The sequence below is a fragment of the Zea mays genome, chromosome 2 (genome assembly GCF_902167145.1).
Source record: "Zea mays cultivar B73 chromosome 2, Zm-B73-REFERENCE-NAM-5.0, whole genome shotgun sequence".
NCBI lineage: Eukaryota > Viridiplantae > Streptophyta > Magnoliopsida > Poales > Poaceae > Zea > Zea mays.
In genome coordinates, this window is record NC_050097.1 from 114,312,753 (window position 1) to 114,383,868 (window position 71,116).

At 48.0% G+C, this 71,116-nt stretch overlaps 1 protein-coding gene and 3 long non-coding RNA genes across 6 annotated transcripts; 3 read left to right on the top strand and 1 right to left on the bottom strand.

The window, feature by feature from the left end:
- Window positions 1–24,052: 24,052 nt before the first annotated feature.
- Window positions 24,053–26,503, top strand: LOC103648864 (uncharacterized). Of its 2 annotated transcripts, none has more exons than XR_562489.3 (5): window positions 24,053–24,376; window positions 24,457–24,630; window positions 24,718–25,686; window positions 25,778–25,832; window positions 26,396–26,503. It is a non-coding gene; the product is annotated as an uncharacterized lncRNA (long non-coding RNA). The 2 variants fall into 2 exon arrangements; XR_562490.4 differs by having other exon boundaries at window positions 24,092–24,376; window positions 24,457–24,625; window positions 26,396–26,489.
- Window positions 26,504–26,667: 164 nt separating this feature from the next.
- On the top strand, window positions 26,668–37,371 carry LOC109939370 (uncharacterized). Of its 2 annotated transcripts, none has more exons than XR_002267246.1 (3): window positions 26,668–26,957; window positions 27,056–27,226; window positions 36,896–37,371. It is a non-coding gene; the product is annotated as an uncharacterized lncRNA (long non-coding RNA). The 2 variants fall into 2 exon arrangements; XR_002267247.1 differs by having other exon boundaries at window positions 27,056–27,203.
- A 1,373-nt stretch (window positions 37,372–38,744) lies between these two features.
- On the bottom strand, window positions 38,745–40,182 carry LOC103646864 (uncharacterized). Its single transcript, XR_562491.4, has 3 exons — window positions 39,732–40,182; window positions 39,413–39,586; window positions 38,745–39,263 (listed from the first exon to the last, which is right to left on the bottom strand). It is a non-coding gene; the product is annotated as an uncharacterized lncRNA (long non-coding RNA).
- Window positions 40,183–51,081: 10,899 nt separating this feature from the next.
- Window positions 51,082–54,156, top strand: LOC542693 (Serine/arginine-rich splicing factor RS31A). The gene is made up of 6 exons (NM_001320829.1): window positions 51,082–51,141; window positions 51,261–51,412; window positions 52,188–52,300; window positions 52,622–52,851; window positions 53,257–53,472; window positions 53,927–54,156. The coding sequence occupies exons 2-6, from the start codon at window positions 51,307–51,309 to the stop codon at window positions 53,979–53,981; spliced, it is 720 nt and encodes a 239-aa protein (NP_001307758.1). The 5' UTR covers window positions 51,082–51,141; window positions 51,261–51,306; the 3' UTR covers window positions 53,982–54,156.
- Window positions 54,157–71,116: the final 16,960 nt, after the last annotated feature.

Below are 71,116 nucleotides of genomic sequence, written 5' to 3' on the forward strand. Positions count from 1 at the left end.
CCAGGAGGGTACGTGCCACTCTCGCCATCTCTCCACGCCCAGTGTGCGATTGTCTTTTCATGTATGGAATAGCCGGGTTCAAGCTTACCCTGTCCCATTCTCAGGGCATGTGGCTAGATAAGATAGTCCTTGATCAACAGGCCTACATACGCATCCAATCCTTAATTGACCCGGGCGGAGCATCACCTGTTCCTAGCCCAAGTCTCGATTTAAGTATTTCCATCCTTAGGATTGTGTCTGTTCCTTAGGATGAAAGAGCATCACAGGGAACTTTGCAGTAAGATCCCACTATTGCTCCAAATGAAAATATTCTTGCAGGTAGAAGCCATCCTCTCCCGGGTTAGATGGAGGACAACCTTTATCCACAAGATCTAAGCAAGGCTAAGCATTTTTTTGTAAATCATATTTTGATACTTCACAGAAGTATCTATAAAGGTATGGATATCAAGGAAAGCAATGCATCAAAGGGTTTCAAGTAACTCCTATGAACCTAATGCACATTTCACTAGACTTAAGTGTGCAAAAAGTATTTAAAAACACAAGGAAAGGGGTTGCATGCACCGGGGCTTGCCTTCGTTTGTAGGTGAGTCAGGTTCGGACTTGCAGATGTTGAAGTAGAGCCAAGTCCTTGCCCGAGATTCCAAAGGTGGTGTCTTCTCTTGAGTCACTTCACTCTCTTCTTCGTTTTCTAAATATAACCATATAGGTATTGTCGGCGTTTCGAGACAGGGGGGTCCCTAAGCCGACGAGTGAGTGTGCTGCGTGCCCCAGCCCGGATGGGTCGAGCGCGTGGGCGAGCGCGAAGGGGGGAGAGGCGAGGTGGCCGGAGTCGAGCGTGAGAGAGGTGTAAGTCCCGCGGCCTTCGTGTTCGTCCCGCGCCCAGGTCAAGTGCGCTTGCAGTAGGGGGGTTACAAGCGTCCACGCGGGTGAGGGAAGCGAGCGGCCCCAAGAGAGCGCCTGTCCCGTCCTCGGTCCCGCGCGGCCAACCTTCTCTGAGAAGGCCCTGGTCCTTCCTTTTATAGTCGTAAGGAGAGGATCCAGGTGTACAATGGGGGGTGTAGCAGAGTGCTACGTGTCTAGCGGAGGGAGAGCTAGCGCCCTAGGTACATGCCAATGTGGCAGCCGGAGAGATCTGGGCACCCTGCTGGCGTGATGTCGTGGCTGTCGGAGGTGCGGCGGAGCCTGATGGAGGGACAGCTGTTGGAGCGGTCGAGTCCCTGCTGACGTTGTCCTGCTTCCGTAAGAGAGCCGGGGGCCGCCGTCGTCATAGAGCTTGTGGAGCGCCATCATTGCCCCTCTGGCGGAGCTGGCCGGATGAGACGCCGGTCTTGTTCTCCGTGACCCGAGTCGATTCGGGGTAGGATGATGATGGTGCCTCCTGTTGACGTGGCGGTCTGTGCCCTAGGCAGGGCGACGTGGGGGTTCCTCCGAAGCCGAGGTTGAGTCTGCCTTTTGTTGCCGCGGCCGAGCCCGAGCCAAGGGGTCGGGCGAGGCGGAAGTCGTTCGGCCGAGGCCAGGGCGGAGTCCGAGCCCTGGGGTCGGGCGAGGCGGAGTTTCGTCGTCTTCCGGGTCTTAGCCCGAGTCCGAGCCCTGGGGTCGGGCGGAGCGGAGTTCGCCGTCTTCCGGGTCTTAGCCCGAGTCCGAGCCCTGGGGTCGGGCGGAGCGGAGTTCGTCGTCTTCCGGGTCTTAGCCCGAGTCCGAGCCCTGGGGTCGGGCGGAGCGGAGTTCGCCGTCTTCCGGGTCTTAGCCCGAGTCCGAGCCCTGGGGTCGGGCGGAGCGGAGTTCGCCGTGGCAAGGCCTGACTGCCTGTCAGACTTACTCTGTCGAGTGGCACTACAGTCGGAGTGGCGCAGGCGGCGCTGTCCTTCTGTCAGACTGGCCAGTGGAGCGGTGGAGTGACGGCGGTCACTTCGGCCCTGCCGAGGGTGCGTGTCAGGATAGAGGTGTCAGGCCACCTTTGCGTTTAATGCCCCTGCAATTTGGTCAGTCGGTGTGGCGATTTAGTCAAGGTTGCTTCTGAGCGAAGCCAAGGCCTCGGGCGAGCCGGTGATGTGTCCGCCATAAAAAGGGGGCCTCGGGCGAGACGGAAGTCTCTCGAGGTCGGCTGCCTTTGGCCGAGGCTAGGCTCGGGCGAAGCGTGATCGAGTCACTCGTGTGGACTGATCCTTGACTTAATCGTGCCCATCAGGCCTTTGCAGCTTTATGGTGATGGGGGTTACCAGCTGAGAATTAGGCGTCTTGAGGGTACCCCTAATTATGGTCCCCGACAGTAGCCCCCGAGCCTCGAAGGGAGTGTCAGCACTCGCTTGGAGGCTTTTGTCGCACTTTTTTGCAAGGGGACCAGCCTTTCTCGGTTGCATTTCGTTCCGGTGGGTGCGCGCGAGCGCACCCGCCGGGTGTAGCCCCCGAGGCCTCGGAGGAGTGGTTACACTCCTTCGAGGTCTTAATACTTCGCTTAACGCTTCGGCTGGTCTGGTCGTTCCCTCATGCGAACTGGTCGTAGCCCGGGTGCACGGTCGGGGCCCAAGCTCTCGGGCTGGTATGTTGACGCTGTCAACGATTTGGCCGGAGCCAGTTTTTGCGAGAGCAGCCCCCGAGCCTCTGCACAGGGCGAGAGGACGATCAGGGACAGACTCGACTTTTTACATACGCCCCTACGTCGCCTTTCCGCAAGGAGGAGGGGGGGAGTGCGCCATGTTACCCTCGATGGGCACCGAACATGGTGTCTCCGGTGAGCTGCGAGCGGGTAATCCGAGTGGACGTCCGTGCCCCGTTCGTTGGGGGTCGGCTAGGGGCCCAGAGGCACGCCCAAAAGTACCTGCGGGTGATTTGCCGGACCCTGTCCCCTGGCGACGGGGTCCGAGGGCTCGATGCCTCCCTCCGATGGGATTCCGTTACAAGATCATTCCCGCTGGTCTCGGAAATGTCCTAGGGTACCTCGGGAGCGCAGCCCGAGCCTTGGTTATGTATCGAACGTACCCCTGGTCATCCCTCGCTCGGTGTCTGAGGCGACTGTGAACCCTTCGGGGGCCAGCCTTCGAACCCCTGATCAGTAATGGGCACGGAGCCCGAGTAGCCTGAGGCGGCCATGGAGCCCTTCGGGGGGCTGGCCTTCGAACCCCTGACCAGTAGTGGGTGTCGGGCCCACGCGATCTGAGGCGACTGTTGAACCCTTCGGGGGGCCAGTCTTCGAACCCCTGATCAGTAATGGGGGGCTCGGAGCCCGGTTCCTTCGCGGGGAAGGATCCCTTTCGGGGTGTCCCCCTTTCTCGGTCCCTGTTGCAAGAGATAGAGAAAGAGAAAAACGGAAAAGGATACGAAATCGGACGACGTGGCGTACCTTTTCTGAAGCGGTTATTACGGCGAAGGTGAAGCGTCGCGCGCTCCTCCTGCCAGAGGCGCCGCGTGTCCCGCCGCGGAGTTAATGCGACGGGGCGAGTGGTCGGCGGGGCCGCCGTTACGCGTGTGTGAGCCGTTTCGAGGAACGGCTGTGCCGCTTCGCGCTTTTCGAATCCTGCGTCCGGTCCAGGCGGCGTGCTGGAAACGGTTTCGCCCTGGCCTTCATATACTTGAGAGGGGGTCCGGTGACGGTTCTTCACTCTGCTCCCTTCTTTTCCCTTCAGGTTTTCGCCACCCGGGAAACTTTAGTCGGAGGAGAGAGAAACCGCCCTCCCTGCCCCCGCGCCGCCATCTTCTCCATCTTGGTGATGGCGGACCGAGTGACCATAATCCCCCCGCGCGATCCGTGGCCCTTCTCCACGGTGACGGCGAGTGATCTGGAGGAGCTGGTCGGCGAAGGTTTGCTCCGCCCCCTTACCGACAAGCAGCGGCCAGAGTGGATTCCTCCCGTGGGCGGAGCCGCTCCGTCCCCACCGCCGGGGTATGTTGTGAGCTTCGTCTCCTTCCATGAGCGGGGATTTGGTGCGCCGACGGGCCGCTTTATGCGGGCCATCTTATTCCACTACGGGGTGGAGTTGCACAACCTCTCCCCCAACTCCATCTCGCAGGCCGCTATTTTCGTAGCGTTATGCGAAGGGTACTTGGGGATCGCTCCTCATTGGGATTTGTGGACTTACTTCTTTCTCGCCGAGCCTTTCGCCTTGTCGACGGGGGAGAGGAGGATCCGTGCAGCGGTGCGGGCCGGCGGCTGCATTCTCTTGTTGAGGCAGTCGCGGGCGTTGCAGTACATTCCTGCCATTCTCACGTCTTCGAACAAGGGGTGGCAGCGCCGGTGGTTCTACCTCCGGAACGACGGTGAGTTGCTCCCACCGTTTTCCCAGCGAGTAGTTACAGCTGCCACCGACGCCTGGCGCCACGGGACCCCGCACGAGAGGCAGAAAAATCTCGAGCCCCTTCTCCAGGCCCTGAAGGAGTTGCGGGAGGGGGGACTTACCGCTGCGGGAGTGATCGCCGCCATCCACCGTTGGAGGGTGCTCCCATTGGCGGAGCGGCGGCTGTCGCTCTGGGAGATGACCCCGGAAGCCGACTGGGAGGGCTCACGAATGTCCCCTGATCCTCTCCCTTTCGACGCCCTCCAATGGCGGGTGTCGGCCGCGATGGGGAAGCCGGACCACCACGCATACTCCCAGCTTCGGATGCGCCCCGACCAGGGGTGCGTGACTTTGGTGAGCGTTTGCTCCTTCCTTCTTCGTATATCTGGTTGCTCCGGGTCCTTATGATCGGGTTCCTTTCTCCCCTCCTCTTAGGATGTGGGGTGTCACAAACCCTCCCTGCCACGGGTCCCGGAGGACGCGGTGGACCGTGCAGCGCGGCGGGTCGCCGCGGAGGAGAAGAAGAAAAAGAAGGACACGGAGAAGGCCCAGGCCCGCGAGCGGAGGCGGGCTCGGGACGCCTTGGAGAAGCGCCGCCGCCAGCAGGAGAGGGACGGACTCCCGAGGGAGCCGTCGCCGGAGACGCCCGACGACGATGACGACGACGACGATGATGATGATGATGACGGCATGGCCGCCCGTCTCGGCCTCAGCCTCGGCCTGGGGTGTGGCCAGGAGCCGTCGAGCCAGCCCCCGAGCGAACCGACTCCGTCAGCCCCCGAAGTTGGGGCGTCGGGCTCCCGACCCGAGGCGCGGGGGCGAACCGAGAGGCCACCTGACCCCTCCGCCGGAGGAGCTGAAGTAGTTCCGGAGGTCCAGACCAAGGCGTCTGTTCCCCAGAGGCTGCCGCTTGTGCTGGTGGCGCATGGGGGTGACCCTCAGGTCGTCGCGGCCGTGCCCGGGGAATCTGCCTCCCAGGCGCCCCAAGCGCCGGCGAAGCGGACCTCGGCGGCCGTTTCGAGAGCCGGGGTCCAAGAAAGCTCTCCCCAGGCGCGGTGGATCATGGCCCGGAGTGGGTGAGTACCCCGGAATGTCTTCGTCTTGGCTTCCCATTCGTATGTTTCGGTTATGATCCCCTTCCTTTTTTATCCAGCAAGCGAAGTCATGGCCAGACCGACCTGGCACCCCGGAAGGCCCTCAAGACGGCGCCGAACTGTGTGGCCAGCGCCATTCAGCCGACCCTTTCGCGGGGTACCCCGACATCGGGGGCTCGGGCGTCGCCAATCTCGGAGGAGCGGGCTCCCGAGGCCGGCTCTTCAGCCGAGGCGGCGATCGTGGTTGAGGAGGCGGCTGACGCCCACGCGGCTCTGAGTTCGCCTGTCGTGCCGGTCATGCCGGCGCCTGCCACCGTCGAGGTTGCCGCCGTCCCTGTCGAAGGGTGTCCAGCCGCCGCCAGCGCCGGGATGGCTGATGCGTCGGCGCCCAAGACCCCAGAAGAGGTGGGCGCGGTCGCGCAATCCGTCCAGCCGGGCGACAGCCTCATCGCTGTGCGGCGGGGCCCCGAGGCCCGGCGCCCGTTGCTCCGATTCCGGACCCGCGAGGCCTCGGACCCCGTCTTCGTTCTTGATGATGAGCAGGAGGACCAGTCCTGGGGCGAGCTCCGCGAGTGCGCAGAGGCGACGGTGGGGTCGCTCCGGTCGTCGCTGGAGGTTTTCTGCAGAGACGTCCCCAAAATCCTCCAGGTAGCGGTTTCGGGCATACCTTTTTTCCTTCTGTGAGATGCTCGTTGTGACGCCCTGTTTCCCTTTCCCAGGATCTGACGGACCGGAGCGCCGCCAAGTCGTCGTTCATCCGCCGTGAGGTTGATGTCTGGGGCTCGCTGCGATCCCTGAGGTCTTCGCTCGCCGGGGCTACCACGCGCCTTTCTCAGCAGGATGCCAAGGTGGCGGACCTCCAGCTGCTATGCGCCGACCTGAGAGCCGAGGCGGCCGCAGCGCGTGCGGAGGCGCAACAGCAGCGATCGGAGCTCGTCCAGGTCGTCGAGGAACGGAACCGACTTCAAAGCCGGGCTGCCGAGGCCGAAAGCCGAGCCGAGACCCTCGCGGCTGACTTAGCTGCGGCCCAGGTCGCGGCCTCGGAGCACCGTGCCCGAGCCGGAAGTACGTCTTGGTCCTCCCTAGTTCTTTTTCTTGTCCGTTTCCCTTGCTTGTGCTTGAGGTATTTCTCCTGGCTACTTGCAGAGCTTGAGTCCGCCCTTGACGAGTCCGCCAAGGCGCTTGCTGAGGCGCTTGCCGGAGCCGCCGAGCAGAGGGAGGCGGACCTCGCGGCCATGTCCGAGGCCGTCTCGGACTTCTATCGTGCCCTCGGCTCCGATGACGTCCCTTCAGGAAGCTCCCCTCAGAGCCGCCTTCGAGCCTTAGGTGGTCACGCCCGTGGCAGAGTCCGCGAAGCGCTACACCACGGCGTCAGGCGGGCCTTCGCCGTGCTCGCTTCTCACTACGTTGTGGACCTGGAGCGGGTCAGTGAGGGGTACTGTCTTCCTGACGAAGACGATGCTGCTCTGGCGGAGGTGCAGCGGCTTGACGCGGTCGCTGCTGGCCCGAGCGCGGTGCTGGCGACCACCTTTGAGGCGGAGGTCCTTCCTCCTGCGACGTCACCGGAGGCCGAGATGGACCCCACCGATGGCGGGGGTGGAGCTGAAGGCGCGGCTCCTTCCCAAGGCGGCGCCTGATTCTTGTTTGGACAGTTTCTTGTTGAATGTGTGTCTCACCACGGCCGCTGAGGCCTGAACACTTTTGTCTTTCTTGCATGGAGTCGTACTCTCCTTTCTTTCCATCTGCATGTTCGCCCTAGCTCGTCAATGATAGGGTGGCTTCTTGAGTTGGGCTATTCTTCGTGGCAGGTGATGAGTGGGGTATCCCTAACCCGGAGGTACGGGAGTTCCTCGGCTCAATCGGCCTTGCCATTTTCATGTACCCGCGTTCGCTCCTCGAGACTCGGCTTCTGACATAGCCAGGAGAATGTAGCTGGGAGAACGCAAGAGGCCCCTTTTTTGTTTTTTTTTTAAAAAAGATCTTGACGCGGAGGGGTTCCCCCTTTTTAGCCCCCGAGGGAGGGTCGGGCTCCACCATGGCGAGGCCGACCCTTCCTTGATGATCGAGGTGCAGAGGCTGCCTGACGGATCGGGCCCCGGCCCGAATATCCAGCGAGTGCTCGGCGACATCCCTCGGTATGCCGGGTATGTCCGAGGGACTCCATGCAAAGACGTCGGCGTTTGCGCGGAGAAAGTCGACGAGCACTGCTTCCTATTTGGGGTCGAGCCCGGAACCGATCTGGATCTGCTTGGTGGTGTCGCCACTGGGGTCGAGGGGGACGGCCTTGACCGTCTCCGCTGGCTCGAAGTTGCCGGCATGGCGCTTCACGTCTGGCACCTCCTTGGAGAGGTTCTCCAGGTCGGCGATGAGGGCCTCGGACTCGGCGAGGGCCTCGGCGTGCTCCACGCACTCCACGTCGCATTCGAACGCGTGTTTGTACGTGGGGCCGACGGTGATGACCCCGTTGGGGCCCGGCATCTTGAGCTTCAGGTAGGTGTAGTTGGGGACGGCCATGAACTTCGCGTAGCATGGCCTCCCTAGCACGGCGTGGTAGGTTCCTCGGAACCCGACCACTTCGAACGTCAGGGTCTCCCTTCGGAAGTTGGAGGGTGTCCCGAAGCAGACTGGGAGGTCGAGTCGCCCGAGGGGCTGGACGCGCTTCCTAGGGATGATCCCGTGGAAGGGCGCAGCGCCTGCCCGGACGAAGGACGGATCAACGCGCAGGAGCTTGAGGGTCTCGACGTAGATGATGTTGAGGCAGCTGCCCCCGTCCATCAGGACCTTGGTGAGCCTGACATCACCGACAACGGGGTCGACGACGAGCGGGTATTTCCCCGGGCTCGGCACATGGTCGGGGTGGTCGGCCCGGTCGAAAGTGATGGGCTTGTCGGACCAGTCTAGGTAGACTGGCGCCGCCACCTTCACCGAGCAGACCTCCCGGCGCTCTTGCTTGCGGTGCCGAGCCGAGGTATTCGCCGCATGCCCTCCGTAGATCATGAAGCAGTCGCGGACCTCAGGGAACTCTCCTGCTGGGCGATCTTCGTTCTTGTCGTCGTCGCGGGCCCTGCCACCCTCGGCGGGTGGCCCGGCCCTGTGGAAATGACGCCGAAGCATAACGCACTCCTCGAGGGTGTGCTTGACGGGCCCCTGATGGTAGGGGCACGGCTCCTTGAGCATCTTGTCGAAAAGGTTTGCACCTCCGGGGGGCTTCCGAGGGTTCTTATACTCGGCGGCGGCGACAAGGTCCGCGTCGGCGGCGTCGCGTTTCGATTGCGACTTCTTCTTGCCTTTCTTCTTGGCGCCGCGCGGAGCAGACGCCTCGGGAGCTTCTTCCGACGGGCGGCCCTGGGGCTGCTTGTCCTTTCGGAAGATAGCCTCGACCGCCTCCTGGCCAGAGGCGAACTTGGTGGCGATGTCCATCAGCTCGCTCGCCCTGGTGGGGGTTTTGCGACCCAGCTTGCTCACCAGGTCGCGGCAAGTGGTGCCGGCGAGGAACGCGCCGATGACATCCGAGTCGGTGATGTTGGGCAGCTCGGTGCGCTGCTTCGAGAATCGCCGGATGTAGTCCCGGAGCGACTCCCCCGGCTGTTGCCGGCAGCTTCGAAGGTCCCAGGAATTCCCAGGGCGCACGTATGTGCCCTGGAAATTGCCAGCGAAGGCTTGGATCAAGTCGTCCCAGTTGGAAATCTGCCCCGGAGGCAGGTGCTCCAACCAGGCGCGAGCAGTGTCGGAGAGGAACAGGGGGAGGTTACGGATGATGAGGTTGTCGTCGTCCGTTCCACCCAGTTGGCAGGCAAGGCGGTAGTCCGCGAGCCACAGTTCCGGTCTCGTTTCCCCCGAGTACTTCGTGATAGTAGTCGGGGGTCGGAACCGGGTCGGGAATGGCGCCCGTCGGATGGCCCGACTGAAGGCCTGCGGACCGGGTGGCTCGGGCGAGGGACTCCGATCCTCCCCGCTGTCGTAGCGCCCCCCACGCCTGGGGTGGTAGCCTCGGCGCACCCTTTCGTCGAGGTGAGCCCGACGGTCGCGTCGATGGTGCTCGTTGCCGAGGTGGCCCGGGGCCGCAGGCGCGGTGTTGCGCGTGCGCCCGGTGTAGACCGAGGCTTCCCGCATGAATCGGGAAGTCGCGGCATGAGGTTCCGAGGGATATCCTTGCCTTCGGGATGCAGTGCTCTCGGCCCGTCGGGCCGCAGCGCCTTCCAGGAGATTCTTGAGTTCTCCCTGGATTCGCCGACCCTCGGTGGTTGACGGCTCCGGCATCGCGCGGATGAGCATTGCTGCGGTTGCCAGGTTCTGACCAACCCCGCTGGATGCGGGCGGCGGTCTGATCCTGACATCGTTGGCGACGCGGTGCTGGAGACCTTGGGGCAGATGACGTATTTCTCCGGCCAGGGGTTGGCCCACCCATGCCTGTCCGACGTCCCGATGGATCGGCTCAAGCGCTCCTGTTCCCTCGTTGAGCCTGGCCTGCGCCTCGCGGACTTGCTCGAGTTGTGGGTCGTAACCCCCCGCCGGAGCGGGGACCACAGCTAGCTCCCGTGGGATGTCGGCGCGAGGCACCGGCCTAGGGAGATCACCATCCTCCGGCATGCCAAGATGGTTGCCTTCGGTGGGATCCCCTAGCTCGATGTGGAAACATTCGCGGCTTGGGCCACAGCTCTCGTCGCCAAGGCTGCGGCTTCCATCGGAACAGTCGGATAGGCAGTAGTCACATGCGGTCATGAAGTCCCGCACGGCACTGGGGTTGCCAAGTCCGGAGAAATCCCAACCGATGACGGGATCGTCATCTTCCTCGGACCCAGAGGGCCCGTAGGTCGAGACGTCCGTCAGCCGGTCCCAAGGCGACCGCATACGGAACCTCAGTGGGGTTGCACTTGCCTCAATGAGAGCGCCCGCCAAAACGAGGTCGTTTGGCGGGTTGAGGCCGAGTCGAAATGACGCAAGATGGGAGTTAGTCGTTACCTTTTGGTCGACGAGGAGCGACGTAGTCACATCGGGGACTGGTTGCGCCGTCATCTCTGGTTCGAGGGCGACGTCCTGCAGGCTTTCCGCGAGCGCGCCGGCGTCGTCTTCTTGCTCGGGGTCAGCGCGCCGCGGGGGGACGGCGCTTGCCTCCGTCTTGAACGCGAGGTCGACGTCCGGCGTGCCTTCCGTCGGGGCGTCGGGGGCGTCGATTCGCTCGACGGCCGACGAAGCGCGGCCTCCCGTCTGGCTTTGACGGCCCCGCCTCCTCCTCCGTTGGCGGGGGAGGGAACGGAGCGAGCCCGAATGTTGCTCTTCCATCACGCGGGGAAGACGTCGTCGATTCCGCCGCCGGCGGGCGGGTTGTCGGCCACCATTGTCGTAGTCGCGCGGCGGTGGAAGAAGTATCATGTCGTAGCTGCCGTCGAAGGACATGAACTCAAGAGTCCCGAAACGAAGCACCGTCCCGGGCCGGAGAGGTTGTTGGAGACTGCCCATCTGGAGCTTGACGGGGAGCTGTTCGTCAGCACGCAGCAGGCCCCTACCTGGCGCGCCAACTGTCGGCGTTTCGAGACAGGGGGGGTCCCTAAGCCGACGAGTGAGTGTGCTGCGTGCCCCAGCCCGGATGGGTCGAGCGCGTGGGCGAGCGCGAAGGGGGGAGAGGCGAGGTGGCCGAAGTTGAGCGTGAGAGAGGTGTAAGTCCCGCGGCCTTCGTGTTCGTCCCGCGCCCAAGTCAGGTGCGCTTGCAGTAGGGGGGTTACAAGCGTCCACGCGGGTGAGGGAAGCGAGCGGCCCCAAGAGAGCGCCTGTCCCGTCCTCGGTCCCGCGCGGCCAACCTTCTCTGAGAAGGCCCTGGTCCTTCCTTTTATAGTCGTAAGGAGAGGATCCAGGTGTACAATGGGGGGTGTAGCAGAGTGCTACGTGTCTAGCGGAGGGAGAGCTAGCGCCCTAGGTACATGCCAATGTGGCAGCCGGAGAGATCTGGGCACCCTGCTGGCGTGATGTCGTGGCTGTCGGAGGTGCGGCGGAGCCTGATGGAGGGACAGCTGTTGGAGCGGTCGAGTCCCTGCTGACGTTGTCCTGCTTCCGTAAGAGAGCCGGGGGCCGCCGTCGTCATAGAGCTTGTGGAGCGCCATCATTGCCCCTCTGGCGGAGCTGGCCGGATGAGACGCCGGTCTTGTTCTCCGTGACCCGAGTCGATTCGGGGTAGGATGATGATGGCGCCTCCTGTTGACGTGGCGGTCTGTGCCCTAGGCAGGGCGACGTGGGGGTTCCTCCGAAGCCGAGGTTGAGTCTGCCTTTTGTTGCCGCGGCCGAGCCCGAGCCAAGGGGTCGGGCGAGGCGGAAGTCGTTCGGCCGAGGCCAGGGCGGAGTCCGAGCCCTGGGGTCGGGCGAGGCGGAGTTTCGTCGTCTTCCGGGTCTTAGCCCGAGTCCGAGCCCTGGGGTCGGGCGGAGCGGAGTTCGCCGTCTTCCAGGTCTTAGCCCGAGTCCGAGCCCTGGGGTCGGGCGGAGCGGAGTTCGCCGTCTTCCGGGTCTTAGCCCGAGTCCGAGCCCTGGGGTCGGGCGGAGCGGAGTTCGCCGTCTTCCGGGTCTTAGCCCGAGTCCGAGCCCTGGGGTCGGGCGGAGCGGAGTTCGCCGTGGCAAGGCCTGACTGCCTGTCAGACTTACTCTGTCGAGTGGCACTGCAGTCGGAGTGGCGCAGGCGGCGCTGTCCTTCTGTCAGACTGGCCAGTGGAGCGGTGGAGTGACGGCGGTCACTTCGGCCCTGCCGGGGGCGCGTGTCAGGATAGAGGTGTCAGGCCACCTTTGCGTTTAATGCCCCTGCAATTTGGTCAGTCGGTGTGGCGATTTAGTCAAGGTTGCTTCTGAGCGAAGCCAAGGCCTCGGGCGAGCCGGTGATGTGTCCGCCATAAAAAGGGGGCCTCGGGCGAGACGGAAGTCTCTCGAGGTCGGCTGCCTTTGGCCGAGGCTAGGCTCGGGCGAAGCGTGATCGAGTCACTCGTGTGGACTGATCCCTGACTTAATCGTGCCCATCAGGCCTTTGCAGCTTTATGCTGATGGGGGTTACCAGCTGAGAATTAGGCATCTTGAGGGTACCCCTAATTATGGTCCCCGACAGGTATATATATAAGAATGAATGCCATGTCATGCTCATGAGGATGCAAAGATAATATAAACTTATTATCTATGTCTTGAGTACAACTTTCCTTCACGGAACTCCGAGAACTTAGGGTTTCCGGAGTCGGTAAAGGAGTTCAAAAGGCAAGGGGAGGTGGTTTTGGGTTCTAGTTATCAAACATGGTCCAAATCAACTCAAACCCTACCCATGGCTTCTAAATAATGTGAAAAGCTCACATAAAAAGTTTGGGCAATTTTGGGATTATTATCTATTTTCTAAAAATCTAGAACCAGTAGTTTAGGCTATTTTAAATACTCTAAAATTCCCTATTTGATCTAAAAATCATGAGTTTATTTTTATTAAATACTACAGGAAATTAGGGTTCTAAGAAAATTGGTCTCATATTTTTAGGATTTTCCTACCATTTTCTACAGTTTTTCAAAGTTCTGATGAAAAAGAAAAGGAAAAACTCTAAACAGTACTCGGCTCAAACAAGCCTGCGTCGGCCCAGTTAGGGCAGAAGTGCGCCTATGCGCGCGCCCGCGCCCGCGCGCTGGCAGTTTTGTGTAAAAGCCCTTGGGGTTTTCACTAACTGGGAACCGGTCTCTCTACTGTTACCCAGGGTCACTGACAACTTACGGAAAGGTCCTTAAACTTCTATTTCTTCGCAGATCAAGGTCCACGACGAGGATCAGCCCTCGCCGCACCCCGATGAGCCAATTCCGGCCGGCCGCCGCCATGGCTGGAGCTCCCGGGCGACAGGAACACCATTGAACCTCCACCGAACACTTCCCCTAAGTTAATTCCAGGAACGGCACACAGAAACGCCCTGACCATGGTGACCGCGGGTAAGGCGGACGACCACAAGCGTTCATGGTGATCTAAGGCAACCCAGTTCAATTGAGCGGGTCGACGAGCATGATGAGGGCCTAGGGATGCTAGAACAAGCGACAGAGAGCCTTGGACTAACCTGAGTTAGGCTGGCCGCAGTACGATTGTTTTCACGGTGGCCAAGACTGTAATTGGGGAAACGAGCGATTCTCGGTCCCAGGTGAATAATTTGGGGCAAAGTTTGGTGCAACTGATGCATGATTACCCTACGGAGCCGCGGGGACACTCAATTTATAGTGAGGGTAAGCGGTGGCGTCTAATTTTTGCGCAGAGAGACCGACGGCCGAGACGAAGGGTGAGTCATCGGCGCGGTCTATCGTGGCGCGCCCCGGGGTGATTCCTCCGGCGAGGAACTAACCTTCACAGGATGTCCTTGGCGACGTGGTAAGACGCTCGGATACGTGGCAATCGACCGGCAGTCAGCCAACGCCGGTGACCTTATCTACACAGGCCGCAATTCATGGGGGCACGACGGCTGGCCACCGGAGTTATCCAAAGGTGAAGATTTTTCTTTTGCCTTGGAGTATTGTCCGGTTACTGGGGAGCGCAAATCATAACGGCGACGAGGGTTCACGGCGAGGATTCACCGGTGGTGAGGTTCACTGAACCTGACCCGACCAGGGCACTGTACCATGGCGCATCTTCATCAGTCACCTGAACTAGCCACCATCCACCCCAGTTATCTCTGGATTCTTGTTAAGAAAAGAGCTATCTCTTTTAATAAAATTTGTTCACTAAACATCAGTCTACAAACTTACTATCAGATTCTTGGGTCAAAACCGAACGAATCCAAAGTTATGGCGTGCTCAAATTGGTCCCATAACACTGTGACCATTTCTGTCTTCAGGTTCAGTTTCAGTTACTTGATACAAGTCTGACAGAGCAACTTTGGGAAACAATTTCTTTGATTTTTGCATAACAACTAGAGTGACTGTCTGCATCAAAGTTGTAAACCATTAAACCATATTCATCTTTGTTATAGCACTCCTTGGTAGATTCCCACTGGAGCTTAGTCGAAATGGCTCTCAAACTTGGACTAAAGTCACTGTCAACTTAAAGTTCAGACTATTTCAGTCTGACAGTCCAACTTTAATTGGGTTTTTCTCCCAACTTCTCATAAGATCATGGCTTGAATCCTTAAACAAAGTTGTTTTCCTATATTAGGTCTTCAACTTTGATGTGGTCACTTAACATGAATTCTCACTATTTTGAAAGCTACACAGCCCCAAAGTTGGGCCTATAACCCTGATTTCAGACTTAGCATAGGAATCAAAATCAAGGTCCTTTTTGCAAATTAGTCCAAAACTTAGGGTTTGGCTTTCAAGTCCACATATTCGTGAACCAAATGACTTTATATGTTTAAACATAGTAGTTTTTACACTTTAGTCCAAAGGTTCATCACTTTTGCACATAAGCCCCTAGGGTTTGGTTTTAGGATTTTCCAGGGTTCCAATTAGGGTTTCTGGTATCCCAGGGGTATAAATGTGATTCAACTTTATTTTTGGGGTCATTTCATGACTTTTACCCTAAAGCTTTTAGGTTTTCTCAACTTGGGTTAAGTTTTACCCCTCTAACCACTATTTAGGGTTAAGTCCTTTAACCAGGGTTCTATTTGCAAAACATTAAAACAATACAACTTGTTTGAAATTTTTACCTAGTGAATGCACTCTAGGTGTATCAAACATATGCAATGCCAATGCTCATGATGCCATGCTCAAGTTTTAGTTATAGTAACACCAGGGGGGTTACATCCTTCCCCCCATAAAAGAATCTCGTCCCGAGATTAAAATCCTAGGGTAGGTAATGGTAAAGGAAACACATCACATTTTTATTTCTTAAGTTTTGGTACAAAGCAGGGGTAATGTGGGGGTTACTTCTCTATTACACAGTTACATGGGCTTTACAATTTATAAGAGGCTAAAAAGCCTGGGAAATTCTTATTCAAGAAGTCTTGGGTTTCCCACGTAGCCTCATCTTCAGAATGCTGGTTCCACTGTATCTTGTAGAACTTGAGAGTCTTTCTCCGGGTAACCCTGTCCTTTTGATCCAGAACTCGAATAGGATGTTCCGAGTATGTTAAATCTGGTTCCAGGACAACATCAGTCACTTCAATGGTTCGAACGGGAACCCGAAGACACTTCTTCAATTGTGACACGTGGAACACATTATGTACAGCAGACAATGTTTCGGGGAGTTGAAGTCGGTATGCCACTGGTCCACATTGCTCAAGCACCAGGAATGGACCAATGTACCTGGGTGCAAGCTTCCCTTTAACCCCGAAACGCGATACACCCTTCATTGGTGAAACTTTTAAGTAGACATAGTCGTCTACCAGAAAGCATAAGGGTTGTCGTCGTCAGTCTGCATAACTCTTTTGTCGAGTTTGAGCTTTCTTCATATTATGAATAATTCTCTGAACCTTTTCTTCGACCTCTTTCACCATATCAGGCCTAAAGAAGTACCTTTCTCCAGGTTCAGACCAATTTAGCGGAGTACGACATCGTCGTCCATATAAAGCTTCGAAGGGTGCCATCTTGATATTTTCTTGATAGCTATTATTATATGAAAACTCCGCTAAGGGCAAACATTCATCCCATTTCTGTGGGAATTCCAGAACACATGCCCGTAGCATATCTTCCAGTATTTGGTTTACCCTCTCAGTCTGCCCACTGGTTTGAGTATGATAGGCCGAACTGTGGAGCAACTTAGTACCCAGGGATTTATGAAGTTCTTCCCAAAATTTGGATACCAATTGTGGTCCACGATCCGACACTATAGTCTTTGGAACACCGTGCAGACTAAGAATACGAGCAATGTACAATTGGGCATAGACAGTAACTGGGTGATCGGTCTTGACTGGCAGAAAATGAGAAATTTTCGTAAGCCGATCAACAATAACCCAGATAGAGTCATACCCTTTTGTAGTCCTGGGTAATCCCACGATAAAGTTCATACAATATCTTCCCCTTTCCATGTTGGGATAGGTAAGGATTGTAATGGACCAACAGTCTTCATGTATATGGCCTTGACACGTTTACAAGTGTCACGTCTAGCCACGTAGGGTGCAATTTCAATTTGCATTTTTGCCCACCAGAAGAACACATAAGGTTCCAGGTGTGCAACTTGCTTCTTCGGATGACACTGTACTATCTGAGTCTGTTGGGTGGCAATTATGCAACTTTACCCAAATAGAATCAGATGCACCATCTTGGGTAAAACACACAAGAAGAGGTTTATCAACAAGTGGTTACAGTAAGTTCATAGCACACGAGACGGTGTGAATGTCGAATAACATCACGGTCAACTCGTGTTAACCAGGGGATCCAGGTCCACGAAAGGTGATATAGATTCAAGAAAAATCACCAGCGGAGGGATCTATAAATGTGGACTTTGCAACCAATCCCTTTTATCCAGCACTAGTCATGGATCGGCATGATCACACATGCAGGAAAAACACGCGTGAGACGGTCGAGGCACGACTAGAACGATGATTAGGTGGCTATTGGCTGACTTAATCTCATTTTGGTAAGTACTTTCTTTAGGGTGGGTTGAACCAAAGTGAGTTTAGACAATTCGATAAAATGATCTCTAAACTCAGCCTTCGTTCATTGGGTAGTTACAAGTTAGTCAAAACCAACTTGTTGAACTACTTTTGACATTGAGCAAGTTCTCTCAGTACCATCGGTAAGCCAAGGGTTGAGAGTTCACATTTGCTAGCAAAAGATCATGCATTTGGGTAAAAATCCATTTGGTCATGTGGTTCATTCGTTTCTTCATGCAAGATGAATTATCCACTTGGTTAGGGAATACATGGATTAATTAGGAAAGCGAATGAACAAACTCCTGCATCTCAACAGCAGGGAAATTTAATCTCCAATTTGAGAGCTAATTAGTTATCGCTCAACACTAAAAAGCTCCAAGGCTTCACCTTTACACAAAGGATGCAAAGGGAACTTGTATGAGTAGTCACTACCAAGATCAAAAGAAATAAGACCTCACATGTAAGTGGTATGCCCTTTTGATCCAATGGAAATGACAGATGTTGCTTGATCTCTTCACAAACAACATAGAAACTGTTTCAAGGAAAGGTCAATGGGAGATAACACATCAGTGTAATTCCATAATGGATCATGACTAGAGACCTCGATACCGACATGCGCCAAGCAGCAAAATCCTGGGTGAGGTTCTCAGCTTTGCCGCGGTACCATAAGTCCTTAACCATGACACCATTACAAAACTGGTACCAATAATGAATCTCACGTGGTAAGAATAATTTGTGTAGAGACAACATATCAATATAGTCTTATAATGGATTATGACTACTAACTGTGATACTAGCGCGTGCCAAGTAGCACAACCATGTGTGTGCACCCACCAGAGGCCCTCGGTTTCAGCGCGGTATCACCGATTTTAGTCATAACACCATTACCAGACATAACCAATAAGAAATCTCACGCGACACCAATAGATTGGTCAAGGATGACAAGGTACAAAAGAGACTCCACCTGTAGAATGATTACAAGTAGAGATCCAAATAGATCATGGCCCAAGGAAGTGAACAAGGCATGGCCATAACCTAAACTCGATGAGAGAAGTACGATGGGAGATTGTTAATTCAGCCCTAAGTATATTTCTATGCCCATCATAGAAATCACAAGGTCAAGGATTAAGTTGGTAGGCCTTCGATAGATATGAAGGAACCAAAGGCATCAAATTCAAGGAAATGGTCGGACATGGCTTTTCTAGGTTGGGTTAATAGAGCAACACGACGATCCGCAAGGAGAGGCCAAATACACTAGAGACTTCAACCTGCATCAGCTGATCAAGAGAATGGCTCTAAAGGGAGACATGACTTGAGATCCTTGTTTGAAGTCTAGGTACACTTTAGGTCCGACAAGGAAATTATCTAGGCATTTATTTGTACGGGTGTGGTCATGAAGTGCTAACGGAAAATTCGACTTTTGGGTCAGGTCATGGTTCACTAAATATGAATATAGCCTAATCTTGGTTTAGGCAATCAAGTCATCAACTCTCTATTGGTCATAACTCAACCTGATGGTTTTCAGATCAGGATTGAGAATTGCTTTATGCTGGGCTAACCAGTTTATGCCCAAGATGATATTTATAGTCTTGGCCTTTCAGAACAATCATATTAGTAGGAAAGTCCCGTCCGGCCAATGATACGGGCACTTGGTAAGCCACTTCTTCTCACCTTTGGTAGCTTTACTGTCGGGCATAGAAGACCATTCGTCAACCAACTTCGTAGAGGGAGGGGGCCTGAAAAGGTCCGGTTCACCATCACGTGCTTCTCCCGCTACATGAGAAGGTCCGGCTTCCATCCCGACAGTATCCGCAGGGACGTTCGGGTGCAGTTGTGAATACAACACATGAACTTCTTCATGTAGTGTATTACAGACCTGCAAGTTATCCATGGCTAAGCTAAGCTCCTCCACATGGGCTCGAGCTTTGGCTTCCCTAGCCCCGGCAAATGGACGAGAGTTAACCGCCCAACCGAGCGCTAGATCTCGTTTCACGAGTTGGTCTTGCAGGTAGCGGATGGCTGCATTCGCGACCCATAGATCATTCCCGCGACGGAGTTCTGGTTGAAGCAGTTCGACTTGTGCTTCCAGATCCCGATAGAATCGTTGCTACCAATGCTACTTTCTTCATGTCTTGGGGTAAGTTAATGGCAGGGTACGCCAATGGGTCTAGGAGATTTGTGCGCGGTCTTTCTGATGCGCGATAGCATTTCTCTAAGGGGGAAATTTTATTAATATAGTGCTTAGCATGATGCATGTGTAAGTACAGAATCAACCTTAGTCGATTCAACCTTCTATACATTGCACTCTTCCTATCTGGTCTTTAAGATAGACTCTTCAGAATACTTAGGTAAGAAGAGAAAAGAGTTTTTAGGTAAGACTTTTGAAAATCCTTTTGAAGATGCTTCATAATATCTGCAAAGAAGGGCTACGCTCCGATACCAGCTGTGACGGAACCTCCCAAGTAATTAGGCCCACCTACAGTTGTCCTTGTCCAACAGACGTCAGACAACCCTGTAGATGTTACTAATCACTCGACAAGTTCGGTATCTTCCTCCTTACCTTACCAGGAACGTTTCACCCGTCTTGCAGACATTACAGAACATCGGAGATATAGAAGTGCGGAAGCAATTACATAAACTTACATTTATTTAGAAAGTAAGATCAAGTTACTTATTACAGACCAGAGCTATAAACGAGTGCTGAGTAGTTACACATATCAAGGGAGGCACAGACTCCTCCCGATAGCTTTAAAATAAAAAGATCCTATATGGAGGACCAAGTCCTCCCGCATCTTCACTCCTGTTTTCCTTCATTTGGTACCACCTTGGAGCAAAAGCAACAAAAGTATGTCGCTTCCTCACCAAAAAACAACAAAGGGATAAACCCTGAGTATGGAATTACTCAGCAAGTCTTACCCGACTAAGGAAAAGACTCTCAAGGGTATGCTGGATAAATAGGAGTCAAGGAGAGGCTTTAGCAAAAATCAACTTATACTTTTGCAGAAGTAGCTTACTAAAGTGAGTCCTTACTTTCAATATTTTAACGCCAGATTAAATATTTAATAGACTCTGTTTGCATCTAGTCTAATTTCATCATCTCATCAATACAACATCATTTTTATCCATAGTGTTCACATCTTGACTTAGGTTGTAGGTCGGAGCTCAAGTCTCCACTGTCCGGGGATATAACGGCGATCCGAATCGATTTACTCAGCTGAGGATCTCTAACCACACGACATATGTTTCTCGTAAACCTTGATGTCTACTATTCCCACGGATCCTCCACTGCATGAACAGGTCCGCGCCACCCGAGAGTACACCACCCCTTTTAGGCGATCCGTTGCCAGGAGGGTACGTGCCACTCTCGCCATCTCTCCACGCCCAGTGCGCGATTGTCTTTTCATGTATGGAATAGCCGGGTTCAAGCTTACCCTGTCCCATTCTCAGGGCATGTGGCTAGATAAGATAGTCCTTGATCAACAGGCCTACATACGCATCCAATCCTTAATTGACCCGGGCGGAGCATCACCTGTTCCTAGCCCAAGTCTCGATTTAAGTATTTCCATCCTTAGGATTGTGTCTATTCCTTAGGATGAAAGAGCATCACAGGGAACTTTGCAGTAAGATCCCACTATTGCTCCAAATGAAAATATTCTTGCAGGTAGAAGCCATCCTCTCCCGGGTTAGATGGAGGACAACCTTTATCCACAAGATCTAAGCAAGGCTAAGCATTTTTTTTGTAAATCATATTTTGATACTTCACAGAAGTATCTATAAAGGTATGGATATCAAGGAAAGCAATGCATCAAAGGGTTTCAAGTAACTCCTATGAACCTAATGCACATTTCACTAGACTTAAGTGTGCAAAAAGTATTTAAAAACACAAGGAAAGGGGTTGCATGCACCGGGGCTTGCCTTCGTTTGTAGGTGAGTCAGGTTCGGACTTGCAGATGTTGAAGTAGAGCCAAGTCCTTGCCCGAGATTCCAAAGGTGGTGTCTTCTCTTGAGTCACTTCACTCTCTTCTTCGTTTTCTAAATATAACCATATAGGTATATATATAAGAATGAATGCCATGTCATGCTCATGAGGATGCAAAGATAATATAAACTTATTATCTATGTCTTGAGTACAACTTTCCTTCACGGAACTCCGAGAACTTAGGGTTTCCGGAGTCGGTAAAGGAGTTCAAAAGGCAGGGGGAGGTGGTTTTGGGTTCTAGTTATCAAACATGGTCCAAATCAACTCAAACCCTACCCATGGCTTTTAAATAATGTGAAAAGCTCACATAAAAAGTTTGGGCAATTTTGGGATTATTATCTATTTTCTAAAAATCTAGAACCAGTAGTTTAGGCTATTTTAAATACTCTAAAATTCCCTATTTGATCTAAAAATCATGAGTTTATTTTTATTAAATACTACAGGAAATTAGGGTTCTAAGAAAATTGGTCTCATATTTTTAGGATTTTCCTACCATTTTCTACAGTTTTTCAAAGTTCTGCTGAAAAAGAAAAGGAAAAACTCTAAACAGTACTGGGCTCAAACAAGCCTGCGTCGGCCCAGTTAGGGCAGAAGTGCGCCTATGCGCGCGCCCGTGCCCGGGCGCTGGCAGTTTTGTGTAAAAGCCCTTGGGGTTTTCACTAACTGGGAACCGGTCTCTCTACTGTTACCCAGGGTCACTGACAACTTACGGAAAGGTCCTTAAACTTCTATTTCTTCGCAGATCAAGGTCCACGACGAGGATCAGCCCTCGCTGCACCCCGACGAGCCAATTCCGACCGGCCGCCGCCATGGCTGGAGCTCCCGGGCGACAGGAACACCATTGAACCTCCACCGAACACTTCCCCTAAGTTAATTCCAGGAACGGCACACAGAAACGCCCTGACCATGGTGACCGCGGGTAAGGCGGACGACCACAAGCGTTCATGGTGATCTAAGGCAACCCAGTTCAATTGAGCGGGTCGACGAGCATGATGAGGGCCTAGGGATGCTAGAACAAGCGACAGAGAGCCTTGGACTAACCTGAGTTAGGCTGGCCGCAGTACGATTGTTTTCACGGTGGCCAAGACTGTAATTGGGGAAACGAGCGATTCTCGGTCCCAGGTGAATAATTTGGGGCAAAGTTTGGTGCAACTGATGCATGATTACCCTACGGAGCCGCGGGGACACTCAATTTATAGTGAGGGTAAGCGGTGGCGTCTAATTTTTGCGCAGAGAGACCGACGGCCGAGACGAAGGGTGAGTCATCGGCGCGGTCTATCGTGGCGCGCCCCGGGGTGATTCCTCCGGCGAGGAACTAACCTTCACAGGATGTCCTTGGCGACGTGGTAAGACGCTCGGATACGTGGCAATCGACCGGCAGTCAGCCAACGCCGGTGACCTTATCTACACAGGCCGCAATTCATGGGGGCACGACGGCTGGCCACCGGAGTTATCCAAAGGTGAAGATTTTTCTTTTGCCTTGGAGTATTGTCCTGTTACTGGGGAGCATGAATCATAACGGCGACGAGGGTTCACGGCGAGGATTCACCGGTGGTGAGGTTCACTGAACCTGACCCGACCAGGGCACTGTACCATGGCGCATCTTCATCAGTCGCCTGAACCAGCCACCATCCACCCCAGTTATCTCTGGATTCTTGTTAAGAAAAGAGCTATCTCTTTTAATAAAATTTGTTCACTAAACATCAGTCTACAAACTTACTATCAGATTCTTGGGTCAAAACCGAACGAATCCAAAGTTACGGCGTGCTCAAATTGGTCCCATAACACTGTGACCATTTCTGTCTTCAGGTTCAGTTTCAGTTACTTGATACAAGTCTGACAGAGCAACTTTGGGAAAAAATTTCTTTGATTTTTGCATAACAACTAGAGTGACTGTCTGCATCAAAGTTGTAAACCATTAAACCATATTCATCTTTGTTATAGCACTCCTAGGTAGATTCCCACTGGAGCTTAGTCGAAATGGCTCTCAAACTTGGACTAAAGTCACTGTCAACTTAAAGTTCAGACTATTTCAGTCTGACAGTCCAACTTTAATTGGGTTTTTCTCCCAACTTCTCATAAGATCATGGCTTGAATCCTTAAACAAAGTTGTTTTCCTATATTAGGTCTTCAACTTTGATGTGGTCACTTAACATGAATTCTCACTATTTTGAAAGCTACACAGCCCCAAAGTTGGGCCTATAACCCTGATTTCAGACTTAGCATAGGAATCAAAATCAAGGTCCTTTTTGCAAATTAGTCCAAAACTTAGGGTTTGGCTTTCAAGTCCACATATTCGTGAACCAAATGACTTTATGTGTTTAAACATAGTAGTTTTTACACTTTAGTCCAAAGGTTCATCACTTTTGCACATAAGCCCCTAGGGTTTGGTTTTAGGGTTTTCCAGGGTTCCAATTAGGGTTTCTGGTATCCCAGGGGTATAAATGTGATTCAACTTTATTTTTGGGGTCATTTCATGACTTTTACCCTAAAGCTTTTAGGTTTTCTCAACTTGGGTTAAGTTTTACCCCTCTAACCACTATTTAGGGTTAAGTCCTTTAACCAGGGTTCTATTTGCAAAACATTAAAACAATACAACTTGTTTGAAATTTTTACCTAGTGAATGCACTCTAGGTGTATCAAACATATGCAATGCCAATGCTCATGATGCCATGCTCAAGTTTTAGTTATAGTAACACCAAGGGGGTTACAAGTCACATTAATTCGGACTGGCGTGTGTTTGAATTCAAAACTGAGGCAAATACAAATTGTTCAAAACTTTTAGAATTTAAACTCTAATTAAGTCGCCCGGTAATCTTGACTTTTTGACAGTGAATCTAGGAATAGTTATTGCGCTAAAAAAATTGAATCGAAGAGAAAAATTAGTTTTCTTTATCTTCCCACCGCTCCTTGCCTTTAGCACTTATCCTCACCGCTCCATCTCTGTAGTATTTATCTCCATGCCATTTCTCTCATTTAGATAAGGCAAACAATCCCTGGAAACGTCCATCTCCTGGTGCTTCTCTCAAGCCACCGACGCTCAGGCTCTCACATCCTTTAGGGCTTGTTCGGTTATTTTCAATCCATATGGATTGCAAGGGATTGATACGGATTGGGAGGAATTTTGACTTGCTAGGAATTAAAACCCCCTCAATCCCGCTCAATCCATATGGATTGGGGTAGAACCGAACAAGCCCTTAGCAGGCGCAAACTCTCTGGAGCTCGCCTTCCTGCTGGCCGCCCCCAGCACCGACGCCCCTGCTTTTTCCCCATCTCCTTCCTTGGCGCGCTCGCCCAGGTCGCGCGTGTCCCTGCTCGCCCAGGCCGCGACCTCGCCAAACCGCGCAGTCCCTGCTCTCCTTCCCCAGCCGCGCTCAGCCCAGCCCTTCCTCCTTCGCCCTTGTCGAGCTCCCTCAGCTCGCCCCCAACCACAACCGCACGCCAACCTCGCCCTAGGCCATGGAGCAGCAACAACCATGGAACCCTTTCGTGTCGCGCCCTCGATGTGCTCGACGAAAGGTATGAATCAGAAATCGTCGCCATTTACGCAGGTTTCGAGTCGGATTGTGATGTAGTGAGCTGATTTATTATTTTGTTAGTTGGTTCGATGAACGGGTTGGCTAATCGCGATGTGTGGAGGAGACAAATTTCTAGGATCTGAGGGTAAGAGAAGCCAAGACCTAGAGCGATGATCACTAGTTGTTCGGTGAAAAGGACGAACCGGTGATCGTGGTTGGTCTTGCGAAATCCGAGTTCTATTTTATGTTGGTAAGGTAATTCGTGTTCTAGTTAATTCGCTCAGTTATCGAGTTGAAGAGATTGTTAGCTGTATGTGTCGATGATGCTATTGTGGTTAGCAGGTGTTGTGCGGTGTGATCTCCAATTCCATGTTGCTGATGTCTTGCTCCATCATGACCTTAGGAAAGGATGTTTTCCTCTAAATTATCGTAATAATTATGCTGGGTTTATGTGTTGTTTTAGCATACATTGTGAAAAGCATTTCTTGCTCAGCAGGACAAGGAGGGGCTTTCATGAAATAACTTTTGACCACTTATGTTCCTTTTCCAAATATAAATTAGTTAGAAGTGGGTCTTGGCAATAATTAGCTCATGACTATTTGTTGTTGGCCCTTTGGCTGCAATTTCTGAATAGTTTGATGTGAAGGGACCTTGCTGAGCTTTGTGTACTTGATATTTGAATAGTTTGGAGAAAGGATTAAAATCTACCCTCACTAATTTTTTAGATGCCCCTTAAAACTGATTTTGAGGAGTTATTTTCTAGGGAGCTCTTGGAGATGCTCTTATTCCTATTGGTACAGAGTAATATGTATATTGTGTAATTAAAATGGCCTTTATATGGTATTGAACATTTCCCACAATAATCTGTAATCTTTCCATGAATTGTTTTCCTATATGTGGTATTATTAATTGGCAGTGCTCCTAGACACTGCACATCCATTTCCTGTGAAATTACTAAAAGATTGCCGGGAAGTGGCAATGGGACTGTTACTGATGAAATTCTATGAGAATTATTGATTTTGAAGTAACTTCTTTCTGGACTTTTTTGCCAGCCAATATTGTTTTCCATAGAAAATGGTTTTTGAATATTCATGGCAAAAATTTATGGTTTACAAAATTCCTTCATTTCATCTACAGGAAATCGGGCAGGCTCTACTACCTTTACCTGGCGATGCTAAAAGCCAACCAGCACTAGCAACAGCGACTCAATTTGCTGCCACACAAACATCTGCACTAGCAGAGGACGCTACCGCAGAAGCCACCACGGAATGAGATCCTGCAACGTCAACTCCTCTTCCACCTTATACAAATGTCAGTGTAAACCTTACATTTATAACCACTGCACAAGTGAGCCTTAATGCCCATGCCATACTCATTACTCTGCAATTGGAATTCCATGCAGTACCCAGATTGTGGTGCCCGACGAGGTGGGGGCGTCGTTTGAGAGGGCCGATGAGGTGATCTCCATTCGATGCTTTGTTAATTGTTATAGCAGTATGCAATACATATAGATATAGCATACTCATAATTGGAGTAGCAAACCATCTTACTTATTGTTTAGAGTGAGAAAACTATAGACAGCAGAACATTTTGTCTACAAGATGACAATGTGCTTGTGGTTGTGCTCCTTTTTTTGTGCTTTTTAGTTGAAATCTGATGCTACTTAAAGCTAACTAATTTCTCAGCAGACAACTTGCCTTCTGTTGCACTATTTTCTGAGCGCATAATTGACTCTCTCTGCCTACAATTATCATTCATCAATATGTGAACTCCATTGAGCAAGTATATTGTAAAGTCAGAACTAAAAAGAGGAACATTTGGTTCCACCATTTCACCTTATTTTGTACTAAGGGGAAGTATTTAGAGATTGAATTGATGGAAATTACTTCAGTCTTTAAACCTGTTATTAGTGTTGATAATGTTGATTCCATTCAGCTCTGTTTTTTTTGCCCACCGAATCATTCGTTCCACGCGCGTGTGCGATTCTGACGATGTGTCATGGTGGTGCCTGCGATTTCAGGCGTCGGAGAAGAAGCAGTCGAACCCGATGCAGGAGATGAAGGTCTAGAAGCTCATGCTCAACATCTCCATCGGCGAGAGCGGTGATCGCCTCACCCGCACCGCCAAGGTATATATGCCCATTCCCCAGAATACTTCTCTGTAGGTTCTACCTGCTGTTTCTTTCAGTTCGTTCCGCGCTCGTGTGACCTAGAGCAAATGTGTTTGAGTCGCATCTAGTTGTGCTCCAGTAGTCCACTTCCATTTTTGATGAGAATTAGTTCTACACTGCAGCCTAATCTCAGCTCCTCAAGCCGTCCAATCTCCTGTGTTGTTGACACCACTTAAATTGTGCCATCCAAATGCTAAGTAGTAATATGATTGTTTTCAACATCAGCTGTGGTTAGTTATTGTTCCCATAATTTCAATTAGAGACTGATCAATGGTCCCAATTTTGCTTTTATTTCTTAGGGCTAAAATGAGGCTTTTCTTTGTCGCCTATTGATATTGTTCACACTGAACTGTTGCTCTAACCTCTGTTTGTTGTTAATTAGGTACTGGAGCAGCTGAGCGGCCAGTCACCGGTATTCTCCAAGGGCAATTTTCTTATACCTGACGTTATCAATGTGTAGTGTGGTCCTGGATTTATGATGGTCATAGCAACCATGTTGTGACATTGCAGCAAGGTACACTATGAGGTCGTTTGGGATCCGGCGCAATGAGAAGATCACATGCTATGTGACGGCTTTAAACTGTACCATGTCTCTTCTATTTTCAGCTAGGCAGAGCATGTTCTATTTACAGCAGGCCAGCAGACACCAGACAGTAAGGTGATGTATGAGTCAATTATCAGGTGACAAAATGGTTATGTTTAATCATGCATGTTTTCTTCCTGGCTCTCTATGTTTCTTTGAGGCATTCAACTATTTGTAGTATCAGTGCATCACTGATATGTGTTGGGACTATGCTTCGTCGCCGAAGGTCTTGTAGGAAGAAGCAGTTTTCGGCTGAAGCTGTTAGTATGAGATGATCGAAGGTTCCTCTTCATGAAGCTTCGGGATTTACAAACCGACATAAAAGTAGAATGACCTTTTAGTCCATAAATGTTTGAGTCACCGTTGTAATCCCTTATGAGGGATATAATTGTAATTCCTCACAGGCTACGCCCTGTGTCTATAAATAGGTGAACAGTACCTCTGTACTGTTCACGCAATCTTGTAATCACTGGCACATTACGCTGGAATTATTGCTTTCTGCTAAGACGAAGGTATAAATGTACCTAAATATTATGTTTCAATATTTAGGTTCACATAATAAAATATATGTGAATATTGTTATCCATTTTCGGCATGTCTTTCTATAATGCCTTATATTTTACATTTTACTTCATATTGTTTTTCAAGTCTGATCATGAAGGTATGACCTTCGTGATATTTTGTTTATGGCCTTCGTCCGAAGCTCATTAAATCCTTGGGGAGATAATGCTTCCGCGGACGAGGGGCATTAATATTTAATATTTTATGTTGCCTTGTTCTTAATTCATAGCATTTGAGAACAAGTCCCCAACATTGGCGCCCACCTCCGGTGAACTCACTTCCACTTTTTTGAGCTGATGGCTTCGTTCAACGATCGAGCTGGAGCTGCTTCGGCTCCGAAGCTGGTGCTCCCGATAACAGGTGGTTCGTGCTCAGAACCAGCCAACAAAAAGCAAAAGAAAGAGGCGCAGAGAAGGGTACAACATGTTGGAGTGCAAGGACCCTTCATCAAGTCAAGGTGGTCCCACATACCAATCACCTTCTCCCAGGAGGACCTTCAGCTCAAGGATTTTCCTCATAACGATGCTATGGTTATTTCTTGCGTTATCAAAGGGTTTCTGGTCCACAATGTCTTGGTTGATACAGGCAGTGCAGCTGATATCATATTTGCTAAGGCCTTCAGGCAAATGCAAGAGCCAGAAGATAAGATTCATGATGCTACACACCCTCTCTGTGGCTTCGGAGGAAAACAGATTGTAGCACTGGGCAAGATCACCATGCCAGTGACCTTCGGATTCATCAACAACACCAGAACTGAGCAAGTTGTGTTTGACATTGTTGACATGGAATACCCTTACAATGCAATTATTGGTCGTGGCACCCTCAATGCTTTCGAAGCAATTCTTCATCCTGCTTACCTTTGCATGAAGATACCTTCGAATCAAGGACCCATTGCTATTCATGGGAGTCAGGAAGCTGCCAGAAGGGCTGAGGGAAACTGGACTGACTCAAAAGCAATCCATAACATAGATGGAGCTGAAGCTTGTGAACAGTACAAATTCAGAAGGGAGAAAGCAGCTTCAGCAGATCAGCCGAAGCCCATGCTCTTATGTGAGGACATAGCAGAGCAGAGGGTGCTGTTGGGCTCTCAATTATCCGAAGAACAGGAGAAAACCTTGATAAGGTTTTTGTTCAACAACAAAGATGTTTTTGCATGGTCAGCCAATGATCTTTGCGGAGTTAACAGGGATGTTATTGAACACTCGCTCAATGTTGACCCATCCTTCAGACCCAGAAAGCAGAGGCTTCGGAAAATGTCTGATGACAAGGCCGAAGGTGCTCGTAATGAAGTCAAAAGACTCCTCAGTGCAGGAGTTATCAGAGAAGTAAAGTACCCAGAATGGCTAGCTAACACTGTTATGGTAAAAAAGGCCAATGGCAAATGGCGAATGTGTATCATTTACAGATCTCAACAAGGCCTGTCCGAAGGACGAATTCCCTTTGCCAAGGATAGACTCCTTAGTTGATGCAGCAGCTTCGTCAGAGCTTATGAGTCTTCTCGATTGTTATTCAGGCTATCATCAAATTTGGATGAAGAAGGAGGATGAGCCAAAGACCAGTTTCATAACCCCTAGTGGAACATATTGTTACCTTCGGATGCCTGAGGGGCTCAAGAACGCTGGAGGAAGTTTCAGCAGAATGACTGTGAAGGTTCTCCAGTCTCAGATAGGCAGAAATGTGCTAACTTATGTTGATGACATCATTGTAAAAAGCACGAAACAGGAAAATCACATTGCTGATTTGCAGGAGACCTTCGCCAGTTTTAGACAAGCTGGCCTAAAGATGAATCCAGAAAAATGTGTCTTCGGAGTAAAGAAGGGGAAATTTCTTGGATGCTTGGTTTCAACAAAGGGAATTGAAGCTAATCCAAGTAAAATTGAAGCTATACTTCGAATGGAGCCACCAACTACAAAAAAGGGGGCCCAAAGATTGACAGGGAGGCTGGCATCTCTTAATAGATTTATATCCAGATCAGCAGAAAGAAATTTAACATTCTTCGAAGTGCTGAAATCAGCCGAAGTCTTTCAATGGGGACCAAGCCAACAAAAATCCTTCGAGGAACTGAAGCAATATTTGATAGATTTAACAACATTAACTCCACCAACGCCAGGGGCTCCTTTGTTATTATATGTGGCAGCTTCGCACTCAGCGGTAAGTGCAGCACTTGTTCAGGAGAAGCTTGATGGCCAAGTCAAGAAGCAGGTCCTAGTGTATTTTGTATATGAAGTTCTTAGTATATCAAAGAAAAACTATACAGAATTGGAGAAGGTGTTATATGCTGTTTTGATGGCATCCAGGAAGCTTCGGCATTACTTTCAAGCATACAATATTGTTGTTCCTTCTTCGCAGCCGTTGAAGGATATTATGAGAAATAGAGAAGCTACTGGGCGGGTTGGAAAATGGGCTGCAGAGCTCAATGAATTTTGCATTGATTATGTGCATAGATCTTCGATCCAGTCTCAAGCGTTGGCAGATTTTATCGCCGATTGGACGCCAGGGGCTCAGGATGAAGAAACAAATAAAGATGCCGAAGTATGGACAGTGTTTTGCGATGGGTCTTGGGGAACCTTCGGAGCAGGAGCAGCCGCTGTGTTGGTCTCACCATCCAAAGTTAAAACTTGTTATGCGGCAAGACTCGATTTTAGTTGTACAAACAATATTACTGAGTACGAAGCCCTGCTTTTGGGTCTTCGGAAGTTAAAAGCAATGGGAATCAGAAGGGCCATTCTTAAAACTGATTCCCAGGTTGTTTCGGGTCATATCGACAAGATTTGCAAGGCTAAGGATCCGAAGCTTGAAAAATATCTAGACACGGTCCGAAAAGTCGAAGCTTCCTTCGAAGGATTTTCTGTCAAAAATATCCCTCGAGGACAAAATGAGCATGCTGATTTGCTAGCTAAGTCAGCAGCACAGGGGCTGCCCTTACCTTCGGATGTGTTCTTCGAAACAATAAAAGCACCTTCAGTGGAACTTCTTGAAAGAGCAATCCTCAATATATCTCCTGTTTATAGCGAAGACTGGAGAACTGAGATCATCTCTTACCTTCAGGGTAAATTCCTTTCAGATGACGAAACTTATAACAGGAGGATAGAGGCAAGAGCTCGTCCATATGTCATGATAGAAGGGGAGTTGTACAAGCATGGAGTTTGTGCTCCACTACTCAAGTGTTTATCTAGAACCGAAGGCATAGAATTGATGAAAGAAATACATGCAGGCCTGTGTGGATCTCACATTGGATCTAGGCCGTTACTTGGAAAAGTTTTCCGCCAAGGGTTTTATTGGCCGAAGGCAGCTTCGGATGCAGCGGAATTAGTTCAAAAGTGCGAAGGTTGTCAGAAATGTGCAAGAGATCAAAAACAACCTTCGTCCTTAACCCAGCTCATACAACCCATCTGGCCATTGCAAAGGTGGGGCCTTGACTTGTTAGGTCCGTTACCACCGGCCCAAGGGAACTTAAGATATGTTGTAGTGGCTGTGGAATATTTTTCTAAATGGATTGAGGCCAAGCCTTTAGCCACAATAACTTCGGCCACCATTCAAAAGTTTTTCTGGCAGAATATTGTTTGTCGTTTCGGGGTACCAAAGGCCATCACTGTAGATAATGGAACACAGTTCGACTCCGAAGCTTTCAGAGATTTCTGTGATCAAATTGGTACGAAGATCCATTTTGCATCAGTCAGGCATCCGGAGTCAAACGGACTCGTTGAAAGAGCCAATGGCATTATAATGACAGGAATAATGAAGTTAATCTTCAATCAACCCAGGGGAAAGTGGCCAAATCAATTAATCAAAGTGGTATGGAGCCACAACACAACAATATCAAGGTCAACAGGCTTTACTCCATTCAAACTATTGTTTGGTGACGAAGCAATAACTCCGGAGGAAGCCAAAACTGGATCAATAAGAGTAGTAGCTTCGGCAGAATCAGATTCTAAAGCTGTTTATTCTGTGGAAAAAGATGCTATAGAAGGGATCAGGCTTCAAGCTGTGGAGAACATCAATAAGTATCAAGCCAAAACAATCAAATGGCGTGATAGAAAGGTTCGGCTAAAGAATATTGAGCCAGGACATTTGGTGCTTCGGCGAGTGGCTAACCCAGATACAGTGGGCAAGTTGCAGTTGAAATGGGAGGGACCTTTTTTGGTAGCATCTTCGTCAAGACCCGGTTCATATAGATTGAAGGATATGGACGACAACGACATTCCTAGATCTTGGAATGCGGATGAGCTTCGGCGATATTATGTGTAACTTGATGTAATTTTTTATATTTTTTCTTTTTCATGGCACCCTTTTCCTTTCTGAAGGGGGAGAAAGGTTTTTAATGGGACCATCATATGTAATTTCCTTTTTTAGTTCTATAAGAGCAAAATCCCCCAAGGATGTAAATGTAAAAGCTGAGAACGCACCATCGAGTGCCGAAAAGTAAAAGGCGAAGAAGCTCCAAAGTCGTTCCTAAGGGAATGCAGAGCTTACAGCGAAAAGTCAACGCTGATTCCGCCGAAAGTAAAAGGCGAAGAAGCTCCAAAGTCGTTCCTAAGGGAATGCAGAGCTTACAGCGAAAAGTCAACGCTGATTCCGCCGAAAGTAAAAGGCGAAGAAGCTCCAAAGTCGTTCCTAAGGGAATGCAGAGCTTACAGCGAAAAGTCAGCGCTGATATGTGATTGTTTCTAAGGAAATAATGGCTGTGATTATGGCTTCGGATATGTGTTTGGACATTTATTTGCACATCACATTACATCATAGCATTTGCATTCATAAACATTCATCCAGGCATATGTAGGATAACCATCATCATAGCATAAGTGGTTGCTTCGGCAAAAAGAAAAAATTGTCTTTTGTACTTCTTCGTGTACGAAAAGAAGAGCTTCGGAAGAAAGGGAAATGTTGTTTTTTATGCTTCGCTGTGTACGAAAAGAAGGGAAGGTGTTTTTTCGCTTTCGGCTCAAAAAGATAATTTCGTCCACATCAAAGCACCTCTCATACATTAATGGAAGGGTAAGAGCATATTACAAGGTATGAACAGAATTCATTAAAGACAAGTTTAGTCACATTTACAAAAGTTATCTCAAAAGTTTCTTGAGTCTGTCTACAGTCTACTCCTATTTAATCTTCAAGGGACCTCAGCTTCGGCGTCATTCTCTTTAACCATCGGCCTCGGCTTCGTCATCCTACATGAATTAAGTTGTTGTAAGTCAAAATCGAGCTTGAAGGAAGAGGTAAGCACAAGGTATGATTTCTTACTGGTTCAAGATGACTCCGAGCTTCGTCTCCAGCCTTTTCTCGCCCGCCTTTTGTCCATATCATCTTTACAAATCTATTAGAAATGCTTCGGGCGAGATCAGGAATGTCATCTAGAATTGATGGTGATAAAGTGAAATTGGGCCTATTGACAATTTTTCCATGATCGCAGCCAGCTTTTAGGAAAGCTGCAGCAGTGCCTCGAGAAGCTACCCAGGCGCAGAAGTCACCGTGCCCGGCTATAACTTCGTCAAGCTCATCAATTTCACCCTCAATATGTTCGAAGGTCTTTGGTAAATCTTCAGCTGACGGGGTGAATTTCTCACTGCTAGCTCCAACTGAGTGGAAAATTTTTCTCAGTCGTTGAATACATTTGTTGCTAAATTCCAAACATTTGTCTTGAAGGCCCGCCAATAGTTTTTTCAAATCTGAATTTTGTTGGACTTCGGCTTCAAGTTTTGCATTAAGTTCTTGCTTTTCTTGTTCAAACTGTTCAGATTGGCAGAGAAGCTTCGTGTTCAGTTCTGTTATTTTAGCTTCGACTTCCGCCAATAAGCCTTCAGTTGCTTGAAGCTCGAAGTTCTTATTTTCAATAGTAGCTGATTGCTCTTTTATTTTGCCTTCTAAATTTTCAATTATAACCTCGTGTTTCTTGTCTTCCAGATCTTGCTGCATTTTCAAAGCTTTGCTCAACAGCATACTCTGCACGAAAACAACCTTCGTCAGACATGTCTTCATTATTAAAAACAATAAAAGTCAAGGGAAAAGTAGTTCACCTTGAAATTGGAATAAAATAAACTACCAACGATATGTTGTCGTCGGTAGCGGCTAATGTCCGTTTCTAGCTTCGGAAAGCCGATACTCTTTGACAGAGTACCGATAACCTTAGCTCCAGTTTGATCCCGGATACAGTCTAATCTTTCATCATCAATACCTCCGAAGAGGAGTGCTCCTGGTTTATATCCGCAAGATTTGGCATACTCTTTAAGCTCTTCTATTTCGGTTTTAGACAATTTTTCTCCAACTAAATTTTGAAACATGAAGGCCTCGTCCTCTGAAGCTTCGTCAGCAATTTCCTTTTCTTTCCCCGACACTGCGGCCACGGCCTCTTCGGCGGCAGTAGTAGCTTCTTTTGTGGCCATGTCTAGCAGCATTTTGTCGATGTGTTCGATTGTGCTTTCCAAGTTCAAATCTTCAATTGAGGTAGCTTCGGCAACCGCGACCTCCGAAGGTGTGATTTCAATATTTGTTATTCCCTCAGCCGCTGGTATCTTCTGAGCTGAAGCTCTCGGTGGTGTCTTGTCAATGACCTCTGTCACAGCGATGATTCTTTGTCTCTTTGCTTTAGTCGTTTTCTTCGTTTTTTCGGGCTCCTTTTCCTTCTGAAAAAACTTTGTCAGTTGAGGCCCCAATGGACTTAGCTTCGCAGGCAGGGATTCAGTCATTACCTTCAAAATTTTCTCCACGTCAGTGGCAGAGTGTGATGCGGGAGTTTCTTCTTCGTCGGATACTTTTTGCTTCGGAGAAGACGCTTTCCTCTTCTTCAGAATTTTCTTCTTTGATGGTTCTTTCTCATCTTCATTTAAGGCTTCGGTTATCCTTTTCCTTTTCCGGCCTCCGACACCTTTATTCAGATTTTCGTAGTCAGGGTATTCAAAACCCAAGGCGTCCAGCACTCGATTCAGTCTTCACTTCGGACGGGTGCCGAAGGCCGCAGTCATCAACTGATCTTCTTTTTTGGAGTAATTGCCAAGTATTTCATTGCACATTATTTCAATTGTTTCCAACCACTCTTGGCAAGGTGTTTTAAAGTATTTCTTAAACTTGTAATAGTAAGGTAACCGCACAAGTTCCCCTTCTTTCTTCTCCCCCTCTAGCTTCGGCATTTCCCATTCTTTTAAACTAGGAAAAACTCTGAAAGCCAAAAACTCCTGAACCAGGTCTCTTGTACTGATATGTTCTGCAATAATTCTGAATTCATCCAACGCTTGTTGGGTTGGACCTTCTGGTGTCATGTTGCAACGAGGTCGGGTTTCTCCGAAGATTAGTTCAAGTGGACTTTGCACAAGCTTCTCCTTGTCGTCATCAACCTTGACATAGAACCACTCCGACTTCCAGCATGCTGCCCATTTGCTTCGGTAGCTGATTACAAGAAACTTTGTGGTTTTCCGATAAGCAAAATTATAGCAACCAAAATTGTCATGCAATCCATCTTTTCTAGCCTTCGTCTGATAGTGCAGCTCGTGAACTCGACAAAAGCTGTCTGCAAACGGCTCCACCGCTTGGCTTCGGAGGGCCCAGATATAAACACTAAGCCTAACGATAGCGTTAGGAGTCAACTAATGAAAGTAGATACCAAACCTCTTCAGTACCTCTGCAATAATCCCATGTAGGGGAAATCTTAATCCAGCCTTTAGAAAGCTCTTGAAAATGACTATTTCATCCTTCTCCGGCTTTGGGGTAGTTTCTTCCCCCCCGAAGCGTAGTAGCTTCTTCTGACTTTCACTGAAATAACCCGACTTCACCATCTTGGAGAGATCAGCCTTTGAAACAGTAGACTTTCCGAAGTCCAAGTGGCTGGGTTTACTTGGCATGGCAATACGATAATCATCTTCGGGATCAGTTTCCTCAATGTTTTCTTCTTCTGCTTCGGCAGTTGTTTGTTCTGCTTGTTCTGCATCAGCACTGGGGATTTTTTCCGAAGTTACCAGCCCGGATCGTTGCATCGCTTCGGAGATGGGAATAGTCTCCGAACCTTCAGCTTCGCCTCCCTCACGCTCAACCCTAGCGGTAGAACGCACTCTGGCCATTTAATTCTGAATTTGTGGGATTTAAATACTTTTTCTTCCGAAGTTTTTTCTTCTGACGAAGCAGGCTTCAAGCTGGAGCTTCGTTTGATTCCGAGAGTCAAGCTTCGGCTATGGTTAAAAATTTTGGCAGCAAAACAGTGCAAATAGCAATGAATGCTGTGGTAACTTCACACCTACTCGTCTGTTTATATAGTACTGCACGTAAGAAGGCGAAGCGCCAGGATTTTTACACTAGGCGGACAGCCGCTTGCACTCGCTGCGCGGTGGACCGCAGAGACCAAACAGTAACTCTGCAAGGTGGGACCGCTATGCGCTGGGAAACTGAATCGTTTCTCGACAACGAGCTCAGGGAAGGTGTTTTTTGGACCTTCGGCTTCCTGAAGCTTAGGAGACTTTTTTCACGGATCAAGCTCGTTACGAAAAACGATCTAGCACCGCGAAAGGGGCTACTGTTGGGACTATGCTTCGTCGCCGAAGGTCTTGTAGGAAGAAGCAGTTTTCGGCTGAAGCTGTTAGTATGAGATGACCGAAGGTTCCTCTTCATGAAGCTTCGGGATTTACAAACCGACATAAAAGTAGAATGACCTTTTAGTCCATAAATGTTTGAGTCACCGTTGTAATCCCTTATGAGGGATATAATTGTAATTCCTCACAGGCTACGCCCTGTGTCTATAAATAGGTGAACAGTACCTCTGTACTGTTCACGCAATCTTGTAATCACTGGCACATTACGCTGGAATTATTGCTTTCTGCTAAGACGAAGGTATAAATGTACCTAAATATTATGTTTCAATATTTAGGTTCACATAATAAAATATATGTGAATATTGTTATCCATTTTCGGCATGTCTTTCTATAATGCCTTATATTTTACATTTTACTTCATATTGTTTTTCAAGTCTGATCACGAAGGTATGACCTTCGTGATATTTTGTTTATGGCCTTCGTCCGAAGCTCATTAAATCCTTGGGGAGATAATGCTTCCGCGGACGAGGGGCATTAATATTTAATATTTTATGTTGCCTTGTTCTTAATTCATAGCATTTGAGAACAAGTCCCCAACAATATGTATATATGTGTTGATGTTCGTCATCCAAGATCAAATACATCCTGCTATGTCATTACTTGCTAATGTGCATCTGATTTTGCTGTTGCCAGGATGGAAATGTTTTTTGGCAGCTTTCTCAGTGAATCAGTATCACTGCAGAACCTTTTTGGACACCCAGATGTCGAGAGATGCCCATTCCTGAGGAATATCAATGGAGCTACAACCTTTTCCCTCTCTTAAGGAGGCAAGGGTCCAATTTTTGAGGAAGGGTCAGGCTTTGAGTCAGCATTCAAGCTTTTCCATGGCCGAGATGGAATAGTTCCCCTTTCAGAAAGATCATATGTATCTGATGAAAACCATAATGAGAGCATTGACGTCAAGTTATATACTTAGTTAGGCTCAATTTAGAGTACACTTATGTAGAGTACACTTATTTATATTGAACCGTCGGAGTTTCTACATATGTATCAAGTTATATACTTAGTTAGGCTCAATGTTAGCATAAACAGTTGATGAGCAACTTTAAATTTAGAGTACACTTATGTATGAGTTATTTGACAATGCTTATTTATGAGACATTGAATGTTATTTATCTATATTATATTAATTATAGTGTTATTAAATATATGTGTATGTATTTTTCTCTTTTAAATTATTATAATGTGGTAATTTAAGAATATACTGCCAAGTAAGTCGTTTCAAATCAAAACGTTTAATATCAGTCTCCTAAATAAGACGGTTTTTAAAACGTCCAATATCAGTCTCCTAAATAAGATGGTTTTTCTGTTGCGAGTGTCTATTATTATAGGCTATTCTAGTCAGTTTGAAAAATACTTTGTGACTTATAATGTTCGTATTTTCGACAGTTCTTTCGAAGAAGTGTCTTAAACAAAACCTAATGTAAGACGGTTTATTGGACAAAATGACGTAACAAATTCCTTTTTTAGACGATTATAAATTTAAAAATGTCTTATTTAATATCTTTTAAGACGGTTTATAACCATCTTAAAAACGGAACATCTTTTGCGACTCCATCAAATTTGGACACATCATAAACGTCTTAATAACTAAAAATTAACCGTCTCATATAACACGATTTGTAGTAGTGCTCACTCGGTCTAAGTGACTGTTTGAGAGAGGGAAAGGGTTGAAAGAGACCCGATCTTTGTGACCACCTCAACGGGGACTAGGTTCTTTAGAACCGAACTCGGTAAAACAAATCACTGTGTTCATCCGCTTGATTCACTCTTGATTTGTTTCCCCCTCTCTCCCGGACTTGGTTTAAGTTCTAACGCTAACGCCGGCTTGTAGTTGTCTTTTAAGTTGTAAATTTCAGATTACGCCTATTCACCCATCTCTAGGCTACTTTCAAAGGCGAACCTTGTTTTTATCATCAATATATCTAAGCCTCTTCATAACATCAAAATCTTCAGGTTTCACAATCACTACTACAGATCCTATTATATGAGACGGTTAATTTTCACTTATTAAGACGTTTCTCAAGTGTCCAAATTTGATGGAGTCGCAAAAGATGTCCCACATTTAAGATGGTTGCAAACCGTCTTAAAAAGATATTACATAAGACGTTGTTAGTTTATAACCGTCCAAAAAAGATATTTGTTTAAGTCATTTTATCCAATAACCTCTCTTAAATTATGTTTATTTAAGACACTTTTTCAAAACAACCATCGAGTATATGAACATTTTAAGTCACAAGTTATTTAGTAAACTGTCTAAAATGTTCTATATTAATAAGTGCTTGCAATATAAAAACTGTCTTATTTAGGTGACTGATATTGGACATTTTGGAAATCGTCTTATTTAGAAGACCGATATTGAACATTTTTAGAACCGTCTTAATAAGATTTAAACAAATTGACTTAAATAACAATATATTCTTCAATTTATATTCATTTGAGATACCACATTATAATAATTTGAAAGAGAAATACACACATATATTTAATAATAATATAATTAATATAATATAGATGAGTACCAATCAATATTTCATACATAAGTGTACTCTAAATCCAAACCAAAACACTGAGATAATCTTGTAATTAGCCAAACAATCTGTTCAAGTGTGGAATACAGTGTACAACATTGTGATTTGCATCATGTCGAAACCAGATTGTCCAAGGGATACATCGGTTGCCGTTGCCGCACCCCTCCTGCCGATGTTCCATGACTCCATTCTTGCTGGCCACTTTGTCCCAAGCATTTCACCAAACAGTTAGGCCTCGTTTGGGAGTTAGGTAATAGTGTACCCTGGTCAGACACCACAGGTGGGGCATTATGGTGAAACATTAAGAAAAGCTGAGGCCAAACACTCATAGGAACTCCATAATGTTCAGCAAGGCCACGCCCAGACTTGCCAAGCACCCCAAAAGAATGATTCTCCTCCAGAATAACACGAAATCGATATTTCTCCTTCAACCTGACAATCTCATCCAAGGGGGCAATTTGGCCAGAATTCTGTGTTCACAAACCATGACGACTGTAAGAGAGGTTTCATGAATAGCCTAGGTTGCACAGGTTAAATGGACATTTTATTTTCCAAACTTTCATAAGGACATATAAAAAAGATAGCACAAATCAACACAAAACAATCAAAAGCACTGCACCTGGTAAATGGATTCTACAACAATGTAGCGTCTAATCTTTTCAGCACGTTTATTTCCACGAGTAAGTTTTCCAAAGTGCTTGCAAGTGAAGCCATATCATTGTGCTTGAAGTACACCACAGTGCTTCTTGATAGATGGAGACCATTTTGCACTGCCCAGTGAACACCCTCATCACTGCAATCACATCAAATATTGGCACAAATTTAGCAAGGGAACAGTCAAGAGAAGAAAAATAATAGAAAAAAACTACCCATGTACAATTAACTGACAGAGGAATAATAACTCATCAATAGACACAAGAAAGAGATGAAGCTTGTACATGGGTTGTTATTCCCCCATTCATTTCCCGGGGTTGTGAAGCCTGCCTAGTATGTGCTCGGCCAGAAATAACATGTGACATTGATGGTCACATTTGCACCACTGCATCAATAAGATTCAAATGGACCAAGTTGCCTTTAAGAACTCCAACTGCGTAATTAGTAACATCAACTGCCTTGGATGATGATAGTGTCTGTTTTGTCAGCCTCAAAGGTGCCTCTTGGTCATAATTTTCACTCTGTGTATTGATACTCAAATCAACTTCAACTTCTGAACTCAATGGCTTCACACGAACCTCTTCACATATCTCATTTAACTCATATGGGCACCAACATGGCCTCAGGGAGTACTGCATAATGTACAGCTGGGTGTCGTCTTCGAACGGCTTGGGGTTGAAGTACACATCGATCTCGCGCAACACGAAGTCCTCCTCCACCGCCCCTCCCGTGTCCAGGAGCGTCACCGCCCCGTCGACCTCCATCGTGTCCTCCGGTGGCGGCGCAGGGTTGGCATCGGGCTCCGACACCGGAACTGCCTCTGGTTCTGGCTCCGGCTTGGGTACGACCACTGGTACAGGTCTAGGAGGCTCAGCCTTCGGCCTGGACTTCCCCATGGCCTTGGGACGGAAGCGGGTGGAAGGCGCGCCGTACAAGGGGCAGGGCACTAAGGGCTAGTTTGGAAGCTAAAGGGTAATTAACCCAGTGAAAAATACCAAAGGGGAAGATTTCCTTGTCACTTTACTTCCCTATCAGAAAATACCTCATCTTGATAATTACCCGGTGGCTGTTTGGTCATCCCACGGTTCATGAGAGAATTACCGAGTGGTTGTTTGCAAGAGAACCGTACAGGTCCACTACCAGCACACACACAAAAAAAAACCACAGCGGCTATCTGCTCCACCGTCACTGGAAAGTGGAGAGATCTATGGAGAGATGACGACGGTGACCTGTGGGTGCGGACTGCGGGAGCTGGAGAAGCGAGCAGTGACGGCGAAAACTGGGATAGGAAGAGTCGTGGAGAAGGATCGGATTGACCAGGCTCTTGAGTGGATCAAAGTCCGATTCTCTCTCCTGAGTGGGTGATACGAGCGGAGGTCAGCCACTCAGCCCTCACCTGAGGAGCTGGAGTTGCTAGCGTGTGGACCCGAGGTGACACCGATGTCGGAGGTGACACTGTGATGACAGAGGCGACGGTGTGCTCGGATAACTCCACGTGACGAGAGAAGTTGAACCGGGGATAGCCACCCGACGTCCGGTGACCGGGGATGTTTCCACGCGGGATTTGGGCCGAGACCGGGCCAATAACTCTGCGAGTCTGCCTTCCAAACATGCTAGTGTCGTACCCATGAAAAAATCCCGCGTGGGCCACCGGCACAGGGAAAAACGCGAATTCCACGCGAGGAAGCAGGCTGCCAAACTGGCCCTAAGGGAGAGCGAGTACCAGGGAGGCCAAGCGGCACGCGCGCATCCATAGAAGGAGATCCGAGCAGAGGGGCCAGGGGCGAGCAGCAAGGCGACGGCGCGGCAGCTTGCAGGGGATCCGGCGCCATGGAGGGGCAAGCACCAGGGAATCGCAAGAGAGAGAGATGGGCGCGCTGACGAGGAAGCTCCATGGCGAGGTCCGAGCAGAGGAAAGGGCGGCTCGACGGCGAGCTGCCGGAAGGCGAGCTGAGGGAGGAAGATGGGCGCGCGCAGGGAGCTTCGATGGCGGCGACTTGGGCGAGCGCCAGGGAGAAACACCGGGCGCTGGAGCTGGAGGAGCAAGGGAGGGAGCACGCAGGGAGGAACGCCGGCGAGGGGGTGGCGGTCCGGTGAGCACACAACAAATCCTCCTCCGACCAGAGCACGGTGGGCGCGAGGGAGTTCAGCTCCAGGGAGGAGGGTGGCAAAGGAAGAGGAACATGGAAGAAGCAGCGCGCGCAGAGATAAGGATCAGGAGCGCGACGGCTGGAGAAAAATTAGAGGTAGGGGGCGGCGGTAGATAGGGATGGAGAAGAAGATTCCGCAGATATTTGTGAATTCAGATTTTAGCGATATATAAAATGGGTCCACGGTACCTGTGACACGGTTTGATTTGATTTAAACCTGATAAATCTTTAAAGGTTCAGATTTGAACGTTATCGTGATAATTCTGATCGTATTAAATTAATCTGAAACCAAACAAAAATCCGCTCACTATCCGGGCAGTTGGATCAGGGTGTAAAACAATTAAACCAAACCAAAGAACATCGGCTTTGGATATGGAGATGGGGGTTGATTTAGTTGAAATCAGACGAAAATGTATCTGTCCTCCGAACACCATCGATTTCTTTGCTGAGGACAGCGCACTCGGTCGGGTTTATTTCGGACCAAAAATCGTTGTTGTTGAGTTCTAATTATTTTGTTTGAGATGAAATCGGAGAACTGGGCTGAATTTCCAAATTCATATTTGCGCGAGCGATGAATTTTAAATAATCATCGGACGCACCGATTTTTGGAACAACTATGTTTCGAACATCATGAAAATTTAGGAAGAGCCCGGATAAATAAAAATAAAAATGATGTCGAACTCGCGACAGACGAAACAAATGCGATATTAAAATCGCGATAGGCGAAGATTAAAATTTAGCATCTGTTTTATCCACTAATATTACGTGCTTAAATTCATACTCGTTGTCGAGCAGACGGTAAACACCTGGGGTGTTACAGACGGAGGCGCGATCGACCTATGGTGAGTTTGGAAACCAAATCCCCTTGGTATCCAGCGAGGGGCGAGGCTGAGGGGCACCCATGCCCAGCGAGGACAACATGTTGATTTCTCAAAGAACAAAGGGCCTTTTGTAAGATCATGGACGCTAACACATGTCCAGCTATGGAGGTAGGGGTGGAAACGAGCCGAGCCCATAGGGATTGCAGTTTTAAGAAAGTATACTAGCCGAATTCATTATTTACTACATTTTTTCATAGTACGTTTTACAAAAAATATCATATAAAGACGGTTTATATTTAGAAGTATCTAGTATACCCACTAACATCTAAGACATTTCTTATAGTCTAGACGACTCTAATAATATCATTATTTGAGATGGTTTCATATACAGAAGTGTCTAATATACTAACCAGAATCTAAGACAATTCTTGCATTCTTAATGACTCAAAAGGTATATATAATATTTAAGACGTTTTTCAATAACAATTTGTCTTAAATCAATATAAGACATTTCTTACGATGTAACTGTCTCAAAATACTTCTTTATTAAAGACATATCTCAAACAGACCGTCTTATATTACTTATCACCATATGATAAACGACGCTTCTATAAAATGCACTGATATCCATCTTAAAATGTGCGCCTTAAATAAGCATATCTCTAGTAGTGAATTGATGCCTTTGTACTCTTCTTTTTCAGCGCCAAAAGCTTTTCCTGTTGCATCTTTGGGACTTTCCCCTAGTTTTGGCTCCGTTGATGCCTTCATCACCTTAGAAATAGGAGCAGTATGAGAGGCAACTTTCTTTCTCTCTCTCTCTCTCGGCCTTCAGTTGAGGTTGGGATAACAACCTTGCCGCGCGAGCGAATTCTGGCCATTCACAAATCACGAAGCTCATGGGAGAATGATCGCTAGAAAAAAGCTTTGGAGGCGGTGAAGCGGGCGTTAGAAGGTTGGTGCAAAGCAGTAAATGCTGAGTGAACCGCACTGGGCGGGCTGACTTATATACACGAGTCAGCGTAGAAGTCGAGGAATCGTGGTGCTCTTCCCCACTGTCTTGTGGAACGAAAAGCATAACACCCCGTTTCGAAGTTTTCCGGTGTTCGTCCTTTTCAATAACGAGTTCAGGAAGGGTAGATGTTTTTCTGAGCTCGTTATAAAAAATGAACTGATTCCACGAGGGGCTACTGTTGGGGGCCTCTATTGCCGAAGGTCGTAGAAGCATTGTGTTATCGGTCAAACATGTTTTGGGTGTTAACAAGATATAGTGAAGCTAACCTTCGTCTGCAGCGGCGCGCGAGGGAGGGACGAATCTAAGGAACGAATGGAAGAAGAAGCTTCAACTTTGAGGTATCAACGCACGAATCTAGAAGAGTGGTTGGCATGACATGAGGGAGGAAAGGACATCATTACCCTTACATGATTTATAGTTCATATGTATATGATTTGTGGGCATGTTTGTAATTTCAAATGAAGTTGTACCTCACCACTATAAACAGGAGCACAGTGCCATGCACGAGGGAGACTTTTGGTGCGAGGAAGAATTGACCAGCTCAACCTTCGAAGTTATTTTGCCCTATGTTTGTGTTGCCTGTTTGTAAAACCAAAGATACAAATGTAATCATTTCTGATAATGAAGAATAGAATCAAATGCATGAAAATGAATCATTTCATTAAGTGTCCATGATGTGACATTTTTTTTATCTTTTACACCTTCTTCCTTTTAGTAATCTTCCTATGAATCTCTACTACTTATTAAGGCTGTAAGGGTAGCCTGCCATTCCAGGTAGCTACCACTACACCACATGTGTGTTTATGTTTATATTTATGACAGGAAAAACATCTACTACATCTCTCCTCATGCCAACTGCTACCCCTGCACAATGCGTGATAGTAGATAAGTATCACCGAGATTCTTGAATTTATATTTTTGGATGGAGAGAGTAGTATTTAAAAAAGAGCCTTGCATGCAATTCTTTTGTTTGATTAATGTTTTCAACTAAAATTTCTTTTTTTTGCATGCGTGACATTTATTATCCGTAATATTTTTTTCCATGGATCTGACTTGTGAGTCATTTTCGACGACTACTATATCAAGGGTTGTGACATCATCTCGACGCCGGAGGTGACACAGAGGAGGACCGACAACAATGACCAGCTCATCATCCTTGCCACAGTCGGGGTAGCTTTTGTGCTGGCCTGCCTTTAATTCTCTTCGCAAACACACACACACTTGCCTTTTTGTTTAAGCAAGTGCGTATGGTGGTGCATGCCTGATGACTGACGATGTACGAGAGAATTTTTTCCGGTAGGTGTGAGACGTGCTGTTCAATGATGAGACCATGACATATATCGAAGTCTGCATGATACTGATGATTGCAATGTAGTGGTGAAATAACTAGATTAAAATAACAAAAATTATGTATGACCAGGATCACAAATGGAATATAAAACCTTTCCTCATAACAGTATAACACATATTTTATATATAAGTTATTGTAGTATTATATGTTCCCGTTACAACGCACGGGCACTCACCTAGTGATTAATAAAAGGATGAAGTGATACATCTCTTTATTTGTGTTGCCTTATTTTTTACTTCTTTCAGAAATTAAAAACAATGACCAACATCTATGTACCCAACCAATAGATATTTTTTCTCAATAACATATTGTTGAGATCCAAATTGAGCGGACGGTCCGGCCCTTGGGCCCGGACAGTCCGCGTGCCCCGAGATTAGATTAACTCGGGTGTTTATCCTTATCTCGTGTGTGGTTATCACTCTAATCACGTGGGAGTTGTTGGCTATCTCTTAGGAAAAGGTCTAGACCTCCTCCCCTATAAATATAAAGGGATACGGTCGATTGAGAACACACGAACACATTCCAATCGAACAAATTACTTTATTTACTTTTCCTATCCTAGGAGTAGATGTAGCGTAGTTCTAGTTGTAGCATTCCGCATATCCACATCCACCCCTATTCGACTCTACGTCGTCTAGATCTGTCCTAGGCTGGCCTGCCGACCCCAGGACAACCCTATGATCTTTACCCCTCCTAAGGGGCAAGATCTACTTCGTCTACTTCAATCAAGATCTCTTCCTCGAATTGATCTCTTAATTTCTAGGCGACTCTACGTCATCTGGAGACGCCACGGGTGACCTGCTGACCCGGAGCACCCTAAGGTCTCTCCCCCAGCGGAAGAGATCTAGGTCATACGAGGAGAAGAAGACGACCCTGCGCCATCACAGACCGTCCGGCCCAAAGCTCGGACCGTCCGGACTGCGCGTAGTGAAGGCGTCGCTTCTGTCGCCAGGTTGCGGACCGTCCGGCCCAGAGGCGCGGACCGTCCGCGCCCCCGTAGCGAGCACTGCCAGGCGACCTCGCGACCCGTCGCAGACCGCCACCACTGTTCACCTCGCGGAGCCGAACCCAAGGTATTGCTCATCACGAGAAGGTCCAAGGGTTCGTTGTTGTTTGGTCCCAAATAGGTGGTGATCATCATAGAGGTGTTGCCCCACATTTAGGATAACCACTTTATTTGACCCTACATCATCTAAAGGTGCCAAGTACAGCCAGGCGATTCATTATAGTGTTTGGTGACCAAAAAGGCACCAACATACTTTTGGCGACTCCGCTGGGGAACGAAAAATCAGATCTATCAAATTTGATCCATTAGATCAGATCTATTAAATCAGACCTATCAGATCGGTCGCAATGGCCAATACCAAAGATCACAACAATGTCGTCCTAGACATTAACACAAGGCTGACTAACTCGCCGGTCGATGAGGATGAGAAATTAGAAGACCACATGAAAAGGCTGGACGAGGAATTCCAACGACAACAGGCTCATATAAGCAAGGTGGCGAAAAAGTGGTTCGTCTCGCACTTCAAGGTAGATCACCACCAGAAGGTCGTCAAGAAGAGGGAAGTAAAGTACGATTCACTGTCAGCCTTGCTGCATCAACTCCCCATGGTAAGTAACACCACGCCATTAGCCGATATTCAATCTGTTAAAATTTCTTTTGATAATCAGATTAAAATTATAATGGAGGATATAGAGAATATGACGCATGCATTAGAAAATACTCATACACCTGATTTTTTGCCACATAAATTGGACACTAAAATAACTGCGTCAAAAACATCGGCGACAAATGGGGCTTCTCAGTCCCAACCATATTATGGTATGTCGATGAACTCATATTTGGGGAAAATACTGTCACCAGCCTTACTGCATGGTAGATCGACTCTAGGCACGGCCGGACAGTCCGCACACGATCATGGACCGTCCGGCCCTCCAACGGACTGTCCGACACCTTACGTCGAATAGTCCAGAGTTGCACCGAGTCTACCACAAGCCTCACATGCAAAGCCCTGCACAACCGGACGGTCCGGATACAATACCAGACCGTCTGGTCCCTCTACGGACCATCCGATCACCAAGATCGGACTGTCCGGGTGTACATAAATGGGATAGGACACTTCGCGTCAGGCACAATCTTCATGCCCCACCACACTTGCAGCATGCCATCACCCGCGAATGAGGCCGAATGCCTTTCGGCCCCTGCAAAGCCAGAAAAAATACAGGTCGTTGAGCTTGTTTGGCCTGCTAAGGCCAAATCTGCTGCTCGCTCTCCCCTGCATTCAGCACAAAAAGGGAAAGCTAAGTTCACATTAAATGTTGTTAAGTGTGATAAAATATTTGATGAACTTTTTAAGAATGGCAACATTAAATTGTCGCACACAATTCCTCCGCTAGAGGAATTGAAAACATGTGTATATTGTAAATGGCATGGTTCCTTTCTTCATAATACCAATGATTGTAATATCTTACGTCGACAAATACAATCGGGTGTAGATGAAGGCCGATTGTGATTTCAAAAAATGAAGATTGATAGATGATCTGTCCGTGTCGACACATTAGGACCGTAGACAAGAAAGTCTTGATTCGGCCATATTCGGCCGATAAAGGCAAAGGAAAAAATATTATCATTGGTGACCCTCGTGCGCCACATCTAACACATGAGGTGGTTACTCGAAAGGCTCCGGACCAGTGTTTTAAATAGCGGGATATGGCATTTAGCGCTTGGTCTCCTCAAACAGCTAATAGCGGGCTAAATAGGGCTATAGCGGGAGATAACGGCTAAATTGTGCATGAAAGCAAATAGCGATTTCCCCTCAAAACAGCTATAGCGGGAGATAGCGGCAACTATAGCGGGAGATTTAAAACCTTGCTCCGGACAAAAGAAAGGCTAATAAGACCGGATGCGCCATGGGGTATGGTGCACCAAGTATGCCTAAATGTAAATGTTTTGGAGGTGAAGGTCATGATAAACAAAAGGGTAAGAGGCTGAAGGTTACTTTTGAGCAACTTCTGGCTAAATATCATGAGCAAATTAAGGCAAAGGACGTTGATCAAACTGGCGTTGCTAAGCCATCTAGAGCACCTTTGAAGCCATCAAAATCACTTCCAAAGCGTAAATCTAGAAATCAAGATTGGGGAGGAGAAGAGTTTCATGCATCAGCAACATATCCTCCTTTTGGGCTACCAATACCAATGCAATATGGTTCAGCTCCTTCGTACTTTCATCCTTATCCATCTTGGGGCTGGTATGATTCAAATGCTTATTCTTCTTCATATTTTAGACCACATAACATAAAATATTCATCTCATTTCAATTCTGATTTTGAGGAACGATCATACAACAAAGACCGTTTCATTTATAAGAATCGGTCTAGAGCTCAAAATAAGGATCGAATGGTCAAGCAAATTTATGTAGCAAAGAAGGATAATAGAAAAGCCAAAGGTTCAGATCTGAATTCATGCATTATAGAGCCGGAGGAAGTATTAGATACTTTGACTAGCAGTACCCAAACAATAGAGAAATTAGCTAGCGATAGTCCAGGTACTAAATCTGAACTTAAGAAGCCCAATATGCCCAAACAACCGAGAAGCCCACTCGGATTATCAATCTGGCACAAGAGGCTAGAAAAACTCAATGCACAAGAGCTGGAGATGGGAGGCATGACGTGGGCATCTAATGGGAGTTCTCAAGATCCAGGTAAGGATGATGCTTTTGGAAGAAGTGGAGCAAAGGCAAACACAAGAAAGAAAGCAAATACAAGAAGTTTGGGTGAAAGGTTTGCCCCAGCTCAACAAAGCTATTGGTCATTGCATCGTCCATATTCTTCAGCTATGCCATATACGTCGTCCCAAGGTATGTTCGGTTATCCTTTATGGCATCATTTTGCTCTATATGCGTCTTTATATTATGGAGGAGTGCAACCAAATTATTATGCATATGGATAGTTGTGATATGCCGATGCTTACATAAAGCCGAAGTATTTCAGTTGTTGGTAGTAATGGTTCTTGCTACAATTTGCATCGGTCATGTTTATTCATGAGATGAACATGCTTATAATATTTGCTTATCACTATTCGGTTATTGTTTAATTGCAAACTGCATAATCAATATTGCCGAATAATTTCAAGTAAAAAGATTCATTTTTAGTACAACCAATACTCGAACTTATGCATAATTGAGTTGGCTATTATTATGTTCGTCCATGGGAGCAAGCTTTATAGTTCAATATACATTTTTTCTCTCAGTGTCTGGTACGACCGATGAATATTTTCTAATCATTGCGCTAAGTTTATGTCCCCATCTAAAGGGTAGGATGGACGCTCGGGGGGCAAGCACGATCGGACACCCGATCATGGTCGCTTGTCCTGCGTACGCCGGATGGTCCAGGTACTAAGATCGGACCGTCCGAGACAGGCTCGGACAGTCCGGCTATGATGGTCGGACGGTCTGCAGAAGGTCAGAAGCAGCAACCTCAGACCATCGGACCACAACGTTCCAAAACAAGTGTTAGGAAGCAAAACATTGTAAGACGTCTGGACGACTCAGTAGAGTCGGCCCTACTTTTGATCAGTTGCTTGCCAAATATATGAAGAAGGCCGTTCCACACAACCGGCCAATAAAACCAACGAAGTCAGAAGGGTGATTTGTGCGAAAGCAAAAGTCGACTAAAACGACCCAAAAAGGTAGCACAGCTAAGATCGCCTAGTCATCCTCCTCCAGGGATAGCATGGTGCGTCCCGATCTATCCATCGCCGATGTGTTGTCCTACTCATGTGTGGGGTGGTACGTCGATGAATTCATATTACTGGCCCAATACGGTTGCTTATTTGGGCTAAGGGGCACCACAAGTTTTTGCCTATTAATAGGTTGATCAGGTAGACATGGCCGAAGAGGATGCAATCCGAAATGGCCTCTGTGCATTAAAGTTTCATAAAGTATTTATATTATGTGATCGCAAGAGCCGATGACTTGCATCGAGCTGAGTCCTTACTTCGGGAACAAAGTAGCTCATGAAGTCAATTGTTTCCGAGGTTTTCGCTAGTGCTTTTAGTTCGCCAAGCTCCACCAAAAGGCAGGGGGGCATATGTTGAGATCCAAATTGAGCGGACGGTCCGGCCCTTGGGCCCGGACAGTCCACGTGCCCCGAGATTAGATTAACTCGGGTGTTTATCCTTATCTCGTGCGTGGTTATCCATCTAATCACGTGAGAGTTGTTGGCTATCTATTAGGAAAAGGTCTAGACCTCCTTCTCTATAAATATAAAGGGGTACGACCGATTGAGAACACATGAACACATTTCAATCGAACCAGTTACTTTATTTACTTTTCTTATTCTAGGAGTAGATGTAGCGTAGTTCTAGTTGTAGCATTGCGCATATCCACCCCACCCCTATTCGACTCTACGTCGTCTAGATCTGTCCTGGGGTGGCCTGCCGACCCCAGGACAACCCTATGATCTTTACCCCTCCTGAGGGACAAGATCTACTTCGTCTACTTCAATCAAGATCTCTTCCTCGAATTGATCTCTTAATTTTTAGGCGACTCTACGTCATCTGGAGATGCCCCAGGTGACCTGCTGACCCGGAGCACCCTAAGGTCTCTCCCCCATGGGACGAGATCTAGGTCATACGAGGAGAAGAAGATGACCCTGCGCAATCGCGGACCATCCGGCCCAGAGCTCGGACCGTCCGGACTGCGCGCAGAGAAGGCGCCGCTTCTGCCGCCAGGTTGCGGACCGTCCGGCCCAGAGGCGCGGACCGTCCGCGCCCCCGCAGTGAGCACTGCCAGGCGACCTCGCGACCCGTCGCAGACCGCCACCACTGTTCACCTCGCGGAGCCGAACCCAAGGTATTGCTCATCACGAGAAGGTCCTAGGGTTCGTTGCTGTTTGGTCTCAAATAAGTGGTGATCATCATAGATGTGTTGCCCCACATTTAGGATAACCACTTTATTTGACCCTATATCATATAAAGGTGCCAAGTACCGCCAGACGATTTATTATAGTGTTTGGTGACAAAAAGACACCAACACATATCCATGGATAAAAAATTCATTCTATATACATCTTCGGTTAAAATCTATCGGTTATTCAGGTTTGCCATCATCGCCAACACACCAGCGTCTGCCACTGTGCAACGAGCAAGGTGAAATCAACTATGAGTGTGCAGCCCATCCGAGGCCATTTTGACGCAGGCCTAGCTGGGCCACAGGTGGTTGGAAATCATGTAGGCTCAAAGGTAAAAGTAGTCCAGTTCATAGCCGAGCCGCAGGAGAGAAGAGAAGCACCGCAACCCTAGGTCGCCGCCTCTTTTCCTCTCCACTCGTCCGCGGGACGCGACGCGACGACACCGGAGGTATTCCTCTCTCCTGCTCCTCCTATACATGATCTCTTATTTCCCCATCGTGGATCATTCGTTGCTCGGCGAAACCCCAGCCCAGGGACCGGTCCGCTCACCGTTTGGTTTGTTCGTAGGGTTTTCTGCGGGGATTTGTTTGTCGCCAACTCGCCGGCAGCCAAGATGAGGCCGGTCTTCGTGGGGAACCTGGACTATGACACCCGCCACTCGGAGCTCGACCGCCTCTTCTACCGCTACGGCAGGGTCGAGCGCATCGACATCAAGTCAGGTCTGCCTGCCCTTGCATTCCCTCCTTTTGCCCACCCCCTTGTTTATCTTCGTCTTCGGCCGGTTTTAGATTCGATCTCATCTTATTGTGTACCTAGCCACTTGGTATATCTTCATGTTTAAATTTCAACGAATTGAAGAAAAAAAAGGTGGTGGAGTAAGATACTCTGATACTTTGCGGTTGTTGTGCTGCTCCATGCGATGTAACTGCAGTTGCAGGCACAGATGTTTAAATCTTTACTCTGGCGCAGGAACTACCAGGGCAAAACATAGCTTCCCCAGGGCTCTTCAACTCCTTCCATTCAATAACCTGGCCATCATTTCCTTCACTTGAAACCATCTGTTCATGTGCCCTGATGCAAACTGTTACTGCTGCTCGAGCATGTTTAGCGGGATCGTGCCATCAGTACCATCATGCCTTACCATGCCACGACTAGAAGTATCACCAACATGACAACATGCTATGTGTACTACATTGATAAGCAAGAGTTCTATTTATGGCGAAGCATGTCCAATGTCTCCGGTCATTCTTTCTTACTTTGGATATAAGTTGTTCAACACCATGCTTAGGTCTTATCATGAATGGAATCTACCACTCTAGTGCTCTTCATACCATCAGAACTATGCAGGTGCAGTACATTTCTGATTATTTTAGGCTTGGGTATACTCATGTGTTGAGTTGTTAATTGTAAAAACAGAGGTGCAACTATTCTCGTGATTGTTTAGACATTTGTTATTAATTTTCATCGTTCTGACTTGCACGTTTACATCTGTAGGCTATGCTTTTGTCTACTTTGAGGATGAACGTGATGGCAATGATGCTATACGGGCTCTTGATGGTTATCCATTTGGCCCTGGCAGACGCAGGCTTTCAGTAGAGTGGTCACGGGTAATTCCTTTATCTTGAACTCTCTACCCTTACCCCTAGTGGTAAAGCTGGCTTTGATTAGCCAATGTTTGTGTGTTATCATGCTGTGGTAAGTTCACTTATATAGGAGATAGATCAAATAATTTTAAGGAACAAGAAAATCAGAATAATCTTTTTTTTCTATTAACTACCATTCCGTGTCGTCGACTTATATTAGTTTCTTTTCTTCTTTAATGCAATAACTGTAGTTTGATATATAATCCATTTCTTGAAGTAATGGAAACCATTCTCTTGTAGGAAGTGGTGCCATTCTGATATATTTTGTGATATTATTTAATGTAGGGTGAGCAAGCTGGTAGACGTGATGGCAACAAACCAGAAGCAAATACTAAGCCAACTAGGACACTGTTTGTCATTAACTTTGATCCAATGAACACAAGAGTCAGTGACATCGAAAGGCACTTCACACCATTTGGGAACATATCAAGTGTTCGGATAAGGAAGAACTTTGCTTTTGTTCAGTTTGAAACTATGGAAGAAGCAAGAAAGGCTCTTGAAGCTACTCATGCTACGTAAGCCTCCTTCCCTGGAAACTTCTTTCTATGTAGTTGTTTTCACATTAGCAAGTTCATCAAACGAGCAAAATTTGAGCTACACTGAGTGAGGTTCAGGTACTCAATATTTGGGGTTTAGAATTTCTAAATGTTCTTGTTTTGCTGTAATTAATGAAGGAAAGCTTTTAGATGTTATAGTAACTGTTAAAGTTTGTGAGTTTTCTGTGATGATACCTGTTGAGAACTTGACATTCAGTTTCTATGTAAAGTTCCCTACATTTATACCATTTAATTTAATTGTAGACACTAAATTCATATCATTAGCTTTGGTGTATGCCTCTTTACACAGTTGGTAGAATTTTTCTTGTTCGTTGGCACTGCTCGTATGTAATAATGGTGCTAATGTGTTCAATCCTTCTGCAGCACCCTTTTGGACAGGGTGATTTCTGTCGAGTACGCCTTCAGGGATGATAGTGAAGTGAGTGATAGGTACGGCAGCCCAAGAAGAGGTGGTGGCTATGGTAGGCGGGGTGATAGCCCAGTGTACCGGTCACGTCCTAGTCCAGACTATGGTCGCCCAGCAAGTCCTGTATATGGTTCATATGACGGTCCTGGTCCTGTTCGTGATCGCTATCGGAGGTAATGCCATTGAATTGTTTTCATTGGTGTGCATGCTTGTCCTGATGTCCGTGCCATATGCTGTAGCAGGGCTCCTGGAGCCCTCTTCACGTTGAATAATGATAGGACATCTTGGTAGTCTATTGTACTTGTACCATGAAGTTAAGTGGTTGGTGGCTGCACTCAATTTTTGTTTGGTATATCTGTGTGATTTCCTAGTTTGTTACCTACTTCAATCATGGTTTATAGTTTATTTGAATTCAAGCTCAAGATTTCTTTGAGCAAACATTGTCCTATGGAATATTTTTCCCAGAAACTACGTCATGCGCCATGTAACCTTCCTTGGTTGCAACCATTTCATCTTTTTGTTTTGTTCAGTCTGCAGTTTTTAGCATACTGCTTCCTTTTTAGTATTTTTACTTATTATTAGGGGTTCTCTTGTTATCTAATGAGAACACAATTGTATATTCTGCAGATCTCCTGCTTATCGATCAAGGTCCCCACCTGCGAAACGAAGAGCATATGACTAATCGAGAACCCTCTGTTATGCCATATATGGCCTAGGAACACCCTGTAGCAAGAACTTACTGTACCTGTACCGGAGCGTCACCTTAATGTCCTTAAATTCCCGTGTTTAATGGTCTGTACATGGTTATGCTATGCGACTGTCAGGTTTCACTGCATGCAATATTGTCATTTGGCTGCTACCCTTTGTTTGGCCTTGGGATGCTCGATCTCTATTTTCAGATTTTTACCGTCCTTGTCATCCGCTGCTATCTGTTAATAGAGTGCATTGGCGATTTCATATACCGGCCAAGCGTGCTAGTTCCAGGTTTGTTAATGGGAGAAAAATCATGCACTCGGCTGTAGGGTAGCCCTGTTGCCTTCTGATTCATGACATGTGTCCACCTACCAATCTTTTTTTTTTGAAGCGAAATGGCAGATCTGTCTTTCAATTAGAGGGAGCAATGTACAATAAACTTTTTCAAAATACTACACTTTCCAGGTCATAGCCTTTTTCCGTTGCTCAATGTCCTCTTTTTATTCTAGAGACAACCTATGCCGTCGTTTTTCGATACTTCTATTTCGTTCTTTTCCGATGTTTCAAATAGTGTAGAGTTACTTGCATACTTTGAAAAGTATTTTCAATTGTATAGTTCATGAGGGGATATTCCACTTGAACAAACAGATTATGTTTTATTTTCCGAATTGAATTCCAGATTTAAAAGTTTTAGGGTTTATATCTCAAACTATTGGAATTCTTATTAAAAAATATTCTAGTTTCAAAATCTTTGGAAAATTATACTATATTCCCAAAATGAGATTTTTGAGGTGTTACAAGAGATGGATGCGATGAAGATCCCGACCCCACCCTCATCCGACGTCGACGCTGTCATGGCTGGGCACAGAGAAGTGCAACCACATTGAGTTCTGGCGCCCCTAGGTCCCCATGGTTGACGTCTGAAGACCAGGCCGGGCTTGAAGCACATGGCCGAAGACGGCGTAGGTGCTGTTGCGGCAACATGCCCACCTGTGTGACGCATGAAGAAAACACCCGGCTTGAAATGGACATTTGTGGCGAGCGTGGAGGTTGGTGCGTCTGCTAGAGATGCCAAGCTCATCTCATGATCCATGAGGACTAGTTTGGGTACTCTATTAATGAAGTGGTTTGGAGGGATTGGAGAGTGTATAAATCCCTAATAGATCAAAAACTCTCATAATACATCTCAATCCACTTCAATCCCTTTCATTACTAGATTACCCAAACTAGGCCTGACTGGGACTGGTTGGGCAATCATGACCATCATGTCCTCCCTAGACGGTGGAGAGCTCCTGCGCATTATAGGGGGTCAGGGGTGGGATTACATCAGAGTATGTTGACTCGTGGTGCCGCTAGTGGGCTCGGGGAGCGGTTGTCATCGTCATGATTGTCAATGGGGAGGCACCTGGAATCGTAGTGCAGTGTAGCAGCCGATTCGTTCTGTAGTGGTGGTGATCTGGTAGGCGAGCGCTATGCGTGGCCAATGCGGCGCTGGTAGTTGCGTTCATGGCTGCGCCCCCTGCTCCCCCATAGCCTACAGACACCACAACCCCTATAGGCTCATACCTAACGTTGGTGTCGAGGTTGTTTCCTTGTGATGGAGTTGGCGCAGTCAGGGTGCGAGACGGGGCAGCGAGAGGTCGTCGGCGTCCCCTAGATGTAGAAGAGATGTCCTTCCGGCGCCTATGGCACGACTCGGACCGATCACATGATCCCGGTCCATGGTGGGGGCGCGTGAAAAGCTCCGGAACATTCTGGACCTCCAGCCTCCCTTGTCGTTGCGGCATCCATGTCCGTCGTCGTCGTCATCATCGTAACGCCTGTCTATGGTGGAGGTTCACGACGGTCAAGCGTCCTGTGTTCCCCATAAATGACCTCGTAACGTCCGTCAATCTTCCTTGGTGTGATGTTACCTGCCACACCCGGATTTTAGGGGTCCAAAACCCGGGCACGAAATAATCACCAACTGTGCTGGGACCAAGTCTCACACATATGATGAATCATGGTACAGAAGCAAATGTCACATCTTTACTATATAATAGGAGTTCTGTGCAAAATAAATAAATAACTACATCATAAGGAGACAACGATCCAGCTACCCAAAGTTGACTGGGAGACGACGGCCTAGACCTCTCATGGAATCATCACATCATCCTCCATGCGCCTTATCCTGCGGTACCTGTTCTTGACCTGTGGGGGTGTGAGATAACAAGGGTAAGCTCACATACATTCATTGCTCAACAAGTTGTGGAGAATAATGTGCATGAATTCGTCAAAGGTGGAAGCTCATGTGAAGTGTAAGGCTTACCAAAGAGGATGGCTAAATCTGAGCATTGCTTTTAAAGTTGGCCAAAATTTTATTAGCAGTTACTAAGTATAAGTAGAAACCAACCTATCGGAGAGTAAATCTCCGGCCGGGTGGCGGAGTGCACCCGCCCTAAATCCTAAGATGAGGAGGGGCTTAGGCGTTTTGCTTGATCGTTGGAATGAACAGGAAGAACTCAAGAACACACAAGGATTTAGAGTGGTTCGGGCCGCCGGAGCGTAATACCGTACTCCACTGTGAGATGTATTGCTTGTGAGCTTGTATGAGCTTGCGAGTCTAAGGTGTGATCTAAGATTGCGTGTGTGTAACGTCGCATGCCTCCCCTTTTATAGCTGAAGGGGGCATGCACAAAGGCACTGGGCCCCGACATATGGGCCCAGGGATATAAAGAATATAGCGCTTGGAGCCACTAATGTCTGTCGCTGAGACAATCTTCTTGTGCCCTGACGCCCGAGATTTGCGTATCCTCGGCGTGCAGGGGAAGCTTCTTGTAGAAGGGGAGATGAGTACAGCGTGCCGCTCGGCACGGGCATACTGTTTGCCAGTAGACTGATCAGACGTGTCGTCTGCTGGATGGGTCTGACACCGTCTGCCAACAGATGGGACGGGGCACATTAAATGCTGAGAGGTCACGTCGTCCGTCAGCGTGGTGGCAGACGGCGCGTCCTCTCCGCAATAAATGCAAAGGCTGCATGGCTGTATGGACCTTGCATCAGGCTCGGCCTGCTGGCTTATATCACGGGCCATACGCCACACGGCAGTAGCGGGCCTCCGCCTGAGCGGGAAGTGTAGGGCAAGGCCTGGACACGTGCCGGCACCGAACCCCTACCCATGCCAGGGTCCTCCTCATCCCGGGACCTTGCCAAGACCCGGACCTTACTAGGGGGAGCCTGGAGCTTATTCGAGGGACCCGGCATACCCTCCTGGGAGCTCCGGACCCGTTCGTACAGGGGTCCGGTGTTCCTTGGAGGTCCGGACCCATCGATGCACCTCGGGATGTATTATCTTTCTTTGCCACGTGGTGCCCCTAGTCCTGCCCATGTGGTGGGGTCGGGAGCCGCTCTCCGTATGACCTGGAGGTGTGGCACGGGTGCAGTTCCTTCATACCGTAGAAGAGGGTACCCCTGATTCAGGGTACCGACAATGGCCCTCGGGCCCGCCTCAGGGGAGGATGCGATCCTGCAGGTGGGACCAGAGTCTGATTGGCGGTTGGACCGCTGCTCCTGCGCGCCTATTGCTGCAATTACTGCCGGCCCGCCTATGGCCATGCCAACTGCTATGCCTACTCCCACGGCTGACTGGCCCGTGACCATCGTACTTAATGTCACTGTTGGGCCATGCGCAGGGGTGCCTCGAGTCACTGCACTGGTTCTGAAAAATCTACCTTTTCAGATTCCCGTGACGGCCCCGAGAAGACGTGGCATTGGCGCAAGCGGCGGTGTGGTTTTTTCCGCACTCGGTAACCGGCACGCCGGTTGCATGACATGTGGGCCTGGGCCCCCGAGTTGGACCGCCGGTTGCAGCGAAGCTGAGGGGGCGCACAACCATGCGACGATTGTACGCTTCTTGCGCGGCGGTTCACCTCTTTGACCGCTGGTTACGGTGAAGATGAAGGGGTGCTTAACCGCGGGGTGGTTGCATGCCCCTTGCACGGCGGTTCGCCTTCCTGACCGCTGGTTGCCCCGAAAATGAAGGGGCGCGTAACCGCGGGGCGGTTGCACGCTCCTTCTTCGGGTCAGTCTGTATGACATGTGGGGCCTGGCCTCCGTGTCATAAGGTGGGATCCTTGGCACTCGTTGGGGGAGACTTTGACCGTGACGCTTCAGGGGCGCGAGTGGGGGAGATCTGCCTTTAAAAAGGGGTCGATCTCCGAGGCAGTAGACATGCCTCGCTCCTCTTGCGACTATCGCGCCCTTCCGCCTTCCGGGCCTCCAGATGGGGTGCGCCAGTGTTCTCTAGAGGGATCCGCGTCAAGGCCGTCCCGTCCGGCGACTTCAACGCCAGAGAGCTTGCACTCGTGGTGGTGCCAGCGATCTTGCCTTCTTCTTGCTGCTGTTGGAGGGGTGCAACCCCATGGGAGTTGGCATCCTTCCACCATCATTTAGCTTCAAGGATTTTCATCACGCAGCCTAGCTGCAATCTCCCACCAGTGGTCATCTAGAGGGATGACCACCAGCCTTGTAGTGGGGAGAAGCAAGCCGGGCTGCGACCTCCCTCCTGCCCTCAGCTTCAAGGATGTTCATCATCCGTGCTGGGGAGGAGGGCGTGCTGAGTTGGGGCCCCACCTCCGCGTGGGCTGGCGGTCCGCTTCTTCCCTCAGTACCTGGGGGAGAAGGGCGTTCGCCATCCATGCGGAGGAGGCGAACTTCGGGTACGTGGGGCTGGCCGACTGCGGGTGCCGCCAGCCACCGCGTGCCTGATGCCTTGGCTTGGATGGTTTCGGCGCCGCCTCCGACGCTGCCTCCTGCTGCTGGGTTGGGGCGTGGCTGCCCGTTCACCGCATAGGCGACGATCGCGCAGTGTGCAGGTCCGCCACACCCACGGCTTCTCCTGCACCGCCGATTGTACTGGTGGGTCGTACATGGCGTCACACGCCGCGGGTCCGGCGACCGTGTTCTTGGATGTCCTCACTCCCTTAGCAGAGACGAGAGTGAGGACCTACAAGCGCGCTGAGGCAGCCGACGCCCACCGATGCAGGGGTGGTTGCCGTCGCTGGTGAGACCATCAGTGCTGCCTGTCGCCGAGCCTCCAGCTCTTTGGCTTTAATGGCCTCGCTGTCGCCCCCCGTAGGAAGACGGGGGCGAGGACCCTTCCTGAAAGGGAAATAGGGTCAAACCTTTTCCTAATTGATTTTGGTGGTTGAATTGCCCAACACAAATAATTGGACTAACTAGTTTGTTCTAGATCATACATTCTATAGGTGCTAAAGGTTCAACGCAAACCAATCAAAAGAACAAGTTAGGCTTCAAAAGAAAGGAGCAAAAAGGAAACCGAAGGCTGCCCAGGTCTGGCGCACCGGACAGTCCGGTGCACCACCGGACAGTGTCCGGTGCACCAGGGTATTTCAGCTCGAACCCTTCACCTTCGGGTTTCCCAGGCGCAGCTCCGCTATAATTCACCGGACTGTCCGGTGGCGCACCGGACAGTGTCCGGTGTGCCAGCGGAGCAACAGCTATCTGCGCACAACGGTCGACTCTGCAAAGTGAACAGTGGAATTCAGATGTCAGAGCAGCGAGTCAGAGGGGCATCGGACTGTTGATAGTCGCCTAGAGGGGGGGTGAATAGGGCGAAACTGAAATTTACAAAAATAATCACAACTACAAGCCGGGGTTAGCGTTAGTAATAATAAATGAGTCCGCAAGAGAGGGCGCAAAACAAATCGCAAGCAAATAAGGAGAGTGACACGTGGATTTGTTTTACCGAGGTTCGGTTCTTGCAAACCTACTCCCCGTTGAGGAGGCCACAAAGGCCGGGTCTCTTTCAACCCTTCCCTCTCTCAAACGGTCCCTCGGACCGAGTGAGCTTTCCTTATTCTCAATCAACCGGGAACAAAACTTCCCCACAAGGGCCACCACACAATCGGTGCCTCTTGCCTCGGTTACAATTGAGTGTTGATCACAAGAGCAAAAGAGAAAGAAAGAATGCGATCCAAGCGCAAGAGCTCAAAAGAACACGGCAAATCTCTCTCGCTAGTCACTAAAGGCTTGAGTGGAATTGGAGAGGATTTGATCTCTTTGTATGTGTCTAGAATTGAATGCCTAGCTCTTGTAAGTGGTTGAGAAGTGGGAAAACTTGGATGGCAATGAATGTGGGGTGGTTGGGGTATTTATAGCCCCAACCACCAAGAGTGACCGTTGGCTGGAGGCGTCTGCTCGATGGCGCACCGGACAGTCCGGTGCACACCGGACAGTCCGGTGCCCCTGCCACGTCATCACTGCCGTTGGATTCTAGCCGTTGGAGCTTCTGACTTGTGGGCCCGCCTGGGTGTCCGGTGCACACCGGACATGTACTGTTTGATGTCCGGTGCACCGGCATGGGCGTGCCTGACGTCTGCGCGCGCTGCGCGCGCATTTAATTCACCGCAGGGAGCCGTTGGCGCCGCAGGGAGCCGTTGCTCCGCTGGCACACCGGACAGTCCGGTGTACACCGGACAGTCCGGTGAATTATAGCGAAGCGGCTGCCGCGCGAACCCGAGGCTGGCGAGTTCAGGAGGCCGAGCTTCCTTGGAGCACCGGACATGTCCGGTGCACACCGGACAGTCCGGTGAATTATAGCGCGCCGGCTTCCGAGAAATCCCGAGGGTGAAGAGTTTGAGTCTGAGTCCCCTGGTGCACCGGACAGGTACTGTTCACTGTCCGGTGGCACACCGGACAGTCCGGTGCGCCAGACCAGGGGTGCCCTCGGTTGCCCCTTTGCTCCTTTATTGAATCCAACACTTGGTCTTTTTATTGGCTAGATGTGAACCTTTTGCACCTGTATAACTTATACACTAGAGCAAACTAGTCAGTCCAATATTTGTGTTGGGCAATTCAACCACCAAAATTATTTAGGAACTAGGTGTAAGCCTAATTCCCTTTCAATCTCCCCCTTTTTGGTGATTGATGCCAACACAAACCAAAGCAAATGTAGAAGTGCATAATTGAACTAGTTTGCATAATGTAAGTGAAAAGGTTACTTGGAATTGAGCCAATATAACTACTTACAAGATATGCAAGGAATGTTTCTTTCTTATGTAACATTTTGGACCACGTTTGCACCACATGTTTTGTTTTTGCAAATTCTTTTTGTAAATCCATTTCAAAGATCTTTTGCAAATAGTCAAAGGTACATGAATAAGAGTTTGCAAAAGCATTTTCAAGATTTGAAATTTCCTCCCCCTGTTTCAAATGCTTTTCCTTTGACTAAACAAAACTCCCCCTAAAAGAGATCCACCTCTTAGTGTTCAAGAGGGTTTTGATATACCATTTTTGAAATACTACTTTCTCCCCCTTTTGAACACAATAGGATACCAAATGATAAAGACTTTTGGAAAGCGCTAAGTTTTTGAATTTGGTGGTGGTGGTGCGGTCCTTTTGCTTTGGGCTCATTTCTCCCCCTTTTTGGCATGAATCGCCAAAAACGGAATCATTAGAGCCCTCGAAGTGCAATCTTCCCTTTGGTCATAAATAAGTGAGTTAAGATTATACCAAAGATGAAGTCCGGTCCTTTTGCTTTTGAGCTTTTGCTCTCTCCCCCAAGGATGAAATCCTTTTCTTTGATGCTCATTTCTCCCCAAGGAATAGAGAGTTGCTCGGAGTGATGGCGAAGCATGAGTTACGGAGTGGAAGCCTTTGTCTTTGCCGAAGACTCCAATTCCCTTTCAATATACCTATGACTTGGTTTGAAATAGTCTTGAAAACACATTAGTCATAGCATATAGAAGAGATATGATCAAAGGTATTCAAATGAGCTATGTGTGCAAGCTTAGCAAAAGAAATTTCTAGAATCAAGAATATTTAGCTCATGCCTAAGTCTGGTAAAAGATTGTTCATCAAGTGGCTTGGTAAAGATATCGGCTAATTGATCTTTAGTATTAATGTAAGAAATCTCGATATCCCCCTTTTGTTGGTGATCCCTAAGAAAATGATACCGAATGGCTATGTGCTTAGTGCGGCTATGCTCGACGGGATTGTCGGCCATTTTGATTGCACTCTCATTATCACATAGCAAAGGGACTTTGGTTAATTTGTAACCGTAGTCCCGCAGGGTTTGCCTCATCCAAAGCAATTGCGCGCAACAATGTCCTGCGGCAATGTACTCGGCTTCGGCGGTGGAAAGAGCGACCGAATTTTGCTTCTTTGAAGCCCAAGACACCAAGGATCTTCCCAAGAACTGGCAAGTCCCTGATGTGCTCTTCCTATTAATTTTGCACCCCGCCCAATCGGCATCCGAATAACCAATTAAATCAAATGTGGATCCCCGAGGGTACCAAAGCCCAAACTTAGGTGTGTAAGCCAAATATCTCAAGATTCGTTTTACGGCCGTAAGGTGTGATTCCTTAGGGTCGGATTGGAATCTTGCACACATGCAAACGGAAAGGATAATGTCCGGTCGAGATGCACATAAATAAAGCAATGAACCAATCATTGACCGGTATACCTTTTGATCCACGGACTTACCTCCCGTGTCGAGGTCGAGATGCCCATTAGTTCCCATGGGTGTCTTGATGGGTTTGGCATCCTTCATCCCAAACTTAGCAAGAATGTCTTGAGTGTACTTCGTTTGGCTAATGAAGGTGCCCTCTCGGAGTTGCTTGACTTGGAATCCTAGAAAATACTTCAACTCCCCCATCATCGACATCTCGAATTTCTGTGTCATGATCCTACTAAACTCTTCACATGTAGACTCGTTAGTAGACCCAAATATAATATCATCAACATAAATTTGGCATACAAACAAGTCTTTTTCAAGAGTTTTAGTAAAGAGTGTAGGATCGGCCTTGCCAACTTTGAAGCCATTAGCAATAAGGAAATCTCTTAGGCATTCATACCATGCTCTTGGGGCTTGCTTGAGCCCATAAAGCGCCTTAGAGAGCCTATAGACATGGTTAGGGTACTCACTGTCTTCAAAGCCGGGAGGTTGCTCAACATAGACCTCTTCCTTGATTGGTCCGTTGAGGAAGGCACTTTTCACGTCCATTTGATAGAGCTTAAAGCCATGGTAAGTAGCATAGGCCAATAATATGCGAATTGACTCAAGCCTAGCTACGGGTGCATAGGTTTCACCAAAATCCAAACCTTCGACTTGTGAATACCCTTTGGCCACGAGTCGAGCTTTGTTCCTTGTCACCACACCATGCTCATCTTGCTTGTTGCGGAAGACCCATTTGGTTCCTACAACATTTTGGTTAGGACGTGGAACTAAATGCCATACCTCGTTCCTCGTGAAATTGTTGAGCTCCTCTTGCATCGCCACCACCCAATCCGAATCTTGGAGAGCTTCCTCTACCCTGTGTGGCTCAATAGAGGAAACAAAAGAGTAATGTTCACAAAAATGAGCAACCCGAGATCGAGTAGTTACCCCCTTATGAATGTCGCCGAGGATGGTGTCGACGGGGTGATCTCGTTGGATTGCTTGGTGGACTCTTGGGTGTGGCGGTCTTGGTTCTTCCTCATCCTCCTTTTCTTGATCATTTGTATCTCCCCCTTGATCATTGCTATCATCTTGAGGTGGCTCGTCTTCTTGATTTTGCTCTTCATCATTTTGAGCCTCATCCTCATTTTGAGTTGGTGGAGATGCTTGCATGGAGGAGGATGGTTGATCTTGTGTACTTGGAGGCTCTTCGGATTCCTTAGGACACACATCCCCGATGGACATGTTCCTTAGCGCGATGCATGGAGCCTGTTCTTCACCTATCTCATCAAGATCAACTTGCTCTACTTGAGAGCCGTTAGTTTCATCAAACACAACGTCACAAGAGACTTCAACTAGTCCAGTGGACTTGTTAAAGACCCTATATGCCCTTGTGTTTGAGTCATAACCAAGTAAAAAGCCTTCTACAGTTTTAGGAGCAAATTTAGATTTTCTACCTCTTTTAATAAGAATGAAGCATTTGCTACCAAAAACTCTAAAATATGAAATGTTGGGCTTTTTACCGGTTAGGAGTTCATATGATGTCTTCTTGAGGATTCGGTGAAGATATAACCGGTTGATGGCGTAGCAGGCTGTGTTGACCGCCTCGGCCCAAAACCGGTCCGGTGTCTTGTACTCATCAAGCATGGTTCTTGCCATGTCCAATAGAGTTCGATTCTTCCTCTCCACTACACCGTTTTGTTGTGGCGTGTAGGGAGAAGAGAACTCATGCTTGATGCCCTCCTCCTCAAGGAAGCTTTCAATTTGAGAGTTCTTGAACTCCGTCCCATTGTCGCTTCTTATTTTCTTGATCCTTAAGCCGAACTCATTTTGAGCCCGTCTCAAGAATCCTTTTAAAGTTTCTTGGGTTTGAGATTTTTCCTGTAAAAAGAATACCCAAGTGAAGCGAGAATAATCATCCACAATTACAAGGCAATACTTACTACCGCCGATGCTTATGTAAGCGATCGGGCCGAATAAATCCATGTGTAGCAGCTCCAGCGGTCTGTCGGTAGTCATGACATTTTTGTGTGGATGATGGATGCCAACTTGCTTCCCGGCTTGGCATGCGCTACAAATCCTGTCTTTCTCAAAATGAATATTGGTTAGTCCCAAAATGTGTTCTCCCTTTAGAAGCTTGTGAAGATTCTTCATTCCAACATGGGCTAGTCGGCGGTGCCAAAGCCAACCCAAGTTAGTCTTAGCAACTAAGCAAGTGTCGAGTTCAGCTCTTTCAAAATCTACCAAGTATAGCTGACCCTCTAACACTCCCTTAAAAGCTATTGAATCGTCACTTCTTCTAAAGACAGTAACACCAATATCAGTAAAAAGACAGTTGTAGCCCATTTTACATAATTGGGATACGGAAAGCAAATTGTAATCTAAAGAATCAACGAGAAAAACATTGGAAATAGAATGGTCAGGAGAAATAGCAATTTTACCCAAACCTTTGACCAACCCTTGATTTCCATCCCCAAATGTGATAGCTCGTTGGGGGTCTTTGTTTTTCTCATATGAGGAGAACATCCTTTTCTCCCCGGTCATGTGGTTTGTGCACCCGCTGTCGAGTATCCAACTTGAGCCCCCGGATGCATAAACCTACAAAACAAATTTAGTTCTTGACTTTAGGTACCCAAACTGTTTTGGGTCCTTTGGCATTAGATACAAGAACTTTGGGTACCCAAACACAAGTCTTGGAGCCCTTGTGTTTGCCCCCAACAAATTTGGCAACTACTTTGCCGGATTTGCTAGTAAGCACATAAGATGCATCAAGAGTTTTAAATGAAATGGCATGATCATTTGATGCATTAGGAATTTTCTTCTTAGGCAACTTGGCACGGGTTGGTTGCCTAGAACTAGATGTCTCACCCTTATACATGAAAGCATGGTTAGGGCCAGAGTGAGACTTCCTAGAATGAATCTTCCTAATTTTGCTCTCAGGATAGCCTGCAGGGTATAAAATGTAACCCTCGTTATCCTGAGGCATGGGTGCTTTGCCCTTAACAAAGTTAGACAAGTTCTTAGGAGGGGCATTAAGTTTGACATTGTCTCCCCTTTGGAAGCCAATGCCATCCTTGATGCCAGGGCGTCTCCCATTATAGAGCATGCTTCTAGCCAATTTAAATTTTTCATTTTCTAAGTCATGCTCTCTAATCTTAGCATTTAGTTGAGCTATGTGATCATTTTGTTTTTTAATTAAGGCTAGGTGATCATGGATAGCATCAACATTAATATCTCTACATCTAGTACAAATGGAAATATGCTCAACATTAGATGTAGAGGGTTTGCAAGATTTTAGTTCAACAACCTTAGCATGCAACATATCATTTTCAGTTCTAAGGTCGGAAATAGTAGCATTGCAAACATCAAAATCCTTAGCCTTAGCAATTAGTTTCTCATTCTCATTTCTAAGGCTAGCAATGGAAACATTTAACTCATCAATCCTAGCAAGCAAATCAACATTATCATTTCTAGGATCAATGCAAACATGAGAATCTACCTTAGCAATTAATTTAGCATTTTCATTTCTAAGGTTGGCAATAGTGTCATGGCACATGCTTAGCTCACTAGATAATTTGTTACATTTTTCTACTTCTAGAGCATAAGCATTTTTAACCTTAACATGTTTCTTATTCTCCTTGATTAGGAAGTCCTCTTGGGAGTCCAAGAGATCATCCTTTTCATGGATGGCACTAATTAGTTCATTTAATTTTTCCTTTTGTTCCATGTTAAGGTTAGCAAAAAGAATGCGCAAGTTATCCTCCTCATTTTTATCATCATCCTCATCACTAGATGTTTCATATTTAGTGGAGGACCTTGATTTTACCTTCTTTTTGCCGTCCTTAGCCATGAGACACTTGTGGCCGACGTTGGGGAAGAGAAGGCCTTTGGTGACGGCGATGTTGGCGGCGTCCTCGTCGTCGGAGGAGTCGCTTGAGCTTTCGTCGGAGTCCCACTCCCGACAAACATGGGCATCGCCGCCCTTCTTCTTGTAATACTTCTTCTTCTCCTTTCTTCTTCCCTTCTTGTCGTCGCCCCTGTCACTGTCACTAGACATAGGACATTTTGCAATAAAGTGACCGGGCTTACCACACTTGTAGCAAGCCTTCTTGGAACGGGGTTTGTAGTCCTTCCCCTTCCGTTGCTTGAGAATTTGCCGAAAGCTTTTGATGATTAGGGCCATCTCCTCATTGTCGAGCTTGGAGGCGTCAATTGGTTGTCTACTTGGTGTAGACTCCTCCTTCTTCTCCTCCGTTGCCTTGAAGGCCACCGGTTGCGCCTCGGAGGTGGAAGGCTCGTCAAGCTCGTTGATCTTCTTGGAGCCCTTAATCATGCATTCAAAACTCACAAAATTCCCGATAACTTCCTCGGGGGTCATTAGTGGATATCTAGGATTCCCACGAATTAATTGTACTTGAGTGGGGTTAAGGAAAATAAGAGCTCTTAGAATAACCTTAACCACTTCGTGGTCATCCCATTTTGTGCTCCCGAGGTTGCGCACTTGGTTCACCAAGGTCTTGAGCCGGTTGTACATGTCTTGTGGCTCCTCCCCTTGGCGAAGACGGAAGCGACCGAGCTCCCCCTCGATCGTTTCCCGCTTGGTGATCTTGGTGAGTTCATCACCCTCGTGCGCCGTCTTGAGTAGGTCCCAAATCTCCTTGGCGTTCTTCAATCCTTGTACTTTGTTGTATTCCTCCTTGCTTAGGGAGGCAAGGAGGATGGTTGCGGCTTGGGAGTTGAAGTGCTCGATTTGGGCCACTTCGTCCGTGTCATAGTCCTCATCCCCTATTGATGGTACCTGTACACCATACTCAACAACATCCCATATTCTTTTGTGGAGAGAGGTTAGATGAAATCGCATCAAATTACTCCACATAGCATAATCTTCACCATTAAAAGTTGGTGGTTTGCCTAATGGGACGGAAAGTAAAGGTGTATGTTTAGGAATGCGAGGGTAGCGTAGGGGGATCTTACTATACTTCTTGCGCTCTTGGCGCTTAGAAGTGACGGAGGGCGCATCGGAGTCGGAGGTAGAAGTTGATGAAGTGTCGGTCTCGTAGTAGACTACCTTCCTCATCCTCTTGTGCTTATCGCCTTTCCGATGCGGCTTGTGGGAAGAAGATTTTTCCTTCTTCTCTTTGTGGTGAGAAGAAGATTTCTTCTCCTTCCCTTTGTTGGAGGAGCTCTTCTTCTTCTCCCTCCTTTTGGTGCGGGACTCTTCCGATGAAGTGCTCCCGTAGCTTGTAGTGGGCTTTTCGCCGGTCTCCATCTCCTTCTTGGCGTGATCTCCCGACATCACTTCGAGCGGTTAGGCTCTAATGAAGCACCGGGCTCTGATACCAATTGATAGTCGCCTAGAGGGGGGGTGAATAGGGCGAAACTGAAATTTACAAAAATAATCACAACTACAAGCCGGGGTTAGCGTTAGTAATAATAAATGAGTCCGCAAGAGAGGGCGCAAAACAAATCGCAAGCAAATAAGGAGAGTGACACGTGGATTTGTTTTACCGAGGTTCGGTTCTTGCAAACCTACTCCCCGTTGAGGAGGCCACAAAGGCCGGGTCTCTTTCAACCCTTCCCTCTCTCAAACGGTCCCTCGGACCGAGTGAGCTTTCCTTATTCTCAATCAACCGGGAACAAAACTTCCCCACAAGGGCCACCACACAATCGGTGCCTCTTGCCTCGGTTACAATTGAGTGTTGATCACAAGAGCAAAAGAGAAAGAAAGAATGCGATCCAAGCGCAAGAGCTCAAAAGAACACGGCAAATCTCTCTCGCTAGTCACTAAAGGCTTGAGTGGAATTGGAGAGGATTTGATCTCTTTGTATGTGTCTAGAATTGAATGCCTAGCTCTTGTAAGTGGTTGAGAAGTGGGAAAACTTGGATGGCAATGAATGTGGGGTGGTTGGGGTATTTATAGCCCCAACCACCAAGAGTGACCGTTGGCTGGAGGCGTCTGCTCGATGGCGCACCGGACAGTCCGGTGCACACCGGACAGTCCGGTGCCCCTGCCACGTCATCACTGCCGTTGGATTCTAGCCGTTGGAGCTTCTGACTTGTGGGCCCGCCTGGGTGTCCGGTGCACACCGGACATGTACTGTTTGATGTCCGGTGCACCGGCATGGGCGTGCCTGACGTCTGCGCGCGCTGCGCGCGCATTTAATTCACCGCAGGGAGCCGTTGGCGCCGCAGGGAGCCGTTGCTCCGCTGGCACACCGGACAGTCCGGTGTACACCGGACAGTCCGGTGAATTATAGCGAAGCGGCTGCCGCGCGAACCCGAGGCTGGCGAGTTCAGGAGGCCGAGCTTCCTTGGAGCACCGGACATGTCCGGTGCACACCGGACAGTCCGGTGAATTATAGCGCGCCGGCTTCCGAGAAATCCCGAGGGTGAAGAGTTTGAGTCTGAGTCCCCTGGTGCACCGGACAGGTACTGTTCACTGTCCGGTGGCACACCGGACAGTCCGGTGCGCCAGACCAGGGGTGCCCTCGGTTGCCCCTTTGCTCCTTTATTGAATCCAACACTTGGTCTTTTTATTGGCTAGATGTGAACCTTTTGCACCTGTATAACTTATACACTAGAGCAAACTAGTCAGTCCAATATTTGTGTTGGGCAATTCAACCACCAAAATTATTTAGGAACTAGGTGTAAGCCTAATTCCCTTTCAACTGTCTGGTGTGACACCGGACTGTCCGGTGCCACATGAGGACAAAGCCTCCAATGGTCGACCAGCTTCAGGGCCTAACGAGAAGATGACGTGGCGGCGCACCGGACACTGTCCGGTGGTGCACATCGCCAGCAGACTTCACCAACGGCTAGATTTTGGTTGGTGGCTATAAATACCACCCCAACCGGCATTTCAAAGCGTGGGAGCCCAAGCAACATTCCAAGTCATCTAGTTGACATACTCAAGCTCTCCCAACCACATATATTCATTGATCCATCCTATACACAAGATTTAGACCACTACAACCAACACAAGTGCCACAAAAGAGAAAGCAAGCAAGAAGGAGCTTCTCATTTGAGTTTAGCACTAGTGCCTTGTGAGATTCATTGAGAGATAGTGTGCGCTACATCTTTGTGTTCATTTGTGTGTGGAGTTTTGACTCCCATTGAACTTCCTCCAAAGTTTTGGAGTCTTGTAAAAGCTAGCAAGAGACACCAAAGAGTGTGGTGGTCCTTGCGGGGTCTTAAGTGATCCTTGAGAAGAAGAAGAGCTCGCCGATCTTGGGTGATCGGTGGAGAGAGGGAAAGGGTTGAAAAAGACCCGTCCTTAGTGGACTCCTCAACGGGGACTAGGCCTTCGAGGGCCAAACCTCGGTAAAACAAATCACCCGTGTCTCGTGTGCTTATTGCTTGTGATTTGTTTGTTCTTTCCCTTTCCAAGTTTTTCTTGCACTATTCTTTGCTCATACTATTTGGTGTTGCTATAAGTTAAATTCTCATTTAGTGAAGCAACACCTTGCAAGGAAGAACTTGTGCTATTGCTCTTTTTATCTAAGCCCTCGTGAGTTATTCTCATAGACTCATTAGTAGTATTGATTTATCAATTCCACATTATTTGAAAGCAATACTCTTTACAAGCAAGGACTTAGTTTTTATACTCCGATAATTGTATATCTTCTTCTAACCACTAATCAAGGAATCTAGTTGGGGGATAAAGTTTTAATTTTCAGGTTTCGCCTATCCACCCCCCTCTAGGTGACTTTCAATTGGTATCAGAGCTAGGCACTTCATATTGAGTCTAACAACTCAAATTGATGGATCGTAGAAGATCCCAAAAGATCAAGAAGACAACTCCGAAGGAGAACAAGGAGGTAACTCTTGAGATATTAGTTTCCGATTGTTCTAATTATGATTCATGGTCTACTAGAGTGATAAATGCTTTTAGAACCGTAGATCCACAATTAGAACAAATCTTAGACAAGAGTATTATTCCTCCTAGTTATGATAAGAAAAATGCTTCCAAGGAAGATCAAAGATGTATACGATTAAACTATCTAGCTTATGACATCTTAAGTAAATCTCTTAGCAAAGAAGATTATCATGCCTTCATAATGAATTATAATGAATCTATTCGTGATGCGCATGGTATTTGGACTAGAATTAAAACTAAATTTAATGAGTCCAAACATGATAGTTCATATTGTGCTTCTACTTCCTTTGGTATTTGTGAAACTAACCCTTTGAAGGAAGAAGAAGAAAATGAACGATGGAGACCAAACAATGAATCCACCTCTCCAAAAGGTTTGTCTTCCCATTTCGATTCCCACATATGTTGTGTGGCTAATGAAAATGATAGCGGAAGCACAAATGAGGATGAGGAATAAAGAAGCTTCATGCAACTCTACGCTCGTCTAAGCCAAGAAGATAAGGCGGTCATGCTCAAACTTCTAGAAAGAGCGAGAGAGCAAAGCGAAGCTCGTCAAATGTTAGAAAATGTTCTCTCCATGAAAATGCTATACTTTGACGAGTTGACTAAAGAACATGAGGAGCTAAAGTGCTCTCATGTTGATTTGGTCCAAAGGTATGAAACTATTTCAATTGAGCAAGATAACGCTTTACATTGTATCGCTCAATTGGTAAATAGGAATGCCTTGCTTAAGGACCAAGTAGAAAAGCTAAAAGATGAAAATCTAGCTTTTCAAGAAAAATATGATATGCTCCTATGTTCTCATAAAAATCTT

Bases quoted from the DNA above. Each gene is read 5' to 3' on its own strand.
- LOC542693 (NM_001320829.1), top strand. From the start codon at position 51,307: ATGAGGCCGGTCTTCGTGGGGAACCTGGACTATGACACCCGCCACTCG. The intron at 51,413-52,187 runs GTCTGCCTGCCC...TTACATCTGTAG, and splicing joins GCGCATCGACATCAAGTCAG to GCTATGCTTTTGTCTACTTT. The intron at 52,301-52,621 runs GTAATTCCTTTA...TATTTAATGTAG, and splicing joins TTTCAGTAGAGTGGTCACGG to GGTGAGCAAGCTGGTAGACG.